Source organism: Phyllostomus hastatus, unplaced genomic scaffold (assembly GCF_019186645.2).
Source record: "Phyllostomus hastatus isolate PE091 unplaced genomic scaffold, TTU_PhHast_1.1 phas_contig_209, whole genome shotgun sequence".
Taxonomy (NCBI): domain Eukaryota; kingdom Metazoa; phylum Chordata; class Mammalia; order Chiroptera; family Phyllostomidae; genus Phyllostomus; species Phyllostomus hastatus.
The window spans coordinates 15,253,569-15,325,657 of record NW_025333735.1 but is presented as its reverse complement, the minus strand read 5'-3'; the positions used below and the strand labels follow the sequence as shown (position 1 = coordinate 15,325,657).

Genomic DNA, 72,089 nt, shown 5'->3' with positions numbered 1-72,089 from the left:
TAATTGTCCCAAAGGTTAATAAGGTCATATTCCGTTCCTCTGCACAGTACTTTGCACATAATCAGTTTACAATAAATTGGTGGTTGCAATGAAATGATCAAGCAAAATTTATATTCACAGAACATAGCTCTGAATTACACAAGACATTCCTATGGATGTTCCAACATTTTTGGCTATTTGACGTGACACAGCTTTTTTAAGAAGAGTATGTTCTCAGGCTCTTGATCCTTGGGATTTAAGAAGTTTCAAAATAACACATCTCAAAATTAGCCAAAATCATCTGTCTTGTTGCAGAAAACACCAGTAGGCTGATACCCGAATGAGAGCCAACACTTCAACAAAATCAAAATGCATTCAACCTTAAACTTCAGTAGTTTAACTGAAAAAAAAAATCACTGAAGAAAAAGTAGAAGCAAGAAAGGGGAAAATAATAATAATAACATTTTCAGAGTCCTAACAATTTGCCAGGTACTGTGTCAAGTTCTTCATGTGCATTTAATAAACAATATACGATAGATATGATTGCTTCCTCCTTTTCACAACTGCAGAAACCAAGGTTTAATGATGTGAAATGGCCAAGCCAGACTCTGACCATGGTTCACTAGCATCACACGGCACACGGTATTTCACTCTCCTTTTGTCTCTCCCTCCTTACCACCTGCTCACATAGAACGTAGGCTCCATGAGGGCAGGAGTTGGGACTATTTTTCCCCACACAAGTATATTTACATTACCTAGATCAATGTGTAGCAGATAGTGTCCAATAAATATTTGCGAATGAATATATAACACATATGTGAATATATTAATATATGATATATAGTGTGTAATATACATATTTACATTTGAGTGAATCAATATTTGTGATTTGCACAGAAGAGAAATATTGAAGGTTCATATGGATCTGAAAAAAGTGTTTGAGCTCATTAATTATTAGATAAATGCGAATTGTGACAAAAATAACAAACCATTTTATATCCAGCAATTTGGCAAAAAATGAAGAAATGTGACCTCTCCAAATGTCAGCAAGAATGAGGAACAACAAGGACTCTTACACACTGACAGCGAGAGTGTGAACTCGAGTCGCTGCCTTGGAGAACAACCGGGCACTCTTTCATCTGCTTCCCCCAGCTATCCCACCCCTGGGGATATACATCCCAAATTCTGCAGCAGGAGTTGTGCATATGACTGTTCATCATGGCATTGTTCATAATAGAAAAAGAATAAAAAGCAAGAACAACTGAATCATAGGGTCACATTCACAAGCAAAGAAAGGTGCTGACATTATAACTGGTTTCTAATTTGTCTTCCTAGGTACCCAGCTATTAAGCAATTGAAATATGACCAGAGCAAACTGAAATGCTGGAATATGTAATGATTATATAATGAAAGGATAATATTTTTTATATATTATGTTAAATAAAATACATTATTAAAATCAACACCACCAGTTTCTCTTTACTTTTTAAAAAATGTTGCTACTAGAAAATTTTAAGCTATATGTAGGGTTTTTATTTTTTGCTCACAGTACATTTCCATTGAAACCACTGTCCCTCTGGAGGCCCACACTTACTGGGGTGTTCTGTCCTCAGGCCACATATTCCAAATTGCAGTCAATAACCCTAAGCATATGATTCACGTGAGTCACAATCCCACAGTCCCAACAGTGGCACTTTCATTCTTACACAGGTACCCTGGCCCCGTGTGTCAGAGTCATCTTGGAACTCTTCTTTTGTTTCACACTCTGCACTGCCTTTTACTCTTATTCCAATCTCATCCAAGCTCCTCCTCTCCTCTGCTTTATACTAAAAACAGATGCCCAGGTGGTGCATAGAAATGCTGGCACATCACAGATGCAGCAGCCTTAACCCAGCCCTATCAAACCCTCACCAGCTATAGAAACTTCAACTTGGTCTTCTTGGACAGAGTTGAATCACAGGTAATTCTCAAATCAGTCACTGGCAAAGGAGACAGAAATTTTCAGGTTTGGCTTATAAACAACTTCACCTCCTGGGGCTTACCCCATGGTCCTTGACCAAAGTACCACCTAATGCCTGAACAAAACTATGGTTCTATAAATAAATAAGAAGAGATGAATGGGTAGGCAAGCAGTACGTAGCCATGTATTTTGAGTCCATAATTTCTTTCAAAGGATTTTTTTTCCAAGGGATTTATTCAATAAAAGCAGAAAACAGATGTACAAATAATTGAATGTTCAGTGAAGCATTATCTATACTAGCAAGAATCTGTAAACACATGAATCTCTAACAACAGGATTAAAGCTTAATAAAATACAAATACTTTATTCCACATGGGTCTCAATGCTCCCTTGCCCGGCTCATTGTGAGGCTGGTCAGGAGGCACGACAGAGCCCAGGACGGGGCACTGGCTGCAGACAGAGCCTCTGTGCTGCCCGAGCCCTGTTTTCCATTTGTCCTTCTCCCTTGTTCAAGGGGCAGAAGAGAACATTCAGTTCACATAATAGTATGCTTAAGAATTAAGTGAAGACAACAGATTATAGAACAGTATTATGTATATACAGTTATATTATTATAATTAAATTATGTAAAATACATAAACTTGTAGAAGGCAATGGAATTATTACTATTAATCATTTACTAGTAAACAATATTAAATTATTTTTTAAATTTTATGTACATAAAAACATTTCAAACATTTCAGGGAAGCCTTTTCTTTAAAGGAAGTTGATCATTGTTGCCTTCCTTAATAAATATGAATTTATTATACTTATTATACACTAAATTTACTTAGAATTATATTTCTACACTAGTATCTTCTGATGTTGGTTCAGAGCCCTGTGAACTGAACACTGCCTTATACTGTGGCACGCAGATGGCCCCCTCAAAGAGATCCAGGTCCCGGTTCCTGGAACCTGTGAATAGATTATCACACATGGCAAAAAGGATGTAGCAGATGAGATTAATGTTAAGGACCTTGAGATGGGGAGATTGTCCAGGATTATCCGGGTGGACTCAATATATCACATGGGTCCTTAATATCTGAGAATCTTTTCCAGCTGTGGTCTGAGGGAGATGTGACTACAAAAAGTGGTCAGAGAGATATAATGTTGCTGGTTTTAATGAGGGAAGGAAGCCATGAGTTAAAGGATGTAGATTATGTCCTCTAGAAATGGAAAAAGGCAAAAAAAAAAAAAAGCCAATCTCAGATACTCCTTCAGAGCTTCCAGAAAAGAAATGCAGCCCCGTGGATACTTGGTATTAGCCCAGTGCATCAGACTTCTAATCAGTACAACTTTAAGAGAACTTTGTGTTGTCTTAAGCCACCGAGTTTACAGTGATAGGTTAGAGAGCTACAGTAGAAAATGAGTACGCCCACAGAGTGAGCACTCAATAAATGTTGAGAGGGGTTGGGGTGGAATGAGCCTGAAAATGATTTATTCCCTCTTGGTAGGATGAAACATCTTAGCCCGTTTATTTTGTTCACTTTCTTAGAAAACTTTATCATAAATAAAGTAAAAGTAAACCTGTCCAAATTATCTCAATTTCTAAATTTGCAACATGTAAAATGAATTCTTGTTATGTAGTGACATCAGTTAGATTTCAGTATATTTGACTAAAAGGTATAAAACTATATTTTCAACTTAGTTGTCTTTAAAAATATGTGGCTAGTAATTCTTTTCTCTTCTTTTTATAAACAGTTGGAAAAGTTTATCTAGCTCTTTCAGCCCCTGTTTTCATCCAATAATGAAATATATTTGACCACTTAACCATCTTCCAGAAAGTGTTCTGAGCCTGGTCTAGAATGACCTAAAAACTCACTTAAATTACATTTTCATTTTCTCTTATATAATAAAGTACTAAATTTCTTCAACTTTTTATAATCAGGAAAATTTACAAAACCACTTATTAAAATGGGATTTAAGTCATTTTATACAGTTCTCTTTGATTATTTTTAAAAAAATTTATGAGGCTAATAATACTAAATTATTTTTATTAGGCTAATATAGGTTTCACATGGCTTACATGGGTAATTTGACTGTAATTTCCAGTAATTTACTATTGGCAATGCAGTGATTATGACATTATAAAGTCAAACTCTGTAAGCAATAGCTGGCACATGGGGAGGGACACTCCAGCTTTTTCCGGAAGCTCTGAGATGTGCAATAGGAAGATAATTTGAATTAGAGTTGTGAGCACGATACTGCCATTTCCAAATGGCAGAAGGAACAGAAGGAGGGTCCCAAATTCATCATCTATGTTTGAACATAAATGCAAGTTAGCATCTCTCTGTTGAGGTCCCTATATTTAAGGAGCTAAAAAGTGATTATAATTTTTGCAAATATTTTTTAGAGGGTCAGACTTTGGGAGAAAACCTTTGGGCATGAGTATGTAAATTTCTGGTACAATTAACTATTCCCGTAAGTCCAATTCTACTCCTTTTAGAGAGACAGCAAACAACCAAATAACAGGATGCTTGACAGCACAGAGGCTTTTTTTTTTTTGTTTTAAGCAAATGCATGCATACTCTGCATGATTGGTCTTTCCAATTGGCCTCACATAATAAGCTAGTTGTCAAAGGAGCTTTGAGACCAATTCTGGCTGATCAGAGCTGCTGCTCTTCTGCCAGCACCTTCCCCAGGAGCCATCTGACTCACCTAGGCCTCTTGCCTCTCCCCAGGTTATCAGCAGGAACAGAGAACTCTTTGTACCTGTGATAACCAGGAACACAACTTTATCAGTGACTTCTAAATTCTCTATTCCTGGCTAGTGTCAGAGGCAATTACCTTGCTTCATCTTAACTGGAAAAAAAAAAAAAAAAAGACTTGTCCCTTCCCTAGTGATAATGATCTTTTAAATGTGCAAAGCACAAACCAAAGGAAACTGTTTTCAGTATTCTGCATTTGGACTTTATTTTACTGCAGCAGGATTTACCATATTTTCAGAGTATAAGGTACACTTCCCCCCCCCCCAAATTTGGGAGGAATAATGGTTGTTAATGCTGCTGTTGAGTTCTCTTTACATTTACATTGGTGAAATATTATGTTATTTATGCCATTAAATATTTTACCACATTTTTTGCTTCAAATTTTTTTTCCCTATTTTCCTCCTCTAAAACCTAGGTGCATTTTATGGTCTGAAAAATAGTGTAACTATACACTCAAAAATCTTCAGTACTTCATGCCTTGGTTCAAAAGTACCTTGGATTATAGGCTATAAATATCTATTGAAGATGACAAATGAGTGAACACAGAAAAATTAATTTGTGGAGAAAGAAATAAAATTGGTTACTTGCTCTTAGGCTCCATTATGTATCATTTTTGTGTTTCCAGTTTATTTCTTTTTTAAAAAATACATTTTATTGATTATGCTATTACAGTTGTCCCACTTTTTTCTTCCCTTTATTCCCCTCTGCCCTGTACCCCACCTCCCACCAGCATTTCCCCCACCTTAGTTCACGTCCATGGGTTGTACATGTAAGTTCTTTTGTTTTAAAATATGTTGTTGTCATCCTTCTTTTGGTTGTGTGAGGAGGCAAAGTGTATCTACTTACGCCTCCATCTTGGCCAGAAGTCTCCAGTTTAATTCTAATACAAGTGTGTAAGAGAACTTTCCTACACAGCCAATTTTGATCTATGGTTTTTTGTTTTTCATAATGTTCTATTGTTAGGCCTGGTAAAATAACCTGCTTTACTGGAAATTCCCTCTATAGTTTGACAAATGTCCTATATTATAATACACTGAAATCGGTCTGGGCCCGTGAAACCACTTAACTATCAGTGGGTTGAGTGTTGCTCCACAGAGCCCAGTCAGGGCATATGCCTGGGTTGCAGGCCGGGTTGCAGGCCGGGTGTCATGGGGTGACACGTGAGAGGAGACTGATCCATGTGTCTCCCACACATCGATATTTCTCTCCCTCTCTTTCCCCCTTTTTTCCTATCTCTCTAGAAATAAATAAATGAAATCTTTAAAAAAGAAAAGAAACTGAAAGGTTAATGATGTGGAACGAAAGACAAAATTCCTCTTCAGGAAAACCTCAAGGATGTGTTTTGGTAAAGAGAGGAGAGAGGAAAATGACAAAGTTAGAAAGTGGACAGTGAGAGAGGACAAGGTACTAGATTCATAAAGCTTTAGGGGAACATGGTTTCAGAATCAACAGGCTGGCAAACATATGGAACAGGAGTCAAAGACCTGCCATAAACCTGACTGGACTCTGCTTCTATCAATAGTTTTGGGATCAGTTATCTAATTTTATATCTAAACTACTCCCTTCTTTAAAATATGATTAATAACAATTACCAAATATCTTCTCCATCTAGTAGTGCAGTTGCAAAAGTGCAAATGAGATCAGAATTACCAACACCTTCAATGTACAGAGCACATCTCTTCCCAGGCCCCAGGCTATGGCACCGTTGCAAACGATTCCAGGACGGAATGTTCTGTCATTCAGAGACACAACAGTGGGTGTGCAGGGACACAGTGCAAGGAAATGAATGTGTTGCCCATGTGTCTGATTTCCTCAGATTTCTACCTAATAGAGTTGCTTCAAGAAAAAAACCCTGCCATCACATTATGTAGTAAGCATTACTCTTTCCTTTAATTAGCATGAATTGTAAATTCTGTGTGATTTGGCTCAATATAGCTTGGTACATATACGACTAGATAAATACTCACCTTCCTATTAGAATGGCCGAAATATGTCAGTAGCTAAGTAGGTATTCAAATTCTGGCTGAAAGGGAGAAGGCAAAATCTACTCTATAAATTATTTGATACTTTTAAGTATAGATGAAGGATTAGCTTTGTGATATACATTTCAGAAGAGGTATGTTTACTATAGTCATATTTTTATATATCAGGTGTCAAGAGAAAGTCCAGAGAATGTGTCTCTGTTAAGGTTTAAAGATCAGTAATCCTTGAAAATGTTTATCATTAAAACAGCTTTTTTTCCCTGCCAAAATATAGTTTAATTTAAACCCAAAATACCCACTCAGATAACCACATTGTTAGTGACAATTAAGAACAAGTAAATGGTTAAGAAAGGAATCAGAGGTGTAAACTAATATGTTCAGGAATATTTGCCTCAATATAAAAGAAAATTAGAAAAACTTAAATGACCAAAAATAGAGCACTGTTAAATTATGGAATATCCATTGATTTGCATAACATGTGATATGCATACTATATATGTATTCCAATGGTGCTATTTAAAATCATGTTCCTGAAAAGTATTTAATAACAGGAAAAGATGTTCAGGATGTGAAAAGTGAAAACAAATGTTTATTTCATAGTATCATCCAATTAAAAACAATTTTGTGCATATATGTAGAAAAATATTAGAAGTAGTTATCTCTGGGTGGGAATTAGAATGATCTCCATTTTTTTTCTACATATTTCTTTGTTTTCCAAATTCTCCACAATAAACATGCTATTTTTACATCTAGAAAAGAAGCACTAAATTTAGAGTAGTTGGGAGCCTAGATATAAACAATAACCTATTAAATAATTTATTAGTATCACAGTCCACCCGAAAGCCATCATGTGGTCATTTTAGCTTGAATTCTTAGGTAGTTAATGAACAGCTAATGGACCAACAGTCTGACACTCTATAATGGAGTGAAACTTTTAATTTAATCAACAAATTAGCTCCGGCATATTAAAAAGGATGTGCAGCCGTAAATGACCAGCATCCATGACTCCTGGACAGCCACAGCCGTGATGTGCAGAACTCTGTTCTGCGCCACACAGCCAGACTACAAAGCAGGCTGGTGACTGGCTCTGCCTGACACGACACATTCTTCTTTAACTTCATCTCATGTCAAAATGATGCTCTCTTTTGGATCTGTGTGGCTGTGACCTTATCTGTGTCACCAGATAAGGGCATTCAAATGGATATATCTTGTACTTGGCCTGGACACTGGCTGAATGTGGACTGACTGGGATCTCTTTGAATTCAAGTCCCTAACTGGTGTCATTCCCTAGTAAGATGGCTCTCTCTCTACCACAGCGGCTATTTCGCATAGTTCTATTTTTGCCATTTTTATCATAAATATCTTTATTGCAAGCATTTTCACTGCACAACTAATTGGATATAAGACTATTTTGCTAGAAAAAAATTAAAATAATAAAAGAGGGAAGTTAAAAAGGACACAATGAAACCTGACAAATTAACAACAAAATTCAAAAGGCTAATGAGAAAAATGAAAATACATTGTCTTCAAAGTGTTTCCTTTATAGTATTTCACATTTTTTGTTTGTCAAATCCTCTCTCTCTTTGGCATCACAATTTTTTCTTTTCTGCTACACTTTCTTTCCTCTTTAAGAGAGGCATCAACTTGCACCTACAGAATTAATTAATCATTAATGCTCTCCAAAGCTGTTGTGAAGGAGTAACCACCTCTTTCATACATGTTGTAGCACGGTCAACTTGTTTTGGACGAGTGGGAGGGATGACTGTGCTCACTGAAGAATTTGCAAACTGGTATGCTGCATTTTCTAGTTTAGTGAGCAATCTGGCTTTATACATAACTTTGCAATCCGGCATTAAAACCCCCTTATCTTAAGATCACCACGTTTACTCAGCCCTGTATAAACCGTCATGAGGGCTAAGATTTATATAATATTAAAGTGGGAGTCTTGCCAGAACTTCATCCATGGAGAAGTGAAACCAAACTGACAGCTAGAATAAATGCATTAAGTCTGCCCAATGAAAACCAAACTGTCAACCAGTTATTTTATCTGTTGTGGCAAAATTACCCTACAGCCCATTAGTCATGTGGTCAAAATATTTGCAAAAATATTGAACATGATTTCACACATTCTCCACTCTCCCAATTCACCTCGCAGAGGAAGCACCTTGGTCAGATGGCCTCTCACTCACCACCACGTTCTGCTCCTGCAGAGGAATCCTTCCTTTCCTCTGGTTCGAACAGCAGGGGTGCCCTCTCTCTGTCTGAAACTAACCCTCTACCTGTGCTCTGGATCCCATCCAACATGAATTTCAGAGGCATTATTTTCTCAGTTATCTCCCTCCTCTTTTATCTCTAACTTTTGCCTTTTCCCGCTATCATTTTAGCATATCTAAATTTATCCTCCCTTGAGGAAATAAACTGTTTTGTGGATTCATACTGCCCTACATACACTGCTCCAGAAGTTACTGCTGACTTCTCATAAGATTTGCCTACCCTCCTTATCTTCAAATTTATTCCTAAACCTCCTATGGTCTTGCGTCCATGTCCACAAATCGTCAGGATGGGCTACCAACCGATTTCAAAATCCACTAGACACTTACTTAATTGGACTTTTTTGTAACATCAGAGCTGTTGACTGTAGCCCTATATGGAAACACTCTCCTCCCTAATACTCAGGTTGCTATTTGTTCTGGTTTTGTTACTAATTTCCTTGCTACCTCTTCAGATACTCCTTTGCAGTCTCTTTTAAGGTCTCCTGTTTCTCTGAAAATGTTAGTATTTTTGAGTCCTACTTTAGGTAGCCACCTCTTTTTTTTTTTAAAGAACAAATGAGCCTTTATATTTGGAATCCACACATTAACTTAAAATTCACAAACCTTATTTCATATAATACAATCAATTCCTCCCTTCAATATCAATTTATTATCAAGTCATAGTGAGAATTTTTTACTTCATTTCACAGAGTAATAGAAATGGAAGGAGGAGTCCCTGGATTTACAAAGGAGAAAATCAAGGCTCAGAGAACAACTTGCCTCAGACCACTCATCTAGTACAAGGGGAGGGAAGAGTGGGCAGAGCTGAACTCCAGCATGGTCAAAAACAAGGAAGAGGAAAGGGACCCAGACAATCCACAACCTCCTCAAACCTGGCTCTGTAGGGCAGACCTTCACCCACAGTAGCTACGAGCAGAATGAGAAGGGGTATGTCTGGGAGACCTGGAGACAAGAGTGGCAACTGGTGGCTGTCCACCAGCCACAACCACTGACAACTGAGGGCCTCATCCACCTAGGGCCAGCCCACCAAGGTGCAAGTTGTGCCTCACATCAGCTTATACACATATGGCTTTACAATCATGACAACCCCCAGGAGAGAGAGTGGTAACTTGGACAATACATTGTAATTTCTTGCATAAACTCATTGGGTGACCTCTTCTACTCCAATGACTTCAAAATCAATCTACCTGCTGTAGGCTATCCCTCTACTCCGAGCTCCAGACCAATCAGTTCAACTTCCTACGCCACAACTTCTCAGAGTCTAAGATATGAGACATCAGTAACCATTTAACTTACCTGCAAAATTCCCTGCCAGTGTCAGGTTTCTAGTCAGTATGAGCATAGGAACTTGTTAACATTAATTAAATTTCTTTTTCCCAACATACGACACACCCAAATAAAAATCATCGGCTTTATTTATGGTTAACACCTGGTAACACCTGTTCTGTTGACTGTACACAGGGGCTAAGTAGTTGTGTGCTGCCAGACTGACAACTTGAAGGGTTTAAGGTGTCACAAAATGGCATCAGTGTTTCTTTTGGCATTGAGAACGTTCTGTGATTTCCGGATGATGACAGGAAGTTCAGCCTCCAATGCCTCAGCCTTTCTAAAGAGAACTACTCGAACTGGGTTGGAAATTCCTTTTTACTTCTTGTGCGAAGGAAGGAAGCAGCAACCAAACACTTCTGGTGGCTCTCTCCTTTCGTGTACACCAGGTAGCAAGTACTATGTAAGTATTACTTGTCCTCCTCTTTCTTCTCCCTCCTTTTCTTTTTCCTCCTCTTCTCTTCCTTCTCCTTCTTCAGATTTTAAGTATAATAAAAGAAAGAAGAGTCACTTCCTACATATATGAATTCTAATTGAGAAGAATGTGGCTATGGCACCATGAAATGGTAACTCGCTATGTCCGTAGGCACACAGGTCCCTTTTGTCCCCATCACCCATTAAAGGTTTATGTAGCAGCCTTGTAATCCATCTTCACAGTCCCTCTTCCCTTTCATGCACTATAGATGACAGGTGAAAACGAAGTACCGTAGATATTTACATCACAAATGATAAACTTTGTTTTTGGAATGCTCTTCTGAAAAGACCCTGCTTTTCTTTTTCAGGGAATTAGACTTTACAAAATCACTTAAATTATGGTGAGCGCTTATAATTTGTACTAGGTTTAAGGAAAGTTTGAAGAAGATTAAATTCACATTATGCATTATGCAGGAAAATGGAAACTTATAACTTACTCATCCTCTAAGCTCTCCCAGTCCTTAGGCTTACTTTGTCTCATCTGTTGACTTATTTCGATTCTTACCATTTGGTCCAACAACACAGTATGCAACAGGAGCCAGAAGAAAGCAAACATGAAGGAGCAGCCTGAGTTTCTCCTGACTCGGGGCTTTGTTCTTATGGGGATTACAAGGCTCCGCTGAGAAGATAAACAGATCCCAACACCTGAATCCATTAGTGCCCTCCTAACGTGTGAATTCAAGGAAGACAGGATTGATTTTTCTTATTTTTATCCAAAAAGTTTCATTTTATATTTCCTAAGAGTTTTCCTTATATACTCATAATAAAATTCTTAAAATTAGGAAATTTAACATAGATACAACACTATTATTTAATTCACAGTCCATATTAAGGTTTTGCCACTTATTTCAATAATGTCTCATATGGGGTTGTTTTTCAGGTTCAGCCTTCATACCAGGATCATACATCACATTTAATTTTTATGTCTCAAGTTTCTTTTAACATGGAAGAGTTCCTTAATCTTCTTTTTAAAATTATTTTATTGTTGTTCGATTACAGTTGTCTGCATTTTCTCCCCACCACTTCCCCTACCCCAGCCAAACCCACCTCCCTCTCTTGCTTCCACCCTCCCCCTTGATTTTCTCCATGTGTCCTTTATAGTAGTTCCTGAAAACCCTTCTCCCAACTGTCCCCTTCCCCTTCCCTCTGGTTACTGTCAGATTGTTCTTAATTTCAATGTCTCTAGTTATATTTTGTTTGCTTTTTTCTTTTGTTGATTATGTTCCAGTTAAAGGTGAGATCATTTAGTATTTGTCCCTCACCACCTGTTTTATTTCCGCTACTTAGGTTCCTAGAGAAGATCTTAAAGTAATTAAAAAGGTATTCCTATTATTATCTTAGGAAAATAATTTTTGGAGATTTCATTTTTAAAATCTATATTTCATGTACATATTTTCAAGAATGATTTACAGGAATTGTTGAATAGAGACTTGGTTATTGAGACTTGGAAATATCCCATTGAATCAGACCAGATCTGCTTTTATCTGTTGCTCTAAAAATATTTATTGAAGTAGTTTCCTTGCCTAAAATAATTAGAAAGTCATTGGTCTAATGAAGCAGTATCCAAAAGAAATGTAAATCAAACCACAAATGTAAGCCGCATATATACTTTTAAGCATTACAGTAACCACATTATTTTGCAAAAGTAAATATAAGTATGTCAAATTGATTTTAATAATATATTTTAATTTACCTAATATATCTGAAATAGTTCAGCATGTAATCAATATAAAAATTATTAGTGTTTTACATTATTTGTGCACTTAATCTTCAAAATCTGGTGTGTATTTTATACTTACACTATATCTCAGTTTGAAGTAATTACATTTCAAGTATACAATAACCACATGTGACTAGTGCTACCATATTGGACAGTGGAGATCCACTGCTTTATACTTTTAGAGATCCTTGCATGTATATATTCTCTCAATCAAACTGCACAAGTATTACCAAAGTAGTGTGCACTACTGACTGCCTACCCAGCACCCATTCTCCCATCTCCCCTTCCCATCAGCACACTTATTTTCATTTGAACCTAAGTGCTTCAGGGTGGACCCCTTCCCTAGCTACCAGAACGTGCCCAGATCAGATTTGATGTTGGGAACCCATACTAGGCAATCCAAAAGGACGTTCCCCAGGGTTGTCTGGGAAAAAATTTCTTTATTTTCAGGAGACAGCCATAAAAAAACACACCTCTCTCCTGCTAGAGGTGAACTAGGAAGCTTGTATCAGCAACCATCCCACCAGCTGAAGGGAGCAAGCCATAGACAGGATGAGGCCACCACCACAAACTGCAAAAGATGGAACGAGCCATGGTCCTTGATGCCAATGCTGAGCTTCTGGATTAGCCAATGGTGAAGGCAGCTGGAACTCTGGACTTGCACTTACGTTTTTATTCCAAAACCTCTGAATTATGACATCTCTAGTAATGACTTCAGGCAACATAAACATGGTGACCTTTGAACATTTCTTGAGGCTCTGTTTTCCCCTTTGTTATCTTTACTGTTTCCTGTTGTTGCTGAAACCCCTCACTCTTTAATTGTTATCCCTAGGGCACCTTCCCAAACATCCTTTTTGTCTTTTACTTCTTTGGACACCAGGCATTAGAGAAGCTGTTTGTTGTCTAGTGGTTTCTTCCACTGTTTCTAATTAACTTCTCTCTTCATTACAAAAACAATGTTGTGTCTCTCATCCTTGTCTATCTGAAAGGTAGTTTTTAATCTTTCTAAGCATTTTTATTATTATCAACAATGTGGAAACAATAAAAATAAAAAAATACAGCTAAGAATATGTTTTTAAAAATTCTCACAACTTTTACCGTATGAATTAGTACCCATTAGTCATTAGTTAAGGGCGAATTGTGGTTTTGGAATCAAAAACACTTGGGTTCAATTTTCTCAGTACCACCAACTGTGGGCCTTAAAGCAAGTTGCTTACACAGAAAGTAAAAAACATGAAATAAAAATTTGAAAAACAGATAAATATCATCTACCTTGAAGATTTATGTAAAGACTAAAAACCATTTAATAGAAACAAAAGTCTTTTTAATTTTTTTGGTTGACACTGTTACAGATGTCCCCCGTTCCACCCCCTCCACCCAGCCGCTGCCGGCTCCCTCTGGCCTTCACCACAGGGCTGCGTGTGCCCATGGGCTGTGCACACATGCAAGATGTTCTCTGGCAAATATCTAATATATGAAAAACTCTTAGGGACAGGATTTATACTGTGATTTTCTGATTCTAAAGCAAGTGTCCTTCCCACTTTATTTATTACAACTTCCTTTCTTCACTCATTCCATGTTCATTTATTGAGTGGCTGCTACGTTCCAGGAAGATTTATTGACAAATATGGCAAAGTCTCTGCTCTTAAGCAGTTTACAGTGAATTGGACAAATAAATGGATATTAAGAGGGAAGCCATTTAGTTTAGTGGTTTATTGCATAGGCTATAAAATCAGACAAATTTGGATGTGAAAGTCAACTCTGCTTTTTGTTAACTCCGTGACCTTGGAAAAGTTACTTAACATCTCAGTTTCTTCATCTGTAAAAGGAGATAACAATATTCTCTCATAGTGGTATGGGCAGAATGAGATGTGATTATGTCTGTGAAATGGTTTACTCAGTGCCTATAGTAAAGTAAGCATTTGCCTACTGTGGACAATAATCCTCATTGCCATTATAAATATTATGACAGTTGTAAATGTAATTGTACATCATTAAGTGCAAACGGTACGCACCAGCACTATGGAATATAAAGGAAGGGCATTTCAATCCGTCTCCAGGAGCAGGCAAGCACTGCCCCCCAAAGTTACAGACACTTCTGGAGTTTTGAAAGACTAAGCATTCATACTTCTGAGAGTGAGACTGTAAATCATTCTAGGAACTGCAAATAGATATCTATGACTGAAGGTAAGGATGCTGGGGGAGAAATGGATTATGAATGATAAATGTGGACAAATTCAAGACTTTGATGATTAAATTAAGGAACCTGAAGTCTTTGAACTGGATGAGTGGGTACTAGAGAGTGACATGTCTGAATTCCATGTTAGACGGTTGCTATGGACACACTGTGATTTGCTAAGGCTTTTTCTCTTCTCTATAATTTTAAGAAAAAAAGATGAAAGCAGGTTTGCAAGAATGCACTGTATCATTCTGGAAGTTTTAAAACTGTCAAAACACATTTTCTAATTTTGACTGTAGTCAAACACTTTCTCCTTAGGCAAAGGGAACTCAATAAACAGTTTTATTTGTTTTATAAATAGTTTGGTAAAAAAGAATAATATTTGTGAATTGTACTAGCTGAAAAATATTTGCCTAGTAAAACTTTACCACTACATGTGAATGTTCTAAGCCCGAACAGACAGACAGAAGTGGATGAAACTGATGCCACAGCTTTACAGACAACGCTAAACTGTAGGTATCACGGTGAATGGAATCCATTAGCAGGTTTTTGTAAGACACGCAGAAATTCTTGTCAACCTGCACCTAGATTTTCATAATATTTTCCGCAGAAACCCAAGCGCCTAAAAGAGCCAGTCAGGCACGAATCAGCAGCGGCTTTGCAGGGAGCCTTCAGTCCCTGCGACTGTCTGGCCCAGCCAGTTCCTGTGACTATCGACCGTTCTCAACTGATCTGTTCTCTTTTGCACATTTTCAGTGACGTCATTTAAAAATGTTTTAATAAACTAATAAAAAAGAGACAACCAATATGAAACAGAACATGATAGCGTAAAAAAGCCTAGTGTTTTCCAATTTCTAGGGCTATGATTAGAGAAAGTTGTCTAATGGTTTGAATCTTAGTATTTGCAACTGAAAAGATGGAAATAAAAATTACCAAACTAATTAATAGTTGTAAAGATTTAATAAAATAATATATGGGAAGGGGTTAACATGGTAATTCCCAAGTACTTGCACAGGGTAGGCATTTAATAAATGTGTGTTGTTGTTTTGTGGGGTTTCTTCAGCTTCCTCTCCACCAGTCTCACTGACACTCTAACTCCTCCTTAAGTGACACATGCTCCGCTTGTAATAAGGTTTCTAAAAATTAATTATACGGTAACAATGGACCCCCACCTTTTATTATTAATACCCTACTCCTGAAAAACTTTTCCTACATAGAAAAGGAGAGAAATCCTTTTCTCCTTTTGGTGGGAGAGAAATCCCAGCACTTACTTTCCGCTATTACTTCTTAGTTTAAAAACAAGAAGCAGCAGGTTGCTTGATCCTTCAAGCAAGCCCTTGATATAGCCAGAGGATAAAAACAAAAACACATCAAACAAAGAAAAAAACGGGCTAAAGCAGTAAGGTTTGCACCCAGGAGTCTGAATCTTAAGGGAGCCACACAGAGGAGAGGGAACCCTTGAATGTCAGATCCAGCCAGCAGTGTGCAGCAAGCTGCAGCAGGGTTGTGGGGCCTGACGCTCAGCATCCAGAAGAGCCTGGGTCCTGCCTGTCTTCCCAACCTGGGCCCCGGTTTCCTTTTCACATATGCCCTCTGTGCTTGGAGTCAGATTCTGATGTTTGCAACTGAGAACCAAGTTTACGGAGGCGAGTAGAGCTCTGAAGTCAAAAGACATTCCCATACTTCCTAACCCTGATCTACAGCTAAATTTAATTAGTAATAGATGCTAGGGAAAAAAATTTTCAAAATATTTCCTGATGTCTTTTATAGAACAAAAGCTAACATTAAGAAATTTATTTCTAAATCCACACAAATCCTTACTTAGTCTAGTCTTGGAGAAAATTGCTACCATTAAATAAATTTAGAAGTCTGCCACCTAGCATGTTGGTAACAACCACACCTACTGTGTAAATTGCCAGATTAATATCAAACCCAGGCTATAACTCGCCTTTCATGGAAAATTCAAGAAAGGACTTCTTTTTTCTTCTCCAGTCTCCTTACTATGGTTCTAACACAGTGTGAGCTTTCAGATCCTGACACAGCCACCTCTGTTTCATTGTAACTTTAACATTATACTCTTAACTCACTTCTGACAATTCTGTGAGCCTAAATCTTTAATCGTAGCTTAAAAGAATTCACATTAGTCTTTGCAGATGAAGCAGAACCATGAGAATTTATGTCATGTCTCTTTCTTGTATTCACAAAACAAAACAAAACAATGGAGGGGGGGAGGAAGGAAGGAAGGAAGGAACTAAGGAAGGAAGGAAGGAAGGATCTATCTTGAAACTGCTTCAAGATGATGTATTCACTGAAATATTGTATTGCTATCAAAGCAAAATTAAAACCCACACGCAGACTGTAAATATTTAATACAAACCTATTAACCAAAGGCTTTGAAAAAAGAACACAGTACAACCTCCTTCCTCTTTTTTCTTTTTTCCCTTAAGCTAGCTTGCTTTAGCTTGGTCTGAATCTTCTTCTGGGGTTCATGATTCTTGTGGCATCCTATTCTTTTGCAAGCAAACTTTGCTTACTTATCTTTTTCTGTGTGACTGTTCTGATTCGTGTCTCAGAAAAAAAATATCGCACCCATTAGATAGAACTTAATCCTGACTCTACTCATTACTAGCTGTGCAAGCTTGGGGCAATAACTTCCCTTTTAAGGGGCTAAATGGAAAACCATTTATAGACAGATATCTACCTCACTACCAGACCCACAGATAAGAGATGACTCTATTTCTTCTCAAAGTCGCAGAACAGGCATTAGAGAAATTTCAGAATGTCGTATAACTATGTCTTTCAGACACTTTCACTTCTCCACCCTAATTCCAGCCATATCATCTAACCTGGACAAGTTCAATACCTGCTCTCCCTACTCCCACTTTTGCCTTTCTGCAATCTAGTCTTGATGCAGCTTCCAGAAGGATCTTTTAAACATGAAATCCACTAATGGCATTTCTCTGCTTCAAACCTTCCAGTGTTCTCTTAAAATCATGTTGAAACTCCTTAGTACAGACTTGCATGGCCCAACATGGTTTTTGACCTCAATTTACAGCACTTCATTTCCTCCTTTCATTGCACTTCGGTTACGCTGGCCTTCTCTCTATCTGCTGAATACATGAGGTGAGGACTGTTGCTATTCCCTTTGACTACGTTCTTCCTGTAGATTGTTCATTGGTTCTTTCCTTTCATTCAGGACTCAGTTTAAATGTTACCTCTCAGAGATGTTCTCTGACAAGCCAATATACAGAAGTCTCCCAGGCTCCCTCTATCCTATCATGCTATATTCTTTTCTTAAGAGTTTTTATCATAATCCAGCTTCTAGTTTATTCATTTGTTGATTGATTTTCTCCTTCCACTAGAATTCATGTTCCTTGAGAGCAGGAAACTAGTCTATTGCACTACTATATTTCTAGCACCTAGAACTGTGCCTTAAACTTAGTAGGTACTCAACAAACAATCACTGAGTGCATGAATGGATAAATGAATTATGAATGATACTTAGCTTTGTGCCTATATTAAAAATTGACAGTGAAAAATTACGTTGCTTTTTTGAGTCACAACCTTGAGTTTCTGTAGGGAATCATTCTGTAGAGAACACATTCCTTGAGGACAAGGGCCATGCCATTGTTCCGTCAGGTTGTAGCACAGTGATATGCACACGAGTGATATGCAATAGTGTTGGTTAAATGATTTACTAGATCACAGCTCTTGTCCTTGACATTGTCAAGATTATTTCATGTTATTCTGTTGTTTGTAAAGTTAGTGTAACTCTTTGATAACTGATATAGAATTATAGTATCATATAATTTAAAAAATAAAACACGTCTCTAATTAAATTTAATATTGTTCCATATAAACCAAGGACTAGAATTAGTATCACTTTTTTTAAATTTTATTTTAATCATTGTTCAAATACATTTTTTTTGTCCTTTACTCCCATTCTAGCCCACCCACCCATGAATTAGTATCATTCTAATTCAATCAATGTAAGGGAAATAATTTTTTCTTTTTTAAAAAAAAAGATTTTATTTATTTATTTATTTTTAGACAGAGGGGATAGAGAAAGAGAGGGAGAGAAATATCAATGTGTAGTTGCCTCTTGCACATCCCCTACAGGAGACCTGGCCTGCAATCCAGACATGTGCCCTGATTGGGAATTGAACCGGTGACCTTTTGGTTCACAAGCCAGTGCTTAATCCACTGAGCCACAGCAGCCAGGGTTGTTTTTCTAATAGAAAGAACAACTTAAGATGAATTTGGGCTACTCTGATGCTTAGAGAAAAGAGCTTGGCCTTGGAATCTCATCTTGACAACTTATTAGGTCTGTTACTTTGAACAAGCCATTCAACCTCTTTCAGCTTTGGTTTTTTCATTATCTATATATTGGAGCTTGTTGGGAACTGCCCTGCCTGGTTTCAGAAGCTGTAACCACCCCCTCCCACCCTGGCCCCCGTGGCTAAGGCTGAGTGACTGACCTTCGGATTATAAATCACTAAGGAGACAAAGCTTATCTTCCTGGCAGGGGCTCCACTTCTGCTCCTTTTTCTTCACCCTGCCTGGCCCCTAATGCTTGATCAGTTAGTCAATGACGGGTAAGATTCCTCAAGGGAGGGACGACCCAAGACAGGCATGATCTCGGGGAGTCCCTAGGGAAGGACTTGGGAAGCTATAGCAAAAGGGGGTGATGGACCCTCACTCCTCAGCTTTGACATAGCCTGAGTCCTCATTCTGTCTGCGAGAAGCCTCCTAATCCCTTGGCTGCCTCACTTGCCCTGCCTGATTTAAGCCTGAAACAATGACAGAGGGCGGTGTATCCCTGTGCTGGAAATGGCAGGTTCCCCAGGTGATAAGGCCTAAGAAAGAATATATAAAATCCTGTGAAACCTGCTATGCTAAGAATGCTCTCAATTAAATAATAAGAGTCCAAGCAGGAAATGAGTTTGTTTCCCAAAGTTTTAGAGCCCTTTAGCTAACAGACCCTGACTCAGAATAAGCCCTCATAGTTCTTTGTATGCTATCTATTTGTTTGATCCTTACTGCCTGACAATGATTAATGAACTTTACCTATATTCCTGTGCAAATTGAAAGCCAATAAAAGCTTGTCAAGGTGAGGGTAGGTTCGCTCTCCCCTTGAGAGATTGGCTGTGCCATCCCTTTTCCTCCACAGGACTAGACAGTACGTGTGAATTTACCTCGTATCTTATCCATAACGCCACAGACACTGCAGGCTGGTGTCTGCATCAGGAGCTAATAATGCCTACCTCAAAAGGTTGTAGGAAATAAAGAAAATTATCTGTGAGAAAAAGCCTGGTACAATATTTAGCCTTTAGAAAGTTATCTGTGCCACCTAAAAAGCAACAAATTTCCTATAAGTAAAGGTGTTCAAAGCTTAGACAATTTCACCAAGAATATCCTAGAAAGAGGTTAAAACATTAGATGGGTTGTTTCACTAAGTGATTTTATGAACCAAAAGATTTTATAATGTGAACCCTCTTATCATACAAATATGAACATAAGTATAGAAATACAACTCATACAAAATCTTATTCCCAGTCTTCAAGGCAATTTACCAATGCACTCCTCCCTCCTTTCCCCTTCCCCATTAGACTCATAATATTTCTTGACTTCAACAAACAGATTTGCTTACCATTCCCAGCACACAGGGCTCAATTTTTAATTCAGTGCTTCTGCATAGACGGCCTCCTCCCATCAATTCTATGCTGTTATGTCCTTTCCTTGTTTTAAAGCAACACTTAAGGAAAAATGTTTTTCCTTATTAAAGTCTCCATACCTCTATCTGACCTCAGTCCAAAGGGCTCTAATGCCTACTCCTCTAGTTCATAATGTAACCCGAGTGATCCTTTAATACATAAAGCAGATCAAATCATTCTGTCACTAAAAGCTTTTAGTTGCTTTCCATCATATTTAGGATAAAAATCTAAACTTCCAAACAAAAATGACAGGGTTCTGCAGTTTGGCCCTGCCTACCTCCCTAGCCTTACCTGGAAGTCATTCTCTTTTACTTGCGCTAATCCATCCATCTTGCCTCCCTTCAGTTCCTCCAATGATTCCACCTCTTTTATATATATTGATGCCTTCACACGCCACTTTCTCCCTCAGAGTGTCCTCTTTCAAGGTTCATCATAAATGACATGTTCTCAGTGAGGCACTCTGTAACCACCTCACTCCTTACCAACACATCAAGAGGAGTCCTTTTTGACCCTCTCGTTCTTGCCTTCCTAGCACACGACTGCTGTGGTGATGTGTGTAAGGGAATGCCAGTAGCTGCCCCCACCTTTCTGTTCTGGTGGGCAGAGCATGTCCCATTGGAGCAGGTGTTACAGAAGCAAGAATCGTTTACTTTGGTAAATGTAGAATACGTCGATTTACATAGTAGAAGTCTATGTGGTACAACAAAGGAAAATCCTCATAATGCTCCTGGTACATACTGCTGGTCACTTGGAAAGAAGCAGATCATTATGCTTAGGGATCCCAGGGCCTTGTGGGGGAAAAAAAAAAAAAAGAAGCCAAGAGCTAACCTCTTTTTGCAAGAAACTTAAAGCAGGGTGGCTTTGGCAATATTTATTAGAGGGAAAGATATGAAAAGTCCTAAAAGACAATTTATTGGAAAGGGAAGGGAAACTTGTCAAGAGGTAATCTGAGTACAACCCAGAGCCTAAGGACCTGAAAGGGAGGGCTGATTCTGGATAGAATGTGGCCTGAGGCCAGCCACCCTCTGGGTCCATACTTTCTAGCACATTGGTTGCTCTCTAGGGAATTACTGCTCAGCTTTGTGGCTGGAGTGCACTTGGGTTCTCTCTAATGATGGCATCTGAGCATAAACACTCCGCACTACAGCCTGGGCAGAGGCGTGCTCCAGCAGCAGTGAGCCAGCAGCTGCCCAGACAAGGCCAATTTGAAGTAGAGGAACCATGTGGCAGCGAGAAACCACAGTAATGACCCATCCATCTGGTTATATTTGTTTATTGGCATGACTATTTATTTATTGTCTGTCTACCTTAGTATATTGAAAGCTTCACAAAAGAAGACAGCAGGTCGGCTTGGCTTAACATCGGGGCTACCAAGGATAGCACAGGTTGCACACTGTTAAAAGAAGTGGTATTTGTGTAGAATACAGTGTGAATAGGGCCTCCTAGTGCTATATAATTGCTCAACTCATATAACCACATGATTCAGCCCTGGTCACCACAGTATCACTACAGTGAGCAGTGTTGCAGGCATACAGCAACACTCAAGCAATACTTACTGAATGATTGTATAAAAAAATGCAAGGTCTACTTTGTCTGTTTGCTCACACTTCTGTGCTTCTTCCTAAGAAGTCTTTGGGTGTTTTCCTCCATGCATCTAATACAGTACATCTGACAGGGATGATTTTATCTACTTAGAGCCACAGGAAGTCAGAACTGAAGAGAAGGTTAGGGTTTATCATTGTTTTATCCTACAGACAAGGAAAGGGAAAACCAAAAAGATAAAGTGACTTATCATGTAGTGGAAAAGTCATGACCAGAACCCAGGTCTCTTGCCTTCTGGTGCTATAATCTTTCTGTGGTCCTCACCTGCTTCTTCAGTTATTTTATTTTGTTCCTCTCATGAAACAGGAGTGCTCAGAAGTCAGTGGTCACTTAATCACTAACCTCTACTGGCTGGCGCCTTAGGACTTGTTGATATACTCATCAATTTGGGGAAGTCTACCTGATTCAAACAAGATGGTGTCAGCAACACATTACCAGGAAAATTTCATACCTCAAGACTGCCAGCAAGGCTCCACTTTACCATCTGGTGAAGTACCCAGAATGTATCTGATTTTTCACAATCTCTCTTTCATTATTTTCAACATTAACAATATATTGTACTTCTTTTTCCAAATTTTTATGAATCACACCAATAGCAGCATATTCTCAACCACAGAAAATGATACTTACTAGGTATTCAGAAAGAGGAACAAAAAGATCAAATCTACAGGAAGTATCCAAGGATTAGTGAAAAGTATGTTTTTAAAATCATACTTGATTTTTTTGATCAATAACTGCTTGATTGACCTTTTGTTTTTATATTAACAAGATTTTTAAAAATAGTAATGGTATTTGTTATAGAATTTATCCTGTACTTATATTATTACATGACTCCTTCCTAAATTAATAACTGATGTTTTTTTCTTTTTTTAACAGAAATTAAGGTGTGGAAAAAAAAATCAAGCCTCTTCCTTCTTCCATCTCTATCACTAACTTTAATGTTTAGATTTATGATCCTTAAACACTTACCATAAAAATCAGTGCTGTTGTCCTGGCTGGTATAGCTCAGAGGATTGAGCTTCAGCCCACGAACTGAGAAGTTAGTAGTTTGATTCCCAGTCAGGGCTCATGCCTGGGTTGCAAGTCAGGTCCCCAGTTGGGGGTGTGCAAGTGGCAACTGATCATGTGTCTCTTGCACAATGATGTTTCTATCCCCACTCCCTCCTTTCTCTTCAATCTAATGTAAATAAATAAAATCTTTTTAAAAAATCAGTGCTGATAAAATAATATGTAGATTTTGAATAAACACTGAGATCAGCCATTGAAAGGTCCTCCTTATGAATGTTGCCCAAGAGAAACACTGGGTGGGCAAACTGATGGTAAGTTTGTAGGTTGTGTTATTTGCAAACAATGTTAATGCCTAGTCAGGACCTGGCCAAACTGTGAGGCAGTTTACAATTGTATGATTCTCATGTTTTGGTTTGATTTAAGACTTGTGTAAACTCTCAGTTCTGAGCTGTGAGTGATTCTGGTTCAGCCTCAACATTTCAGATCACCTGTGAAAATGAGGAAAATGGAGGCACAGGTTCTACCCTTAAAAAGTGTGCAGAACGAGCTAACCTAGGACAATAACTAGACGTACGATTAATTTGACTGAAACCTTTGCATGAGGACATGTCTCAGCACACCAGGAAATACAGGAAGAAGTGCCTCCCTGGAAAGACAGGAGACTTGTTTCAGACCTGTGGCAGTGGTCTTCAGAGCACAAGGTGGTGGTTACGCCTCAGGTTTATGAACAAGGGGAGATGGAATCCAGCACTTGTTAGACTTAAGAGAGTTAACTGGCAGCTGTGAGGGGGAAAGTATTCCAGAGCTGAGAGAACACAGAAGAGTACAGAGATGGTGGCAGGGCAGAGGAGGAGGGATGAATTACAATTCCTTGTAAAGCTTCATGCACCTATGATTTACCATTTTTCTTATCTTATTATTTTTTTTGGAAAAGTTATATTCTCCACCACGTTTTCCCCTTGGTGAAGTATAACTAATCAAACTGTAAAACATCACTTGTCTCTTTTCTCCAGGTTCCTGGGGGAAAGGTCTGTCTGAACACGAGTCAACATTATCATCCAGTAAAACATCATAGTAGTATTCCTAATACAGAAGGAATATTCCAATTATGCTTATATTATACATGTATCTTGGTTTTCATTACAATACTGTGAAATGGACTAGGTAGGTGTTTTAATTACTATTTTACAGAAGAGATGAAAATAGTTCACAAAAATATCAAGTGAGTTATCTAAAGGAAGGGAAACTTGTCAGGAGGTGATCTGAGTACAACCCAGAGCCTAAGGACCCAAAAGGGAAGGCTGATTCTGGACAGTCAGTATGTGGCCTGAGGCCAGCCGCCCTCTGGGTCCGCAACTAATAGCTCATGTAACTGGGACAGAAGCAGACCCTGTCTTCTGATCTGGGTGCTGAAATGGTGCATTAACAAGCATGCATGGGGTGCACCTGTATGGCAGGCAATTACAGTTCCTACGGAAAACAAAATCAGCACACAAGACCTCAGGAGGTCAATTAACCAATATGTCCAATGAAGTATTATTGCTCACACCATGTCAGGGAAATACAAGGTAGGTCCTTTGAGGTCAAAGGGCCAGAGTACCCAATCAAGGCTAGAGAGGATCAGGAAAGGCTTCTCTACCAAAGCAACTTCCAACTTGAGACCTTAGCCACGCCAAGAGGGATGGCTGCTTGGCAGCTATTATTGAATGACAGAGGGGTAAAGCGGCAAGTGGGAAAAATGGAGAGAGAGGTGTTCTGAGTAAAGAGAGCAGAGTCACAGAGAATTTTCACTCCATAGTGCTACTTCCTCAGGTGTGTGCATCTCTCTCCTTAAAAAGTCACATGCTTTTTAATTTGATGTAGTCCCATTCATTTTCTTTCTTTTATTTCCCTTGCCCTAGAAGATATATTGGCAAAAATATTGCTACAATGATATCTGAAATTTTATTGCCTATGTTTTCTGCTAGGATTTTTATGGTATCACAACTTAGATTTAAGTCTTTTATCCATTTTGAGTTTATTTTAGTGTATGGTGTAAGGCAGTGATCTAGCTTTCATGTACCAGTCCAGTTCTCCTAACACCATTTATTGAAGAGGCTATCTTTACTCCATTGTGTGCTTGTGCCCCTTTTGGCAAATATTAGTTGACCATAGAGACATGGGTTTATTTCTGGGCTCTCTATTCTGTTCCATTGATCTATGTTCTAATCCCAGACTGTTTTGATTATAGTGGCCTTGTAGTATAGTTTAATATCAGGTATTGTGTATCCCATCTACTTTGTTCTTCTTTCTCAAGATTGCTGAGGCTATTTGGGATCTTCTTTGGTTCCATATAAATTTTTGGAGTATTCATTCTAAATCTGTGAATGAATACTAGATCTAGAAATACGCCATTGGTATTTTAATACAAATTGCATTAAATCTATAGATTGCTTTGGTAGGATGGACATTTTAATGATGTTAATTCTTCCAATCCATGAACAAAGTACATGCTTCCATTTATTTGTATCTTCCTTTTTTTTGTTTAGAGTTCTATAGTTTCTCAAGTACAGGTCTTTTTTACCTCCTTAGTTAAATTTATTCTTAGGTACTTTATTTTTTTGTTGCTGCTGTTGTTGTTTTTGTAGTAAATAAAAGCTTCTGCATAGCTAAAAGAACCATCATCAAAGTGAAAAGGGAACTGACTGTATGGGAGAACAGATTTGCCAGTGATACATTGGACAAAGATTTAATCTCCAAAATATATAAAGAACTCACACAACTCAACACCAGGAACACAAACAACCCAATTAAAAAATGGGTGAAGTACCTGAATAGACACTTCTCCAAGAAAGACATGCAGATGGTCCATAGGCATATAAAAAATGCTCAACATCACTAGCCATCAGAGAGGTACAAATTCAAACCACAATGAGATATCACCTCACACCTGTCAGAATGGCCATCATTAATAAATCAACAAACAGCAAGTACTGGTGAGGATGTGGAGAAAATGGAACCCTAGTAGCCTGTTGTGGGAATGTAGACTGTGCAGCCACTGTAGAAAGAGTATGGAATTTCCTAAAAAAATTAAAAATGGAACTACCTTTTGACCTAGTGATTCCACTGGTAGCAGTATACTCTAAGAATCCCGAAACACCAATTCCAAAGAACTTATGCACCTGTATGTTCATATCAGTACCACCTACAATAGGCAAGATTTGGAAACAGTCTAAGTGCCCATCAGTAGATGAGTGGATTAAAAAACTATGGTACATTTACACAATGGAATTCTACACAGCAGAAAGAAAGAAGGAGCTCCTACCCTTTGCGACAGCATGGATGGCTCTGGAAAGCATTATGTTAAGTGAAGTGAGCCAGGCAGTGAAAGACAGATACCTATTGATCTTACTTATGAAGAAAATCTAATGAACAAATCAAACAAATGAGGAAAATAGAACCAGAGGCATAGAATCATGGAATAGACTGACAGCAGTAAGAGGGGAAGAGGGAAATAGGGTATCTTTGAAAGAAGGTGAAGGTATTAGTCAAAGAACATATATAAAGGACCCATGGACCTGGACGATGGTGTGGAGATGGGCTATGGAAGGGGGTGCTCGGCAGAGGGGAGCAAAGGGGGAAAAATTGGGACAGATGTAATAGCATAAATGATAAAACAAAAAAGTTACATGCTGTTCAATGATCATTTCCATGTAAGAATGAATTACAATGTTTACTATAAGATGTCACATACACTTATGAGACAAGATATAAGAGGAATGACAAGAAAAATTAGGCTTCTTTGATTTCCTTCTTTACTCTATGAAAGTTGGAATTTTCTAGGGAAAAGAGGATCTGAGAGGCCATCTAATAATCCTCAAGAAGCACGAGGCATGAATGAGATAAACATGGAACACTGGTGGATTTTAAAAATATGACAGAAATGTAAGAAGTTTTGGGGGGCACTTCCCTCCTACTGCTTCCCTGTAATGCAAGACCTATCTGAAAACTGAGACAGGACACCCAGTACCCCTCACTACCATGCCTCAACACCCCCAGAAGAATCATTGTCTGTTACAAATGTTTGTAGTGCATATTCCTGAGTGTTATTCCCAGAAAACTGAACCTGTGGAAACTTTCACAATTCGGTCGTTGACCTTCATAGCTTTTTCAAAAGAGAAAGGCCAATGACTCACAATTATGCTACAACTCTAGATCATCTGAATTTCTTCAAATCTGATGGCTTAAGAACTGTTTAATTCTTGGCTCTCTCTGATAAACTCCAAAAAAAATCTGTGTTTTTTTAGCTTTGATTTATCTCAATCTTAAAATTACTTGGGCTTTCTGGATATATCATTTAGATAATCCACCATCTTACATACTGTGTCCAAAAGCCCTAGTCACTCAGGATTCCTATCCTTACAAAATACAATCTACCAATCCTTTTCCAAAGTTTCTCAATCTGGTTCATTGAACCATGATTCTCCCAAATAAGAACACCTGAGAATAATGTAAATAGAGAACAACCTTAAATATCTGTTAGTCCTACCTCTGTACTTTATAGACACAAAGATATATAACTTGCATATATGACAGAAAGATATATAAGACTAGAATTCATCACCTCTATGTAAGCTAAGCAAGAAAATAGACAACAAAATTGAAAACAAACTCAGAGTCAGATATCCTTAATTATTCTAATTCTAATATTCTTTATATCAGTTCTTCATCTGAATGATACAGAAAATAGTGGCATTCCTACAGGATGCAGTCAAATGAGGTAATTTTTCACAGTGAATAGGACATAGTAGATGCGTAAGAAATGTTTGTCGAATCAATCACCCCTAAAAGTGACCATTTCTAATAGCATTAGTTCTCTCTTACCTTTCCTCCTCTGACTCATCTCTTCCTACTGTCTCTAACCTAAAGCCCTAATCCACCTGAAAAAGCAAGCCATAACTAAGCTCACTTTCACTTTTCCTGCCCACACCTATCCACACTCTTCTGCACTGCCAATCTTTTAAAAATTATCTCCCCTATTTAAAAAAATTTAAAAATAGAGGCTGTATGGCCTACTGGCAAAACAAAAAACAAACACCCTACAATCCTCATCCTCTGTTCCCCTTAATCACCTCACACAGGCCCCCTGAGCCTTCCCATACCATGGTTCCCATAGATCCAGTGTGCACGCTTTGCTCTCTCCCACTAGGCTCCCGGGCCCACTTGCTCTCAGCTCCAGGTTCAAGCTGTGTCCCCCCACCTCTTCCAGGAAGCCTGCTCTGGCAAATTCAGGTAGACTTTCTTCCCAGACTCAAAGGCATTCATTACATCTTAACTTGCATTGTTCTCTAATTGTTTCACTTGTAAATGTGGGAATTCTGCTTTCCTGAACAGATTTCAACTTTGACCATTTTTCATAAGTCTACTTAATACCCCTTGCATGGTACCTAAAATGTATGGTAGTGAACTAAAAAGTGTAAAGAACTGAAAATAATCTCAATGCTTACAAAAGCAAATTATAGACGTTTCCTATAATGCCAGTTCATATGTTTAATCATTTTCCCTGAAACTATATGCTTAATATGGCAGAAATTTATCGGTAGAGAAAATTTGCAATTGAACAAAACTATTTTATAGTATAAAACAGCATTATTTCTGTAAAGCAAATCTATCACATGTAGTATATTTCAGGCAAATTTTATTTGTCAAACTATATCAGTGATTCCTTACATTAAAAAAAAAAGTTACATCTACATTGTATAATATGTTCTTGAATCAAAGCATCCTTGTCTACAACTGCAGACACTGAGCAGGGAATGTGCTGGTTCAAGATCAAAGGCAAACATTTCTAAGACTGCTTTTATCCAGTTCCTGTTATAAATGAGTTGCTCTGTTCCTCATACCTCACTTTTCACATTGTTGATAGTTACTTTATATTTACTATTTTTAAGATAACTACAGTATTAGCTACGTTCTACCTGTATGGGGAATGTCTGGTTTATAAAAGCGCAAAATGTACTCATAGCTTCTCTCAACACTCACCCAAGGTTATTGCTGCTTTTGGAATCTTGGCTATTATGTCAAACAACAGAACTATTTGGTGACTGTGGTTCATAAAATAATTATAATAATAACAATAATAAAAAGTCAAACAGATTGCATTGCTAAGTCAACTGACTAATTCCAAAGAATGACAAATGAACAGAAATAGGACTAAGAATCATAGACATGGTGACACTATTTTCCACTGTATTCTCACTCAGTTTCACATCTTGTAGTTTGTAAGGTGTCTGGAAAAAATAAGTAAAAAAACCTTTCATTGGCAGCATAGAAAACCTATATTTAAATATGTATGTGGTGGGAACTTGTAGCAGTTGCAACATTTTCTTATTCTCTTCTCTATTAGGTCTTGTGGCAGTAACAATTGCATATTGTTATAATCATGACAGACTTCCAAGATAAAATATACTCAGGATTCTTTTAAGTAGGGAGTTTGGATGATTCCCAACTCAACAAAAGCTGGTAGGGAATCTGTATTTTACCCATAGTTAAGAAAAAGATGTAGAAAACGATCTCTTACTTTAACATTAATGCACTAAAAATTCAATTCACTAAGTTCTAGTGTTTTCATTCTTATAATTCCGTCACCTATTAAGAAAGTGGTTTTGCCAGTTTCTTTCTTTCTTTTGAAATAATTCCAACATTTTAGTGGAGAGCTTTCTGAAGATATTTAGAGATTTAATTTCAACGGTGCAGAAAACAGAAGATAGAACTATTTGCTTCAGCTTAAAAAGTACCCATTTTGCAAATCTTTAATTTCTCCTCTTTGATATAATCAAGCATGTTAAAATTTTTTTAAGTTTAATGTTTTTATGATAACTGAATTAATAAAATCTCTAAAAACAGGCTGCAAACCAATGGATTTGTTTGAATGTAGGTATTAATTGAAATTAAATAAGGCTATTTCCAAATAGTATTTCTTAAGAGAGTAAGTTTGGCCATCCTAGGTTACGATTCTCAGAACTGGTCTAAATTCTCCCAAGGCCACTGAGCTCATGGTATTAAAGTTTTAAAGTAAAAGACACACTACTGTACATAGTATCTCTTCTAGTTAAAAAAAAATCTATACATTCATTTAACTGTATGGGTAACCATTTTATTCATATGACTTAATTGCATTTTTTCCAGGATATAAACAATATGATAGAGCAAACTCTAAGACATGGGACTCAAATGACAGTCCTGAAAATTTCAGATTTTTCTTTGTTGCCTTTAAAGTTATATTAATTTTCATAGTTTAGTAAAGTGTTCATTACTTAGGAACTCCTTTTCCCCTCTGTTTGGCCACCTACACACTCCATTTTTCAACCATAGAAGTAAATATATCTAAAATTGGTGCTGGTTTTGATAAGCCATGGTGATGACATCAGCCTGAGTTCTAGCTCCTGGAATGCAGAACTGTGACCATACAGCAGCTTGTGGTTGGAGCCAGCCTCAGGCAGTTAGAATGACGCTGGACCCCCTAGGAAGTGCTTGCACCGAGAGTCAGTCAGCGGGCCCTCGAGGTCTTGAACTCTCCTTGTCACCACATGTTGTCAATGATTTGGAGCCAAGACTTGTGCTCTAAATATACTGCACCAGTGAAACACAGGTCTTCTGGAATATCTGCTTTGTCCAGTGAATGGGGAGGGTGGGAGGGGGAAAGAGACTATGGTTCTATTTTCAAATACGAGAGATTTAAAACTGTAAGTGGTGCACAACAATGTCAGTGTATTTAATATCACTGTACACTTAAAATAGTTAAAATGGTAAATTTTATGCTATGTGTATTTTAGCACAATTTAAAAGGAAAAACAATGTGTGTGGGTTCTGAAAACTTGTGTCAATGAGTTTCAGAAGTTTTTCACAACTGTCTAATTTCCAGGTCCAATATATAAACTGTTATAATTGTCAAGTCACTATTTCTAAAACATAACTCCTATCAAGCCAGTCTGCCTATATAAACCTCCATCCATCAGGAACTAGTAAACAGCACTTACCCACAGAAATCTCCAGCTGAAAGTAACAGGAAAGTAAGATGTAAGAGTGGCTGTTTTATAAGGAGTTTGTGGAAACACCACTTGCTCCTAGACTGTGCACCCCTTTGAAGAGCTGGGAAGTGAAGAAACCCCTATATCCTATCCTAGGTTTGGCCTTGCCTCCAGTCCTGAATAGTTGCCACAAGGGTAAACAAAGGCTGGCCATCCGGAGTTACAAAACTTCGAGGGCTCACTGACTCACTGACTGTCAGTTCAAGCACTTCCCAGGGGGTCCTGCATGATTCCAAATGGCTAAGGTTGTCTCCAACCACAAATGCACTTTTACTCTCCTGCCTCTAGTCTAAAGTGAGCCTTCAAGGAAGGTTATTGCAGGCCGCGCTGAAAAGGGCACAGAGGCTCAGAAGCTGCAAGAGGGTTGTGACTGCCTGTGGTCACAGGTAGGGGATTTTTGCTGACTGAAAGTGGGAGGGGTATTTGAAATATGGGGGAAAACCCACAACCACAGGCTACAGTTGTCATTGCCAATATGACCAGGAGAAACCTCCATCTCTGCACAGGCATTGAAATCATACCTGGGTATTCTCTTTACTCCCTCCAATTACAATGTGAGCGCCCCTGTGGTCTCCATGTGTATGTAACCAGAACCTAAGACAATGGCTGGAATTTGAAGGTGATCAGCAAGTTAAGTGAGGAACTCAACTCAGAAGCTTCAACCAAGATTGCTCTGACAGAAAGGCTTCCCCAAAGCCCTGTGACTGCAAACACACCTCAGCAGGAGCTGTCATTTTGAGAAGTCTCTATTGCCCTCAGGCGCCCCACCCTGACCTCTGCACACCCAGGAACTACCTACCAGCAATGGCGACCAGCAGACCGACAGCACGCACATGATCCCCATAAGCTGGATGGCGGTCTCAGTCGTGATCCGGCCCCACTGGGCGCTCGACTGAGACGCCGTGGTCTTGGCCCGACAGCGGGACACCAGGGCCTTAATGGTGGCCAGGTTGCAGGCAAAGGTGATGGTCAGCGCCGAGAGCCCTAGGAAGGCAAAGGTAGAGGCAAAGAAAAGGTTGCCCCACTTGGGCGGGGAGCTAGTCCCGTTGCCACCTCCTCCGGTGCTAATGAAGCACCACGTCCCGGGCCACTGGATGGTGTACTGGCCCACGCCCAGCACCGGCAACAGGGCGAAGGCGAGCACCGCCAGCCACACGCCGAGCAGCACGCAGCGGGTGACGCGCGTCTTCATGTGGCTCGCGTACCAGTGCGGGGCCCGGATGGCCAGCGCCCGCTCGACGGCCATAGCGCTGGCGACGAAGAGCGAGGAGAGCCCAAAGACAGTCATGGTCAGGCCAAAGAAAGTGCACAGCCTCCCCGACGGGTCAAGGTGCTCCCAGCGCTGCTTGGACAGGTACACGACGATGACCACGGGGCTGGTGAGCAGCTGCCCAACCATGTCGGTGAGCGCTAGCCAGCCGATGCACAGCAGGAAAGACTTCTTGCGCTTGCTCTCCCGGCGCCGGTAGCTCCGCGACACCAGCAGCATGGCCAGCGCATTGCCCACGAAGCCGGTGATCAGCATGGTGATCGGAAAGACTACGGACACCGAGCGGCAATCCTCTCCGGTGTCCCGGGCACGCGTGAGGTTGCCCCGCGACTCCGCGGAGCGCTCGGGCTCCCACATGCCCGGGTAGGAGTAGTTGAGACGGGCGCAGAAAGGGGCGCTCCCGTCGCCCCGGGCTTCCTTCATGTTGGCTTCGAGGTGAGGACAGGACGGCGCCCGGGGAGCGGCAGCGGGAGCAGGTGGACTGGGTGCAGGAGCCGGCGAAGGTCGGTAGCGACCCGGGCTAGAGCTGGGGCGGGGCTGCCTTCCATGATGCGGGCGCAGCCGCCGCGGGACTTGTCTACGTCGGCGCTGTGCCCAGGCTTTCGCGCCACGCAGGCAGTCCCGCCGTCGGCCGGGGAAGCCTCTAGCTCCCGGGCTCGCCGAGGCCGCTCGCCCCTTCTATAAGGCCGAGGGGGCGGGGCGCCCGTGGGTGTGAGCCTCGGTGCGGTGGGAGGAGCAGGGAGTAGCCACGGAGCGCATCTCGGCTGCTGCGGCGTGACCGCGGTCCTGGACGCGAGCGCTTGGGAAAACCTCTGGCAGGGATCCTCTCGAAATGCCCAGTTTCGGGCGGACAGGACGCCCTTCCCTGCGCCGCGTCTCCTCCTGTCTCTGCCAGAGCAGTGTCCTTGGGCGGCGGGGACTAAAATGTCCGCTGGGCTTCTCAGTCCCAGGCAAGTTGCCGAGATGGACCGAGAATGCCCGCTCCGCTCCTTCTCCATCCACAGGGACTGGATCCTCTCCCTGAAGATCTTTTGTAACCCTGGCAAGCCTAACTCACCTGTCCCTAAGTAACCAAGGCAAACTACACTCCTTTGCTGGCTGATCGTGAACTTTTTTCCCCTTCTACTTCGGGATTCTGTAGTGATGATGAGCAGGCCAGGCTGCCCTGTTCCCTGGAGCGCACTGAAACTTAGAAAACTAATAGTAACTCTGGATTCGAGCAAATAGGTACAGGGAAACAAACTCTGCTAGTCGAATTAAAAAATGAAGATATCCCAAGTACCACCTCCCACCGAAAGTCCCCCTTCACTCCCCCTTAAAAACAAGTCAGCTAAATAAAAGTGAGCAAAAGTGGCTAGAGGCAGGTGGCAGTCACTTGCATATGTGAGATGGCAAAGTAAACTGCTGCCAGATGTGGGAAATGGGAGGGCACGGGGCGGGGGGAGCAGCAGGGAAGCATGCTCTTGCAAATCCTCCAGCCATTCTCCACCCCTTGCCCACTCTCATACAATTAGGACTAGAAACGGTAACCTTTAGTGAAATGGGCACAGTTGCCTAGTGACCTCTTTTATTAAGACAATTTTTTATGTGTTTTCACAAGTGTTTTCCCATTTAATCAGGGATTCTCCAAGATCCTGTTGCTATTATCACTCCCCTTTTATGGTGAGGTAACTGAGGCTCCGTGAAGTTAAAAGATATGCCCAGGGTCTTAAATCAATTCCTGGTCTCTGTCTTCTTACACATATAGACCATCATCTGGTGAAAATCAATAGTAAGACCAGTTGTTGACAAATCTAGAAAGGTGGTTTTTTGTTTGTTTGTTTTTGTCTCTTCACGTTGTCCAGGAAATGAAAAGATTTTTAAAAATTATTCATAAACTTCATTTTTCCTCATGGTTGAGAAATTAGACCTAATCATACAGTACTATGAAGACCATTACCCAGACTTCAGATGGACTTTTGGTGCTGGTCATGTCAGTTTTTTTTTTTTCCAGCTTAGTTGGTATCTTTTGGGGATGTAAATGAATGGTAGGTGATGTGATGGAATATGTTCTCTTGCATTCTTTCTTTTTTTTTTAAAGATTTTTATTTATTTATTTTTAGGGAGGAAAGGGATGGGGAGAGGGAGAGAGAGAGAGGGAGAGGGAGGGAGAGAGAGAGAGAGAGAGAGAGAGAGAGAGAGAGAGAGAGAGAGAGAGAGAGAGAGAGAGAGAGAGAGAAACATCAATGTGCGGTTGCTGGGGGTTATGGCCTGCAACCCAAGAATGTACCCTGGCTGGGAATCGAACCTGGGACACTTTGGTTCCCAGCCCGTGCTCAATCCACTGAGCTATGCCAGCCAGGGCGCATTCTTTCTTTTTGTGCTATTTTATTCTGCATGAGAACTTGAAAAAACATCTTTATAAAATGTTATGGTTTTTAAAGGAGAAAAGCAAAAATGTAATTTAAACTCCGTTTTAACGGTATGCATTATCACATTACTAATTTCATTTTGTGTTTTACTGTTATTTAAATTTTTTTCACTTTTCAATTTTCTTTCTAAATGCCATGTTTCTATGAGAATAGCAGCTACAAAGAAATAGTGAAGAGGTTTGCTTTTTAAATGTTCCCTAAACTTTTGTCTTATTAGCTTCAATTAATCTCACCCCCCCAAATTGGGGAAGTATTGTTTTTAGAATGTCATTTGAAAAGTATAATACTTTACAGTAATCTTATACACGTTATCCAAAGAAAAAACATTAAATTTAATTTTTCACTAATAAGTTTCTAGCACAATTGTTTTATTAAAAAATCTGACCGTTTAATGGTTCATATCATATAGCTAAAAGAGCAAAGCTGCATTATTCTCATTTTATTTATAAATATCTGACTTCTTTAAACTTCTACTTTCTCAATGAACAAACAAAACTGAAACAGACAGTAGAGAGCGGACTGGTGGCTGCTCCCTCAGAAGGGAGGGAAGTTGTTGGGGCTGGGGTGAAAGAGACCAAGAGATTAACAAGTACAATTTGATAATTACAGAATAGTCATGGGAATGTAAAGAATAGCATAGGAAATATAGTCAATAATATTGTGATGACTATGTATGGTGCCAGGTGGGTACTAGAACTATTGGGGGAAACACTTTGTGCAGTATATGATTGTCTAACCACTATGATATACACCTGAAATTAATAGAAAATAATATTAAAAGTAAACTGCAATTGAAAAATAAAATGTAAATTCTTAAAAAATAAAAATGTGAAATCATAACAATTTTTCTTTACTTTCTTCATTGAAGTGCATGCTGTAGTCAACTGGACTTCATATAATAGGAACAAACTATCAGGCCAGGTAGTATCCAAGAATTAATGTTAGCCTCTTTTACTCACCTCTACACTGATGCACCAAATGTGTTGCATTTCAGATCTTTTATGTAACACTTTTCTTCTTTCAGTGTTTTAATACATTCTAAGTGATCTGTTTTGTAGCTGTTAGCATTGCAAACCAGTAATTTTGGGGATCTGAGGATTCACACAAGTAGGGCGCTCACACTTGGATTCTGTTTGACACTTCTTGGTGTTAGAAAAATAGTGTGACTTTCTGAATTTTGGTCACCAGCACCCTCTCGTGTCCAAAAGTCTAATAGCATGCTGTATACTAAATTTCTCAAAGACAAATATATTCTTTACTTAAGGAAACTCTGATATCTTTCCTAAGCGTTTACTTATTTTTTAAAGATTTTTATTTATTTATTTTTATTTTATTTTATTTTATTTAAAGATTATTTCTTTTTAGAGAGGGGGAAAGGAAGGAGAAACATCAATGTGTGGTTGCCTCTCACGCGCCCCCTACTGGGGACCTGGCCAGCAACCCAGGCATGTGCCCTGACTGGGAATCCAGCCCACCACCCTTTGGTTGGAAGGCCGGCACTCAATCCACTGAGCCGCACCAGCCAGGGTGAGGTTTACTTACTAATACATAACTCTGGTCATTTTGTTTTCCTTTGAGTGTACAAACTGGCATGCCTGCTTAATCAATAAACCACTGGAGGATTAAAGTCAGATAACTGAAAAACCACATATTCAAATACTTTTTAAAAAATTAATGTATATATGAACCCATTATATATTTTAATTAAATTTTTGCCCTAGAAATGATTTTAATCCACAAATTGTATGCCTCCTATAGCTTACATTTTAAAATTCATGACAATTAATAGTAAATTTACTCTGCTATTTACCTTCTGTTGAACTTCTAAGAAATCTTTTTTTAAAGATTTTACTTATTTTTAGAGAGAGGAGAAGGGAGGGAGAAAGAGAGGAAAACATCAATGTGCAAGAGATACATCAAATCAGTTGCTTCTCACATACCCTCATATAGGGAACTACCCCGCAACCCAGGCATGTGCTCTGACAGGTAATTGAACTGGTGACCTTTCAGTTCACAAGCAGGCATTCAATCCACTGAACTACACCAGCCAGGGCCTATTAAGAAATCTTAACATAGACATGGGTTTAAAAAAAGTAATTAATAACTAGGTTAACATAATCAGGCCTACCTCGTTATGGATGGAAAATCTCTGCCATTCTTACTCCATGGCGTCAACTGGTAATTTCAGCATATTTTTTCGTCATTCACTCATTCAATAAATACTTATTTAGTATACCATGTCAGACGCTGTATAAATTTTTAGAGATACAGAAAAACACACAAAAGCCTATACATTTGTGGAGTTTATATTTCAGTGCAAAACTCTTCATATTTTAATCCAAAAATAACTGCAGCAAGAATGTTAACCTCAGTGGCTTTTGTGATTTGCCATGGTGGTAGGATCTCAAATGAAACCCAATTTTAAAAACTATGTACAGTTATGAAAATTTGGAAAAATATGTCATTTTCATTATCAAATGGGACTTATCTCAGGAACCCAAGGTAAGTTTAACACACAAATATCAATCGATATAATTATAATTTTAACAAAACATATGAGATGCTTTAAAGTCATTGCTAAACCAAACATCTGGGTACACTGAGTTCCTTTGAATTGACTGCCTTTTCTTCAAAGTTTTCTTCCAATTTCATTACATGCCTACTTTTTTAATTGAAACTAGTCATTATAGTTAATATACTGTAATGGCTGCGGATTCCATTGTTTTCTTCTGAAAGGTTATTGATTTGGGGGTTCTGTTAGGCAGTTAACTTGCCTAGATTCAAGCTGCCAACATTTCCTTTCCTGTGGTATGCAGCTGCTGCTACCTCTGCTCTATTTTCATGGTTTCTAATGGCTGCTCTACAAACAGGTTCCCTGTGGTCTAATTTACCCTATCACTCCGTAATTTGCTGATGATGGAGTGATGGGGATCACCCTCTTTGGGGTTTCATTGATTAAGGGGAATTCTTGGAACAGGAACATTCATTCCATTTCGAACTCTGGCTTCTGCACCTTTTTGCTTCAAATCAGTCTTCCCCTCCACTGGGGTAATAGAGGTTCATATGGGAACTGGGGCTTGGCACACCTTGGGCTCTGGGAGATCAGGGACAGGCTGCAGTACAGGGGCGATGGGAGCCACACTCATCAGACATGGTATCTGGCACGTCATGACTGTCAGAGCTCTCCAGGTCACTGCAGATGCTCTTCAGCTGGACCAGGCTGTTTTTTCATTTGTTTCAGATGAAAGCGTAAATCTTGTCCTGAAGCAAAAGTTCTCTGCTTATTTCTCCACTTTCATGTTTCCCATTCTTGAAATGGGAACTTAGATAAGGTTTAACTTTTTTCCCTAATATATTTCAAAGTTGCACATTCCCCTCTAAGTACTGCTTTAGCTGAACCCCACAAATACTAATTTATCATTCATTCAGAATATTTTATATTCCCATTGTCATTTCTTCTTCCGTCGTGGAGATGTTTAATTCCAAACTTTTACTTTCTAGTTTTGTCATTGATTTCTAGTTTAATTCCATGGTGGTCAGAAAATCTCTTTTGTGATAAATCCTTTGAGAATTGTTGTATGAATCAAGTAGCGTTACCTCAGTAGTCACTAATTCGTTCCAGAACAACTGAGTGCCAAGTACTGAAGAATAGAGCATTTTCTCTTACAGGGTGACATTGTGACTCATACAAGTTCTAGCAATTGCCCTGAGTCCTAAGCAAGTGCCGAGTGCTGAAACATTTTTTTCTTGTCAAAATGCGATGAGTACAGGTTTTGATGAGTTCTGAAGCCAAGTACCGAGGTATAACTGTGTGTGTAAATGTTCCATGTGCAGCTGTTGCGTGCAGTGTTTTATAATTAGGTGAAATTGGTTGTTCAGATACTTTACATGCTTAACACTTTTTTTTCTATTAGTTACTGAGTAGTATTGATTTCTGAACTATGGGGATCTATTTGTCCTTTCAGTTCTGTTTTACAGTTACATAATTAGGTACTGCAAGTTTGATTACCTTGATGTTAAATTTGTCCTTTTATCATTTTGAAGTGTTCCTATGCATCTCTTTACTGCTTAACTGGAATAGTTTATCACTTTGCCACATTACATATTGGTTAACATTGTCATGGTACCTTTTCCATCTTATCTTCAACCTCTGGTCTTACTCTGAATGTCTTATAAAAGATATAATGGAGTTTAGGAATTTTATTTTAATCCTGCCTGATAATCCATAATTTAAGTGGGCTGTGCAATTCACTTTTATTTACTTACTGATGTAGTTTAACTGGCCTGGTATATTTCATCTATTTTTAAAATTTATCTTTAAGAAAAACTCATCATAATCAAATCTTATTTTTCTCATATTAACTATTGTATCTTCTTTTAGTAACCACTATTGAATTGTATTGTATAAATTGTGCTCCCTTAAGTGCTATCTTGTTTTGAATATAAAAGTGTAACTTTCACCTGCTTAAGCGAGCCTTCTCTGACCACTCTTGTCCTATCAAGTATGCCTTTCTGTTCTCCAAACAGCAGCCAAATATGTTTATATTAAAACTACACCATTTCAAACCTTTCAATATTTTCCATCTATTCTTCAAATACAATTCAAATTTCCTTTTCTGGCATGTAAGCCTGACATGACAGGGCCTCTCTACCACCTTATGCCATTTTTTTATCTAGCCATACAGCAGTTTTGCTGGCTGTATCATCTGAATACTTTGCAACTCTAGCACAGATATTTTAATTAGGCTCCCAAGGATAATTTGCCTGACCTTTAGGTCTTCTACTCATCACGATAAATAAACCACTCCTACTTTGTACTTCCTTCACAGTACTAACCAAAATTTGTAATTGTTTCCCCTGCTTTAATGTATAGTTCACAACAATATATTTCACCATCGAATCAGTCAGTTCACTGCCTAGCATTCGGTAGAAACACTATCAACATACAATCAAAGAAACATAATTCTTTCCTATGATCTAAATATTGATGCAAAATTACCCTTAAAGGCCTGTACTAACTCAATGAAAAAAAATTAAGGATTTTACAGTAATGAAAAGACCATAGTGATTCAAAAAGCCCAGGAAATACAGGGTGAGGCAAAAGTAGGTCCCCATCCTGTACTATCAAAATATTATTAACTAATGACACAGAATGCAATGGTGTGCATGATACATTCAATGTGTTAAATGTCTTTGTAATTCTTGAAAGTTTTCTTTTACATCCAAATTAACTTAAAATTGGTGTTTTTCTCCTCTACTTTTCTGACACATGAAGGAAAGGTCTTCCAAGCATACAGAAAACATGGGTTTGCTACTTTCCAGTAAGTTTACCAAACTCACAGGTCAAGTTACATTTCTCACATCAGGTACTTGCCTTATACCTTGATATAGAATGCTTTATGAGAAACCTGAATTTAAACCCATTTCCATAATCACTAATTTGAAAGAACTATGAAAATAACTGTTACAAGTGCAATGTCCCAACATCCAGTAGGGCAGGTTCAGCAGCACAGGGTATATAAGCCTGAGTAATATGCTCTTTAATTTGTGGTAGAGAATGAGCAACACCCTTTGACCTTCCCTTTTTTATTTTACTGCATTAACGAGTTTTAAGTGTGACATAGGGCAATAAAATCCTGTAATTCAAATCAAACCATTTACAAAGGTACAAATATGTCCTATGTTCTGATTATGGTAACTAGTACCAAATTAAAATTCTTAAGTTCTCATAGCCCCATGTTTTCAAATTACAAAAATGCAGATGATTTATTTTTCCTGGTCAGAATTCTGATGCAGAGAAGTATTTAATGACTGACAAGCAACATTTTCAGGTTTGATGTCAACAGGTGGATTACAGAGATGACATTATAATTAATGTAACGAAAGACTATTAATTCATCAAACTTCTTTTATTCAAAACAGTTCCACTTTGTATTTTTGATTTCCAGGTTTTTTCACTACTGAGCAAAGAAGTCAGTCAAATCATGCACTTCCTTCCTAACAGGTAGTGTTTTAAGTCCATGTATGTCCAAATCTTTTTGCCAACAAAATGTATTTCACTGGTGCAATTATCAAGCTATGTTCTTCTAAGAACTTTTCGAACTTTCAAACTACACTTCATTATAGACAGCACTTTAATATACACTGAACCATTTTCAACTTTATTACCTGTTTGCCATCACAATAGTGAGGTGATTTTTTCTCAATTCGTTGATTATTTTTCAAATAAGGCACCACACTGCATTTAGATCAAAGGTCTACACTCTAAAGGAACTCAATTTACCAATGGTGAACCTGCTTAGTTTACTATCTTCACAGAAGCATGTTATAAATAAACCAGTATTTGACGTAAAATATTACTTTCAGCATAATTTTTAGTGCTTCTGTCCTTCATGGTATGGAATCTAGTTTTCAAAATGTATGCCTGTAAGGCTGACTGTTACTCCTACTGCCATCTTAATTGTTTGCAACAGACTACATACTCTAAATACTGATTACAATGAACAATTTATTTACATGTAATTTCTAGAGCTCTGTAATACACTGAAGCCATGACTGGACTGCTAACTTGAAATCTTTTTTAGCTTGTAAAGAAGTGGCCTTACTAAACTTTAAGAGGGAAAAAAAAGTTCCTGCTGGCGACCTATGTTTGATAACTGGTTTTAATGTTGGTCTATCTTGCAAAGGTATGTATCAAAATAAGAAATCCAGCAATCATGTTTTCCAGTAAAAACAAGCCTTTAATTCTTTATTAGTAAATACTGGGAAAAATACAACTGATCAAAACCTCAATATAGAAGATATTAACTAACTTCCTTGTCAAACATTAATTGCTTGCTATGACATTGTTCTAGGGGCTGGCAACAGTGGGTAAAGACAAGGCCCATCAAGAAATTCACCTAATTCCTATGGCAACTCAGGTACCATGATGGTATCCTAATATTCTGAACTGCATTATGAAGTCCAAGGGTGAAAGGGATGATAGGAAATCCTGTGTGGGGCATTCAAGTCATGGGAAACTTATAGGAGTCTTATCAAAAGTAGTTCAGCATGGTTCATGTGGAGTGTGTACAAGCTGTGTGTCCACAGCATAGGAGATTTGCAGTGAGAAGGGATGAGGTGGTGAGGTGTCAGTACTTAAAAAGTGAGAGGCAACCACACACTGATGCTTCTCTCCCCTTCTTCCTCTTCCCCTCTAAAAACAATAAAGAAAACAAAACACCACCATATCTTTTTCATTACAGGTAAAAGGATTTTAGTTTAAACCAGAATGCTCTGAAGACACTGAAAGAACATAAATGATTGTTAACACTATTCTGGTATCAGAGATTAAAGGGTCATTACTTGGTAAACAAATTAATTTGGCAAATCCTATGGAAAACCTATTTACCAAATGAAACTAGAAACATGATGACCACTTAGGAGTCAACTGTAGTATCTTAGCCTACAAACCATAACAGTGGCAGTAGTAAAAAACAGAGTGGCTATGAGACTTGAGGTAGAACTACCAAGTCAAGGAAATCAGGTTTGGTTTGTAGTGAGGAAACAAGATAGAAGTCTAAAGATTTTCAAGTTTCTGATAATGCTATGTAATACGAACTTTAACACTGGTTGTGGTGGACTGATAGTTTAGGGGAACTTACATACGGTGAAACAGATTTTAGAGATAGATACACTGTAGGCAGAGGTATGGATCTGGTGTTGTGGAAGGAATTTGAGTATTAGTATATGTGAAATACCTTAAGCCCTGGCCAGTGTGGCTCACTGGGTTGGGTATCATCCCATAGACCAAAGGTTACCAGTTTGATTCCCAGTCAGGGCACATGCCTGGGTTGTGGGCTAGGTCCCCAGTTGGGAGTATAAGAGACAACCAATTAATGTTTCTCTCCCTCTCTTCCTCCCCTCCCCTCTCTAAAAATAAATAAAATATTTTTTAAAAAAGTATCCTAAGACATAAGTAGGGGGTAGTAACAATAGCCAGTATCTGCTATATACTTATGTGCCAGATATAAAAAACATGCCCAGGGTCATACAGCTACTATGAAAAATTCAAATTAGGTACTTTGAGTCTAAGAGGGAAAAAACAGAAATCAATTATCTCTAATTGTACAACTGGATCACACCCACACAGTGGTATCCAATCTGTGGCCACATGCTGCTCAGGATGGCTACAAATGTGGCCCAACACAAAACGGTAAATTTACTTAACACACTGAGACATTTTTTTGTGACTACATGTTGCAGTGTATTTAATGTGTGGCCCAAGATACCAAAAAGTTGGACACCCCTGCAAAAGCAAACTACTTCATGTTACATTCAGGTTGGAGATACTAAGCTTTGTGATGACCCCACTGATAGGCTACAGCTGGGGTAAGTAGACAAGATCTTCCACTCATCACTGTTTTCAATCAAGTGTTCAATGTGGTGTACTTTAATTCAGATAGTATTATTTTGAAGTCTGTTTTCCAAGGTTTCACATGGCCAGTTATTTTTGGTCCCCTAAAGATATGACCAAACCTTCACAAATTAGCTCACCTTGCTCATCAATAAACTTGTTCTTCAAGACTACTGAAGTCAATTCTTTAAGGTTTGACTTTTCATTCAGGCAAAACCAATTCTTCCCATTTTATCAGAGACCTTTGTTTTCTAAAATGCAAATTTTTATGAAGTGTTCCCCCACTAGATTGAGGTAACTGGAAAGAAGTTATCTTTATACATTTTCAGCTTTAAATCCAGGTCTTCTTATTTCTTTGAGTAATGCTACAGCTTTCCTAATAATCTTCCTAGATCTATTTTAATCAGTCATTAAAATACTTAGGAATATTTACCTAGTTATTACACACGTTTTTCTCATGCTGGTACCTTTTATTTTGATAAATACAGACACTCAGGTACTATTACTCATTACACGTCTTATGTTTTGTTTCCGTGGATAGAACTACAACACCTTGTACCTTGTTTTAGCACCCAAGTGCTTCAATGTGGCTGGAAAAAATCCTCATATTTATTGGTCCCTTTCAGGGACTACAAACTTGCTTGTGATCCTACATGGACCCATTCCTGATACTAAATTGTCAAGGACCTTGTTTAAGGTTGAAGCCACCACCACCCTCATCACAGTGCTAGATCCCATTCCTTTAACTACCTGATGAAGCTCTCTAACAATTCTTCCCTCCTCTGCATTATTTACTTTCTGTTCTATTGGAGAATGGAAGCATGTCAAAGATACAGGAGCCAAACTGAAAGAACTCCCAATGGCCAAAGCTGAACAATTTGGGCAATAAAATAACATTGCACTGAACTATGAAGTATAAAATATGCATGAGCTCACACAAATATAAGAAAGTAGACACAGCCTTCTTACAGAAGAATCCAAATATGAATAGAGAACCCTCCCAAAAGGAGATGGCATTTAATCCTGCCTCACCCCTGCTCTGGAAATGGGCTATACTTTGTAACTTGCTACCAGAGAATGGAGCAGGTTAAAAAAACTAACTACAATGGTGTATTAGGGTAATTCCTACCTTAACCAAGTGATGAAGGTTAACATCTCCAGTGGTATCATGTATCCTTGGTATGTGTTAAGAAGGACACTTTTCCTCTATGGTATTCTTTCAAAAAACACATAACCCCAGTCTAATCATAAGAAAGAGTATAAACAAACTTAGAATGGGAGGACGTTCTACAGGATACATTGCCATTATTCCTCAAGACTGTTGGTCATCAAATGTTAAGAAAAAATGGCAGACCAAAAAGGACTAAAGAAATATGACAACTACAACTAAGTACAATGTGGTATATGGACTGGATCCAGGAACAAAGTAATGAAAAAATGGTGAAATTTGAATAAAATCTGAACCATGTTTCTTGAGTTTTGACAAAAATTCCCAGTTATATACTGGGTGGACAGTATATACTTGTATAATCTCCACAACTTTTCTGTAAATTTAAAGTTATTCCACCAAGATAGTACGTTTACTGGTCTAACTTCCCATACATGCCTGAAATTATCACTTTCTTACCAAATTACTACATTAAAAAGAGCCATACTGGTAAAGGCTTAAACTATCTTTTAAATAACAGTCCATTCTAATTTTGCAGAAATAAAACAATTTCAATTTCAGGAAAGCTACAAGGTTATTTCTATTTTTTAAAAAATCTATGTCAAAAATGAGACAGAATGGAGAAATCCCCTACCTTCCTATCAATACCTACAAGGCAGACTGTGGATGCCAGATAGGAGACATGACACACAAAATTTGTTTTACCTTCATAAATGTACCTAGAGATTGTCTTGCATTTGGGGCTTACTCTGAACTTGGACATTAATTATCAGATACCATTCTATATTGTTTAGATGAAAGGACTGCAAATAGAAAATTTAGCAGTTAAAAGCACAGTTGTTGAGTGCTATGAAGTGACAGTTTTAAGAGTAATTCAGGAAGCACACTATGGTGTGCTATGAAATAGGTACCTAACATTCTGATAGAACGTATTAAAACTCTTTTGGGTCATCTACATTTTTTAAAAAGTCACACAAATTTTGAGTACCCAAGGTTACAGTGATCATGCTTTGTAATGTTTTAAACCAAGTACTCACATACAAAAATGACATTATATAAAGGATAAGTGAATGTGAAGAATTTAAAATGCACATTAAAAGTAGCAAACAAGACTGCAAATAACTTTAAAAATAAACATTAAATCAGAGCTTAAAAATTCTAATTTATTTCTAACAAACACCACTTGATGCTTGACCCACAAGCTTTATTTACATTTGTCTACAGCATCATTTCCTTATGAAATGGACTAGTACAGCTTAGTTAAACCAAATGAAATCATAATCATCTGAATTGTCTGCAAACTACTATTTGCTAAATTTATAACCTTGCATTTGCTCAGTACAGCCAAAATTTTAATACAGAAAGCACAAGAATAAACCAACAGTAACATGTAGAATCTAGATGATCATCTGGGCAATTTAGAAGGTGGACTTTCAAGAAGTCTGAGGCACAATTACAAGAGAGAAAAGTTCTTGTGCAAACTACAGTAAACGTAGCAAAGGAAAGATGTAAAAAAACAAGGGGAAAGTTCATTGTAAAAATATTATCAAAATATTTCTACATAAGATATTTTGTTTCCATCTTTAAATCAGGTGAGAGAAAAATCACTCGTTTTAAAATAAAAAAACAAATACAATTATGGTCTGTCTACAAAATACCTTATAATGTTTTAATTTTTAATTGCAGAAGACATGTTTAAAAAAAAAAAAAGAACAATAATAATGGGTATTAATTCCCATGACAAAAAGTCCCCAAGCACAACTGTTGGTTTTCCTTAATATACTTACCTTGCATTGTCACTGAAGATACTGGTAAGAGAAACCCTTTCGTTTTTAAACCAGAAGACACATAAAGCTCAAGTGACCAGATTTTAATTTTGAGAAATAAAGCAAACTCTAACAGTATTTTAAGCCATAAGTAATTTCAAGTGAACAATTATTTCTGTTATGCAGAAATAATCATTACTCAGAAAAGAATTTTATGCAGTATGTTTAAACATCTCATAACTTGTTTACTTAAATTAACAATGTCTCTGTTGGTCTTTCACTCAAAGAAAAATATACCTCAAAAGTTTTCTTCAATTTGTTCTTCATTAACTATAATTTAGCTCTGTCTACCTTATATGTGAAAATTGGATTTTTAAAGGGTGTAACTAACACACAGCTTCTTAAAAATATTAAGATAGACACTTTGAAATGTTTTTCTCATCAGACAACCATATCAGAAAAAAAATGAACTGTTAAATATTCTTGCTCAAATTTATGTCAGAAAACATTAAATGAATAATATCTTTCTCCTGTAAGTTCACAAGATTTTTCTGCATTAAATGTGTTGCAAAAAGTAAAACTGAATAAAAAAAGGCAATGATTCTAAGGCATCCTTACCATAGAGAATTTCAAAATGAAGTTTCTAGTTGACTGTTTTACAATTAGTTTAACTTTAACATGAACAGGGTGACACCTCTTCTCAGATTAAGATAATGAGGTTGTTTCCAACTACTTCACCAATTTTGCCTCCATGCTCAGGCAAGCCTCAGGTAATCTTAAGTCAATAAACAGTTCATATTTGGAAATGAGAAAAACAATAGTTCAAATTAGAAAACAAAGTAAAAAAAAAAAGGACTTTGTTATAGCCGAGGTGGTTTTAAATAAATGGTTGTAAATAAAGAATGACAAATAAAGCATCTACTTGGGGACATTATGGCTTAAAATACTATTTACTTTTAATTTCACAAATAAACACAGCTGTATTGTTCTGAAAAGCAATGAAAGGCATGCACCTCTACTAGCACTTCTGAACAAGTAAGACACCAACTTCTTAAAAATTATGCTTCATGCACTGTACTGAATTTTTTTTAAGATGTAAATTTTAATACATTATTTCTTTTTTGAACTTGAACGGGAACCAGAATGGGATGATCCAGAAGATGACCTGTGGTGCCTGTAAGACAGAATGGAGAAAGCAGGTAGTCTAGTAAGCTGGAGCTGGATATCATCATTCATTCATAAGACTTTAAGAATATAAAAAATTAAATCAAATTATATATTCTGACAATAGAAATAATTAAAATCTAAGAAACAAACCTATGCATGTAAAATAAACTAGTGTTTAGACCTCAGATGTGAGCCCAGTAACAGTATCATTTAAAATTCTCTATAATTAAAAAAATCTCTCATTTCAAGATATAGCCACCTCTCAATTATTTAAGGTTAATAAAGAAAAGCCTTGCAAACATGTGGAAGATTACAGGTAATATATAACACAGGCACATAAACTTGGTAATGGAAGAGTAACTAAAACAATCTGTGATAATATTATAGATAACGTGGTTAAGTCTTTATGTAAAACAGATACAGCAAGGCTTCTGAATGTGTATAAGTATATTCATAAATACATTTGGAAATCTAGGTCTCACAAGATGATCGTACAATTAGTTAAAGGGTTATATTCATGCAGCTCATATGAATAAGTCAATATATCAACCTGGGTAAAGTAGTGGTGTTCCGAGGGGTTGGCCCTGGGCTCAGGGTTGTTTAGTGTTTTCACCAATCACCTGGCTTATGGAATAGAGAACATGTTCATTAAGTTTAGATGACAACAAACTAGGGGGATTATATGTGGCTAAGATAAAAATTTGCAGAAGTGGTAAGAAAGCAACAGAATTAACTTCACTCAAGTATGCAGTTATTTTCATCCAAAAAAACCAAATGCAGAGAAACAAAGACTAGTTGTGTGTAACCCTAAAATCTAAACTTCAAAATGTGAAGCAAAACTTTTCATCCTGTACAAGTAGGAATCATAAGGTAACCCTATCACTGGACCCAGCAATAATCACTTTACCTAATTCTTATTTTCACAAGCTAAAACAGTAAGAAAAATTTTGCCAAGAATACAAAAGAAGCCATTAAACTGACTATATAATTAGTCACTGAGAATCCAGAGAAAGTTAATGAAGATAATTAATTAGCCTGCTGTTAAAAAGGCTAACAGATAACATTCTCTCAAAATTTAAAAATGTCAATATAGATAACATAATCCAGAATGAAGGTCTTCCTCAAAAATAAAAAAAATGGGGATTTGTACTGCAAGATGAAAAATGTATTAGCTATGAGAACAATTTCCTGATAAGGAAGACGAAAAAAGTTACTGTGAAAATGCATTTACACATATTTAAAAGAGGACAGATTTCCAATGATCTAGAATAATTTTTATTTAATGTCCTAGAATCCTGATTTCTAATATTTAATGTAAAAATATATAGCATAATATATACGAAAATCAAATTCTAAACTACTTCAACATATAGCTTCTGAATTAAAATCTTAAAGGACAGAAATAACCGAGAGTTGGCTATAATTATATATGAAAATAAATATTTAAACAATAAAATGAACAGATAGTGGAAAAGAGTGGTTTGATCTACAGCTTTTTTAAACAACCTGATCAAAGTACATAGGATAAACAAAGTAATTAGTGTTTTTTGAAGTTTAAAGTTAAAAAATATAAAGTTAGACTAAAGGAGATTACAAAAATCTAATCCTCGACAAGGAAGTTTAATCTATTAAACACACTTAAGAACACCCATTCTTATTTCTACAGAAACCCAAACCTTTCGGGTGACCGTGATCTTGTTCGTCTTTTTTTGCGATCACCAGATGAAGATCTAGAACGACTTCTCTTTCTGTTCCTCTCAGGAGAAGATGATGAACTTGAGTAAGATCTTTTTCGTGGGGAAGAAGAGCCCCTGTGGGATCTGGAGCTGGATCTTCATTGATTGAGAAACAAATCAAACATTCCATTAAAAGACGAACTGAGGGAGCTAATTTAGTTAACAGATCCAAAAATAAACAGGATTGATAACTGAAAATTTTATAAGAAGAAATACTTACTGCTTACTCAACAGAAGACCTCTGGTTCAACCATGAAAACAATTCTATTTAAAAACATTTACTTTAATTTCATCTCTTTAAAAAATTCTAAGATAAGTGTTTATCACTTATAGTAAGTAGAATTTTAAAATATTTTTTTAAAAACTTATGGCTTTAGCCCTGGCTGGGTAGCTCAGTTAGTTAAAGAGCCACAGGTCCAATCCTGGGTCAGGGCACATACAAGAAACAACTAATAGAGGCATAAATAAGTGGAACAACAAACTGATGTTTCTCTCCCTCTAAAATCAATTAAAAAAAAAAAACTTAATTTAAGTATTTCATTTTAAAGTATACATAAACAGCAAAACCAACAGGTAAAACTGTACATTTATTGATACATGAGTTTGTCTAGAAAAACATCTTTCCATTTGGAGAAAAAATGCTTATCATATATACAACCTCCTAAGAAAATAAGCATAAAAATTCCTTGTATAATTGTAAAACTTATTAGTTAAGGTGCTAGAGAAAAAGCAGAAATAAGGGACATGAAAAAGAACAATAACTATTAAGTTGCTAAATAGTCAAAGAAAAATGAATAACTTTAAAACTTGATTTATATCAGCAATATTTATTTTTACAAAGGGCCACTATTCATGAAGTATGAAGTGTTGACATTCACATGTTTTAGGTAGAGGTAAACGTGCAAATGTTTAAATGCAAATTATTTTCTTCATTTACATATTTTGGTTGAAGTAATTTAGCTCAAACTTCCCAAAAAATTCACCTTTGGGCTTAAAATAAACTTAGAAAGCCCAAAAGGAGAATTCTTTGGAAAGTTACAAGCAATGAAAAATGTTTGGAAGGAATATGAAGGCTGTTCTGTAAACCTTATTATAGTGCTTCCCAAAGGGAACTAGGATTTAATCTTCACCTAAGAAGCACTTGAAGGACTAAAACATTGATAATACACATAATCACAAGAACAACAACAAAAACAACAAACTCATTTGCTATTTTGTATTGGGTTAATACAAGAGTGCATTTCATTCTTTTCTTTTTAATGCTGTTAAATTGCAGTTACCCTCTAATGCTACAGGCTTGATTCTAATAAGCTATTAAGCAATTATTTTTACCAAAGAAGCTACCACTTACTTAACTTCAATGTGAAGTTCTACACACACAGAATTTTAGTGGTTTTTCTTATTCATGCCATTACTAGATCGATAAATTAACTTAAAAAGAAAGGCAGTGTATTTGGATGATTTTAGTGTCTCAAATGCTTATTTACAAATTGCTTTTCCCTCTGTATGACTAAATGCAACCTAATGTTAACAATAATGTTACTTAAGACCAAACTACACCTAGACTAACCAACCATACTTCTTGATTTAGTTTGTGGAATTTAAGGAGTGGTGTTCTACATATACTGTTTATAATATTCTTTGTATTACAGAAAAAAGAAATACAAATAAAACCCTCCAGAAACTTAACCTGATATAAACAAAGATTTTTGTGTGAATACTGAAACAACTGCCTTACGAAACAAAATCTGTTTAGAAGTGAAATTGTTTTTCTTCCTTTAAAAAAGGGAATTAAATGTTTCCTATTTAATGTGCATATTTCTGATTTTATTTGAACTACCACTGCAAACATAACTAATGTATGAGAAATTTTGGTAATAAGACTTGGCTCCATTTTCCTACTTTATCACCTTGAGCACAAAAATAAACTGTGCATGATGCAAAATAACCACCTTAATTCAATCATGGGAATGTCTTGGCACACTGCAGGCAATGGAAACATCTCATGGTGAGAAAATTAAGCCCAGGCAAGTGCATTAGTTTTCTAATGCTAAAATAAAATAAAAGTAGAAGCAAAATAAGAGGGGAGAAAAAGCAGCAACACCTTCTGCAGCCTTTATGTATTATTTTCTCTCTGCTTTACAGAGAGATGCTACCTCATTCACCTTGATTTCGACCCACGAGATCTCGAATGTTCTCTGGAACTGGAACGAGACCTTGACTGGGAACTGGAAGAACTTCTTGAACGGGACCTGGAACAACATGGAAGGATTTTTTTCCAAGACCACATAATTGAACTTTGTGATATAAACACTGAAAGAAAGATAGGCATTATAATTAATTTTCATATAAAAAGATAGCTATTTTAGATAGACGCTTTTTCAAAACAGTATTTTAAAGTAATTAAACCTTTTGGTATTTATGGAAAAACTTAAGGTAACAGGAAATTTTTAAAAATAATACACCATTACTTTCCAAGTTTGACAAAATTACTCTAAATATCACCACTCAAGATTGTGCAAACAAAAACACTCAGTATTATCACTTTATCACTGAGGAATACACTACGCGTACAAATATTTAAAAGTAACCCAGAATTTAACATATCCAGGAATTCTGAACTTTGTATTTTATATTCAACTTCTCTGAAGTATCAGTTTCAATATCAATTATCAATATCAATGGATTTATAAAATCCATTACATTTTCTCAGTCACTATCTAGGTCTGAAGTAATGGGTATGCTTGTTTAATCTTGTTTTTCTATCTATTCAAATGTTAAAAAAATTAAAGGGAAAATACTTGAACAACCCTGTAATTGTAAAAAAAGAAAAAAATAACACAATAGAAGACATGGCCCATTTAAATAAACCACAAAAGAAATAATTCAGTATTAATCTAACTTATAACTTCAACTTGCCCCTTAAAATAACCTGCAGCTAAAGATTATTACATTTTCATTTTAAAATTACTAGCTTCAAAATCAATAAGTTTTAACTTTAATTATTAAGTTCTCAGTTGGCTATTTTTTTTTCTTAAATATCATTAAAATTCATTGCCTGTTGTTTAACTTAATATGAATAATTCTTCAAGGAAACACTGTTTATGTAATGTACTTCTTTTTCTCACCTAAAATTTTATTTTTATTGTTGACTACACAATCAGGAATTATTTACTAAAATTTTACATCATTAACAAAATAATAAAATAATATTCAAGTACACCGGCAACTGAATCCTAATTTATTCCTGATCATCTTAAAATTAGCATTAGGCCAACAGAACTTACATGACTAAATTTCCTCCTTTATTCAGAATACCTGTATCAAAGTAAATTATCAAAGCATTGTGCTATAACCAATAATTTAATAAAGGCCTAGAAAACTTCTACACTAGCTTTACCAGTGAACACATAAATCTTCCCTTTACTTAAATATTTCTAAATGTAAACTATTTAGATAGTATACTATATGTAATGACTTAATTAAATTCCAAAGTTAAAGTCTGGTGATAAATGGACTGAGGAAGTTTCAAATTAAAATGTGCATTTCTGAAAATATTGGACAATTGCTTAAAGGCAGTAAAAAAATTATCTTTTAAAAGGTGATTTGAATGAAATCTCTAAAATAAAAGCTTATTCAGTCAAGAAAAACAAAACTTAGAAATAAAGAAGTTAGATACTGACATTTTGACTGGTGTTACCCTTGACCTGTACCCGTTTACCTGGACCTAGACCTTGAACTTGAGGGGGAGGATGAGCGTGAAGATCGTGAATGTGAAGATCGAGACTTTGAGCGACTTCGTCTATTTGGTTTCTTTTTATTACTATCTTCTTCTTCACTGGCATCAAGATTATATTTTGAGAGATCAGCATCATCTTCATCCTCATCCTATCAAAAAGTCAATTATTTACTTGACATTTAGATATTAATGCTATCTACTAGGAATGATGGACAGTTCTATGTACTAAACATCTCCATATAGATATAAATCACATCACTAATATCTCAGCAAATTCATTCTTAATCCTGAAACCTGCCTATTACATTCCTTAGCTCAGCTAAGCAGGCTTGACAACTACCTCAAATATTTCGAAGTAAACCTAGAAGCCTTACTTTTTTCTGTTACCATGTATTACCAAATAAGCTCTCTAGAATTTTCAATTTTACTCCCGTAAAAGTCTTTAAATTCATCTCTGTTAATACTTCATTCTTTTCTCTACTGATATTACAGTAACCTTTTAGGTGGTCTCTCTGACTCAGAAAATTCATTCTGCTTCCCCAATATCTCAGTGTTCAAGATGACCTTTGAACAATGTAGGGTTTGGGGCACTGACTTCCTGTGTTATTTTTAACTCCCCCAAAACTTAGGCAGTAACAGCCTGCTGATGAAAAGCCTTACAGAAAACATAAACAGTTGATTAACACAGTTTGAGTTGGCCAAAAAGTCTGTTATGTTTTTTTCCATACAAGGCACATTTTTCATTTTTACCAACAACTTTACTAATTTGGATATTTTGAATATGGGGGCTACCTCCTGCTATTAGCTTGTAGTGGGTAGAAATCATGGGTGCTGCTAAACATCTTGCAATGCATAAGACAGCCACACAACAAACAATTATTTGGCCAAAATAACAATAGTAAAGAAATTTCACAAACCACTTTTGACACCTTCAATGAATCACAGCACCTTCTCTGTACACTGCACAAATCTTTTTCTGCATCTCTACCTTTCTAAGTATAATACACTGAAAACCTGGCATATTTCCATCTTCAATATTAAAATGGCTGCACAAAATTAACTAATTTTAGTTATTATTTTTAATGCACGTCGATGTGACACCTGTCACAATACGATCTAACAAAATTGTTTCAAATCGAGTTAAAGACAACTAAGCACTACTAGAACCATTGTATGAAAAAAACGTAACAGCTTTTTTGGCCAACCCAAAATGTGTTATATGTATTCTATATATTCCAGTTTTAGAATAAAGTAAGCTAGAGAAAAAAATGTTATTAAGAATATCACAAGAGCCCTGGCTGAGCAGCTCAGCTGGTTAGAGAGTCATCCTGATATGGCAAGGCTGCAGGTTTGATCTCTGGTCATGGCACATACAAGAAGCAACCAATGAATGTATAAATAAGTGGAGTAACAAATTGATGTTTCTCCCTCTCTCAACATCCTGTCTCTAGAATAATAAATAAAAGAATATCACAAGAAAAATATATTTACAGTATTATATATTGAAAAACAAACCCTTGTATAAGCAGGCCTGCACTATTCAAACCTGTGCTGTTTGAGTCACCCGTATATTAACCATCAGAACTCTGAATTACAGGTCAGATATCTTAATTATTAAAAACTTTAAAAATTGTTCCATATTGATTTTAATTGCACACAGGACCTCTTATAGTTATACCCCAAAGCTACCTTAATCTAGATCTATACATCTAACCATAAAACTTTGCACTCAGGCCCACAGAACAAACATTACCAGACTTGATGTGGTCGCAGCTCCACATCCTTCCCTCTGCTCTAACCAAACTAGCCTATATAGTTTTGAATGTTGCAGGTTTGTTTCCTACTCAGAGAACCTTTATTTGCTGTTTTATTTACTTTCCACTAAAAGGCTATTTCTATCTCAATCATTGTTTTTCTAGTCCCAGCACAGAACTCGGTAGAGTGAAGCTCAAAGCCTTTGTAAGAACAAATGAGTGTACAGCAGAATGTATATATCTTCACCATGGACCAAAGGACATCAAAAACATTCATGTTTTATGTCATAGTTGAAATAAGACAAACGGGAAATAAAGAAGTAAATTACCTCATCTAATTTATATTTAGAAAGATCTTCATCCTCATCCTCTTCTTCTCCCTCAGATTCTTTATCTTCGACTTCCTTTAAAATAGATGCTGGGCCAACTGCCTTCCCTCTGTATTTTTTCTTTTTGCGTCCAAACTAGAGAAAAAGTTTCATAAATTTTTATAATACATTTTATAAGTATTCATAAGACACATTTATATTTTGTTTCGCACTGAAGATATTTTTAATTTTTTTCTAATTTGTATTCAACCTGCACTTTTAATGTATAGCTTACCTCATCATATTCACCATCAGATTCTTCTCTTTCTATATATTCAACATTTTCTCTTTCATTAAAACCACCACCATATCCTAAAAAAAAAAAAAAAAGACAAATTGTTGTCCTCTAACAATTTATTTAAATAACAAAAAAATCTCAAAATCACCTACAAGCAACAGGAAAAATAAAATCTTATCAACGAGACTGGCCTGTGCATTAACAATTACTAGTCTTTAAAGATTATATTAAGAAAAATCTCAATGAAGAAAAGTCTTAATGTGAGATGCTTAGCTGGAAAGTCCTGTAGCTGTAGTTCTAGCTCTTCTCAGTTTCAAAGTGTCCTTAAGCAAAGAGGTAGACAATGCATGGGAATATATGGGTGAGAAACATCTCCTTAAACCTCTACTTTAACCAATTTTAAAAAGTAAAAATTATTTTCCTCTGTAGTTTCTCATAATTCTTCTGGGAGAACTGGACTCAGAAAGAAGAATCAAATTTCAGTTTACCAATTGCAGATGGTCTGGAATCTTCTAATACATTGAAATCTTGATGAGCTAAAATGTAGCTAGAGTTTGGAAAATTCCAAATTATACAAGCAAATTCAATAACATGATAATGGGAATCCAAACTGACTTTAATGCAATTATTTTTAGTACAGAGGTAAAAGTCAAAAAAGATTCAAGGAGCCAGCTAACTTTTAAACTGAAATTATTCTATTAAAAAGTAATCAAGATCAGCAAACCATTATTTTTTGATGTCACAATTAGCATCTACAATGAGACTGGTAAGTCTTTCATAGAAGGTCAACAGAGACTGGAATAAGAAAGTGAGTGAGTTTTGAGAAAGTGAGATGAGATTTTGAATAAATCCCACATTCAAAAAATAATTGAGAACTATGTGGTCAAGAGTAACACAATCTACAACAGGGGTGTCAAACTCATTTTCACTAGGGGCCACATTAGCCTTGTGCTTGCCCTCAAAGGGGTGAACATAATTTTAGGACTGTATAAATGTAACTACTCCTTAACAGTTAAGGGATAGCCTGGCACTGCCACCAGGTAGAAACAAGGTGCTAGGTCAGATAAAACAAGGTAGAGGGCCAGATTCGGACTGCAGGCCTTGTGTTTGCCACCTGTGATCTACAGGGTCCGAAAGAAGTAACACCTGCTTGAGTGTGGTTGGTAGGGTAATAATATGGGTGTGATAATTTATAGTTTTAACTTGAACATTTCACCTAAAATGTCATGGTATGCTTGAGTGTGTGATAGTTATGTTACAGAATTACATGCTTACAATTTTGTAATAAAAAAGGGGCATTATTGTGCTGGATCCTGTATACACCATATTACAGAGCAGTACCAGCACATAAGGCCAGTGATTCCCAGATTTAAGGATTTCATGAACCAGCACAATGTTAAATAAATGTATAAGCAAATTATTTTAAATTTAGGATTTGTGACTTTAAATTTATTAAACATGGACATTAAAAAAAAAGATCTTTACCCCATTATCATTTCATAACACAGCCACGAATAGTAGAAAGGCCCTAAGCCCCAAACAAAATAATACATCTAATTTTTTTTAAAAAATCACATTACTATAACATCCTTTCTCTTATTATACTTTGTACCAGTGAAAACTGCAAAGTATCAGGGTTTATCTTTGAAATACTTGCATAGCAACCCTTTCTTCCTCTTCCTACCTTGTTTCAGAGACAACATGCACTCTAACTGAAAAGAGTTTCCTTTTGTTTCTGTCCATCTGATATGAGTAAAAAGTGTATGAAATACCAATAACAACCTTTCCTTAGTAAAATCTTGGCTGTAGTTTTTCAGAATATCATACATGGAAAGACAAGTAAGCACAACTGGGTTATGCTCACCTTAAGAAAACAGCTTGGATTCAATGTTAATTATGGATTATAAACACAACAGAAAGTTATAATTCTATAATATAGCTTATTTCTAAATATATTTAACATTGTATCAGTACATCCTAATATTAAGGTGTGAGTAGTTTTATATACAACAAATTCTAAGACATGACTAACAGTAAAAATCTAAATTTCAAAATACTTACAAATAGCTAAAAAAAGTCCACAGGATCTATATATCATTTAGTTATCTACAGCTGAAAATTGATATGGCAAAAGTGGAGAGCTAAAGAATACATTATAGCCAAGATTTAGAAAGTGAACTATAACTCATATAGGTTAATTTTGCATAGGTATCGAAGTAGAAATTTTAAGATGAGTATCATAGGAAATACAAAGCTATTTTCACGTTCTCCCATACCGGCCCCACAAAAACAACCTAAATAATTTGTTGACAGCAAAGATTATTTAGGTATGTTGTGTGAACCAATACAATAAATCCACCTCACGAAGAGAACTCATGAAGACGACCTGGAAAATACAGCAATCACAAAAAAACGAGCACATCATTTCCACTGAAACTTCGGTAACTTATCTTTCTCTTCTTAGCTTAAGCAATGCTTTATCAAACACACTGCTTTCTTACACAGACTTCATTAATATTAGGCTCTATGTATTTGTTTTGCTCACCCAATTATCTCCAACATCTTGCAAAATGGCCAATAAATTATATCTTCAATGAATGAATATAGAAAACAGTAATTCTAGTACCACTTACAATTTATGAGTTTTGTAAAGAAGGCTTTAAAATACAGTTTAGATGAAATAAGAAATCAAGAACCTCTGTAGGCGGTACAATAAAAATATTTTCAAATCTGTCTCACAGTACAATGTAAAAAAGTGGGCAGTGGACAGTAAAGCATTGAGCACAGATTTACATCAGGCCTCAGGTAGGGCTATGACAATAAAAATGAACAGAGAAAAGGGGATGAATGTAACATATAACTCAAAGGAAGAACTAAAATACTAACTTGAAAATTCTGTGATTCTATATTTTGAATAATTTAATCCAACTTCTGAGAATTTATTCTAAAGAAATAATTTAAAAGAATAAAAATCACAATGAATTAAAATTGTTTCTCCTGAAGTTATCCTTAATGAATTAAAAACCAACAAAAAAAACCCCACAATAACAAAACCAAAAATTACCCCCAAATCTAAAAATAAGAGAATGACTAAGCAAATTATCTCTGTATTTTACTGAGTATAATGTGCTCCTGTGTATAATGCACATCCACGATTTTTGGCCAAAAATTTCAGGAAAAAAAAAAAACCTTTCATTTTAATTCGATCATTTATTTATACTTATTTTTGTATTATAAGGGATTTTAGCATTTATTTTTGAATATACAGATATCATTACTGCTTTCTCAAGTTACACTTTTTAACACATAAGTATAAATAAAAGAAATAAAAACACACATAGATATGGAATTAGTATTACCCATGTATAATGTGCACCCTTAATTTTCACTAAAAAAATGGGTAAAAAAGTGTGCATTACACAAGGCAAAATACATATATAGCCAATCTGATGGGATTATGCAAGTGAAGTGAGCAATATTTTAGAAGCAGTGCATCAAGTTTTCTTTCATGCACAACCTATCCCTTAGTTTGGAAAGAGGAAATGCTCCTAAACTTTGGCCTTCCTTATTATCAACAGTAGAGAGAAAGTGGAGAACAACAGTGTTAGTTCATACCTTAAACTGACCAGCAAATACAACTACTTACAGCCAATGAAGTTAAAAAAAAAAAAAAAAGTCAAGACAACAAATGATTAAGAGGGAGAGAGACTGAGTAAAGTGAGAAGCTAACAAAGTTTGAGAGCCCCAGTTTATAGCTCTGTGAGTTAAAAGAGGAGTCACAAAATAGAGCAAAGAGAATGTGAACAACTTAAAAAAAAGCTTTTTGAGATTATAATTTTTAAAGTGGTTATTAAAGATTTTGGACCTTATCCTAACAGTAGTCAACACTAGTTTTAAATGGAAGTTTTAGTTTGGGATAAAGCAAAAAACAAAGATCTCTGGCTGTAACTGGGTAGGAGTGGTACAGATACCAACTAGATGGCTATTTTTTCAAGACAAAATATAATGGTATATTTGCCCAGAGCAGTGATAGATAAGACTTTCTAGGGTAGAGGACAAGTGGAGTCACTATGAAGGACATCTAGGTTTCTAGTTATGTAACGAGCACGTGGTAGGGTGGTACTAATCATGAGGAGTATCACTAGAAGAGGGCCAGGTCCTGTGGCGGGGGATCATGAATTCAGTTTGGATATAATGAGTTTGACATTTACATGGTGATGATAAATAGGCAGGTGGATATACTGGTCAAGTCAGTCTGAGCTGAAGACATAAATTCAGGCATCACAGTATGCCAATGGTCACTTAAACTTAGGTTAAGAGGATGTCTAGAAAAAAAGAGAGCAAAGAGAGCTTAGGGAGTGAATCTCTAAGAAACCCAACATTCTGTGGTGAGGTAGAGGGCAGAAGAGGATGAAACTACAAAGGAGATAAAGAACAACCCAAGCGTGGGGTAAAAAAGATTAAAAAAAAAGGAAAAAAATGTATGTCTTAATAAAGTGAGGGAAAATGAGAAGGGCGAGGACGGATCTGAGGATTGAAAAATAAAAAGTATCTAGGACATCAGACTACAGTGAGAATACAAATTTAAAAAAGGGTGGCAGGTAGGGATTAAACTAGAACTTCTGTTGCACTTCTGGAAGGGCCAGGTCCAAAAGATTCTTTACTGGGTCTCTCATCCCCAGAGACCAGACAGTGAAAGTAGTCTAAAGTCAAGGAGGAACAGAACAAGGAATTTGTTTCCTCAGTCTTCGTCTGACAAGGTGGCTATATATAGAAGAAGCCTTTGCATGATATATGATGCTGAATGGTAAAATCATATTTCAAGTATATTGATAACATGGTTGGGCTAATTGCTGATAATGGGGAACCATATCCTGGTAGATAAATATTTTCATCTCACCACTGACAACACAAACCCAATGGTAAGCTATTATTTAGCTCAAATTCTATCCGAACCACCTGCAGATGTTTGGGACCCACCCTCAAAGAGATTTACTTTAAAGGTGCCTCTCTGCCTCTTTTTTTCCTGTCACACTAGAATGTGGAATAAATGGGAAAGTGGTATTACTCTTTTTTTTTTTTAAAGATTTTATTCATTTATTTTCAGAGAGGGAAGGGAGGGAGACAGAGAGAGAGAGAAACATCAATGCGCGGTTGCCGGGGGCTATAACCTGCAACCCAGGCATGTACCCTGGCTGAGAATCGAACCCGCGACACTTTGGTTAGCAGCCAGCGCTCAATCCACTGAGCTACGCCAGCCAGGGTGGTATTACTCTTTTATTACTAATAACAAACACCAAGATAAGTGGGGTGGGAAGTAAGTAAAGCATTTCTGAAAGTAGTTTAGTATCACTATTCATTAGGTTACAGCTTCCTAGTGCTGTACTTTGTAAACTGCAAAATTCTGAAACAAGATGATATTTTTTTTAGTGTGTAGGGAAAAAAAATCAAGGTCAAATCATGAAGGCTGAATAGACAGAATCCTCAAATCACTCTGCTCTTAAGATGATATGACTGTCAGTCCAATTTTTAGCTCTTTTAAAAATTTGTACAAAAAAGCAAACAAAATATAACCAGAAACTTTGAAATTAAGAACAATCGGACAGTAATCAGAGGGGAGGAGGGAGGGTATAATGGGGCGAAGGGTTTTCAGGAACAACTATAATGGACACATGAACAAAACCAAGGGCTCCCCCTTGGTTTGAGGTGGAAGCAAGGGACAGAGGTGGGTTTGGCTGGGGGGGGGGAATGGAGACAACTGTAATTGAACAATAAAAAAATAAAAATCTATTTGTTAGAATGAGTTTTTATCTTACCTGTTCTTTCTTCCAACTTGGCATACTTTGGAGTATTACACATGTTACACTCTGATCTTCTGGCCCAATTCACATTACTGCAACTTTAGAAGTTTACCAAGTTAGTAGATAATTACAGGAAAAATAGTAAATTTTTAGACATTCTAAGATTTTAAAATAAAAGCTAGGATGAACCCACTACCATAAAAAATGTTTACTAAGAATACTGCAAAGAAAGAAAATGTACTATTGTACATTTTTCTGAAGACAGAACTTGAGTTCTAACTATTTAAACAGAGAAGCAAAAGCAATACAGTATGAAGAGTGCCTTTGTCATTTTACGAGAAATAAAACAACAAATTGCATATATAGATTCTCATGCCTTAGCAGAAAAATAACATTTTAAATCAAAGGTTCTAATTTCTCATTCTCCCAATTTACCTCAGAGAAGGGTAAGGTTACACCCTCCAAATAATGTTACTTTTTTTTAAGGAAACAATTCAAGCACTGAATTCCATGGCATACCAAATCCAATGTTAATGGAAAATTCCTCAGTATAAATTATATTATCTATAGTATCAGAAATTTACAAAGACCCCCTCTGATTAAATCCTCTTTCATATAGAGTTGGTTCATCAGCATCATAACAGAAAAAAATGGAAGCTGGAAAATCAATAGAGCTTAAAAATAAAAGATATTAAGAAACCTATTTAATTAAGAACAATTATTATGGCATGTATGATTCTAAAATCACTTTGTAAATGGGCAAAATAAATTTTGTGGTGTACTTCACATTAATAATAGAGGCTGAAAGTTTTTGAGATTTTTCACTATAGAAAAAAAGTAGGCTTTTGTGCTTTTAAATACCTTCCCCTCCTTTTTGGGGAAGTTAGCTCACCTTAAGCATTTGTTTATACTGGTATACATACCCCATCATAATAATAACTAGTATTACAACTGAAAAATGGAACTTAACAGTTCTTTACACTTATATAACAGATACAGACTGAACAATAATCAACACACCTTTGATTTAAAGGTTACCTTGGTTTGTTAATGTACCTAATAAGTCGGTAAGATTAATCAGTAGTGGCTAAATACATTATTATGGAAGAGAGGATGATAATTTGAAATACATACGTTTTACACTGCCAGTCATTAGCACTAAATAGGCCTCGGCTCTTCTCTGCAAGTGTTTTCCCTATTTCAGTTCCCCCTGCTTTCATCATCTTAGCCTCAGTTGTCTTCTCTGAAAATAGAAAAATTATGCAGTATGAATCTGGGGAAATAATAAAATGATATGTATAAACAGCCATAATAGAAACTTCCTTAAATGCTTACCCCGCCCACATCTATTACAGCTGGTTCTTCTGGCAAAGTTCACATTTCCACACCTGAAAATAAAGCAAAAAATAATTATAAAGACATTTTTTAAATCAATATACTTTTTAAAATCCCATATATACAATTTTTAATGTGTCCTCTCTTATTATATACCAGATCCAGAAATTCTAAAGCCGTTTCACTCATGTTAATGACAATATTAACTAAAAAAAAAAAACCAAAAACAAACAAACAAACACAAAAACCCCAAAACAAGCCCTCCCAATTTAGGTGGTAAATGTAAGGTTTGAAGCCACAAGTTCAAGATAAGAAATTCAATCTCACTTTCTAGTTAGGTGATCCTGGTAAATCGCTTAGGGACTTTGTGATTCAGCATCCTATCAGCACATACCATCACCAACATGTGCCAAATAACGATGTTTTGATCAGAGACAGACAGTGTATATGACAGTGGTTCACTAAGATTGTAATGGAGCTGAAAAATTCCTATGGTCTAGTGACTTCCGAGTGTAATACATTACTTGTGTTCTGATGCTGGTGTAAATAAACCTACTGCACTGTGTTGCATATACAGTTATATATACTATGTAATACATGACAATGATAATAAGTAACTAGGTTACTGGTTGATTTAATCTTGTGTTGTTTTGTGCAGTAGTAACATGTTATGCAGGCTTATAGCCTAGGCATGTGTAAGGCAACATCACCTAGGTTTGTGTAAGTGAACTCAGATATTTGCACAGTTACAAAAATCACCTGACATGTTTCTCAGAAAGTATCCCTGTTGTTAAGAGGCACATAACTTAATTATAATGAAATCCCCTTGCAAAGCTGAAGCCAAGATCTGACTCTACTTCAACAATTACTTGATGAAACACCAGGGACTTCCAAAAAACTTCAAAGTAGCTCCCAGTATAGAAAATAAGGTGATATACACAAAAATGTGTTAAGTATTACAAGAAATACAAAATCTGAAGGGTGGATCAATGGGGAGAAAATAAGTAGATCATAAAGGCTATGCTTCATGGATCTTGATAAAATACTCTTTTTCAAGTAGATGGTGGGATCTCAAGGAAAAAAGACTGTACTGACTAAAAATTATAAATAGGTTCGGTAATTATGAGGAATGTTTTTTGGGTTGTCAAACCTCTGAAAACCATAGGTAAAAAAAATTATAACCATAACCAAAAACCTCAACACATGGAGTAACAATATCACTTTATGCTTATATTCAGCAAACTTAACAAAAAACACAAAAATTATTGGATTCACTAACGTGGCCTGAATAACACATGTGCGTATCAGTAACAATGTTAAATGCTGACATGTAAAGCTTAAATTCTAAAAAACTGTTTACATTTTTTTAGTTATTATACTAGAATGCAATACAGATGTGAAGTATGGAATTACCAATAAAGCACTCCAAATAATTTTTAGGTTGCTCCTCCACACCCAAATAACTGTTCTTACCCAAACATATTCTGAAAAGTGTTTCTGGACTTACATAGGTATAGGAATAATACTCTATTAACATATTTGTAACTGAGTTGAAATGCAATCTTAGAGAGACCTCCTTCAAACTTTTGGGTAGGTTGTCATTAATGAAGCTGTTAAAAGCACGTTATTCTACAAGTGACCAACACCACAAGTAAAAAGTTGGTGAACACCTTTTGAATGTGAAAACAAATAGTCTTACCACTCACAGCAATGCTATTGATAACATATCACTCTTGTTCTTGTTTAATGTTATCAGAAAGACTTGAAATCCTTGAGATCATCTATCTCAATCTTTATGCAACCAAGAACCATAAATTTATTATGTAAAAGAAAATGTTCCATATAAACTGCTTAATATGTACACAGAAGACAAATGCTGGAAAAATAAGGACTTAATCTCCTTTAATGAAATTAGATGTTTTAATTTTCTAAAACTATCAACAGCTGTCAATGAATATTTGCTTCATATCACTTGCTCTCCAAACACTATCTATGCTATTTCATGTATTTATAGTACGGAAGCCATTCTATTCCAGTCTTTTTTTTTTAAAGCAAAGTTAAATAACCTCTGTAAGGTTAATAAGCAATAGGGCTGGAATTACCTTGGTCTGTTCACTTCAAAATTTTTCCTCTTTCCCAGTATAAACTCTGTGGTATCTGTGGCTAAGTTAGGCACAAGAAATCAAAGGTTTTATTTGACTGTGAATACTTGTGCATTCAGTATTTCTGACAATTGCTTTCCTTAGTTATTTCCATATATTTCCAAGTAGATACACCTATTTGAGGGCCTTTCAATAAAACTAACGGTTTGATCGAGCCCACTGACTTCAGCAGCACTGTCAAAAGCAGAGCCATCACAGCACGTGCTTCTCTGCTGCAAGCCTTCACAAGGCTGAGCTGGCAAAGGCACAGGCCTCAAGCCTGTCGGCTCTCACTAGGAGCAAGGTTCAATTCTTGAGAGAAAACTAAAGGAAAATAAGTCAGAATTTCCCAAACCAAAAGAGGAAGATAGTGTTTGGGGGAAAATATATACAGTACAAACGAAAATTTTAAATTAAAAACAAACAAATCAATCCAACAAGATGAACTATGAGAAGCAAAAGAGCAAGCTGAAGAGAGAGATGCCTTCTCAGAACAAGATAAAGTTCTGCAGGGGAAAGTCACGTGAGGGGGATCAGATACCGAGCGAGCCTCTACGGGGAAGATTTTCTTATCGCTGAAACCTGGCCGCGGCGCGAGTGGGGGTGGGGGTGAAGGGAGGCCATCTCGCTTTCCAAAGAACGACTCTTTAGGAGACAAACCCTCGAGAAAACAAACGCTGCACACATACTCAAAATAAAGGCTCCTGAAAGCAGTCATCGTAAAGAGACCTGGGAGCCTCCTTCCCGCCCGGGAGCCCGCGATTCGCCGCCTCAACCCGGCTTATGGCACGCAGGATCATAAAAAGGGAAAATACCAAACCGAGCTAAAAAAGACTCCACGGATAAACCCCTCTCCAATTCGGGCCCCTTCCTGAACTCACTTTTTGTCAGGGCAAATCCAGTCACCGTCACTGACTCGGAAATTCTTGGTCGACATCTTAAACACCGCCACCACAGCCACCCACCGCTACGTCTTCGGAGGAGGAAAGCGGCCGCGGACTTTCAGCACTCTGGGTCTGTCCTTACGCCGCCTGACCCCCACCCACCACTGCGTCAGGGTTTGATAATAAAGGCGCTCCGCCGGGATTGAGTTTGAACATTATTATCCAGAGTGAGATGCCTTTGCGACTTTTTCCTTGCCGAAAGAATTATAATGCAGGAATATTCTCTAGAGCTAAACTAACAGGCGCAGCAGGGACACCCCAGGCGGGAGGCCTTCTTGGCTCTAGAAGCCTTGGAGAGCCCCCTACCGGCAGGAGGACCCAAAAAGAAAGTATCGTACTTCCGTAACTCAGATGGGCGGAGCTACGTAGCGGGAGGCGGAAGTAATTGTGTTCAGCTTGGGGCTTGGAACCTCAAGTTGCTGGGTCCACCAACACCCACCCCTTCTTTCTATCACCACACTGTTGTGTATGTATAAGTATATGTGTATATATACATATATATGTCTTTTTTGCTTAATCCTTTCACCTTCTTTCGTCCAACCCCTCATGACCCTGAAATTCCACTTCTAGATAGACTCCCAACAGAAATGCACTTAAGTTCACCGAAGACGTGTATAATAATGTTAATTGCTACACTATTCATTAGCCCCAACTGGAAGTTTCCAATTGCTTATGAATAAATAAGCTTGTTAAATAAATCGTCATATTCACACAGTGGAATACTATATACAGCAATAAGAACAAATTGCAACCACATGGAATAGTTTGGCTGTGACTCAGAAATACAATATTCAATCGAAAAGCCAGTCACAAACCAGTACATGTTTTATGATTCCATTCACATGAAGTTCAAAAGCAGCTAAAACTAATCTATGATAACAGTTAATCTAGGGAGTAGGGAGGAAATTGTAGCTAAAAGGGGACATGAGGGGGCTTTGGGTGTCCTGTTAATATTCTTTGTCATAATGTGGGTTCTGGTTAAATAGTTATCTTCACCTTATAAAAATTCATTGAGCTGCATGCTGTTAACCTGAAAATAAAAGGCCAAAGTAAGAGGCAATAAGAGTTTATTTAAGATCAAAGAATATCTTTTTGGGAAGCACTGATTCAAGCAGAAACCCAGATAGAGTTCCGATTATGGGGTGAAGGCAAGGAGGTTTTATGAGAAAAGGAAGGGAAATAACTAGATTAATAAAAGGAAGAAATTTCTATATGCTAATAAGCTAAATTACTCCTTAGTTGTACGTGGCTATTTTCTGATTCTAAAGAATTTCTTTAATTATCAGGTTTTGTAATCGAGTTCTGATTTCCTGTTAGCTTGAAAAACAGTCATTGGGAAGATAATGCTGCTTTGGCCTAGCCCAAAGGTTATTTTGCCCAGTTTAAACATTCCAAAGATTCAAGGAGTAAGATGTGCAATGCTGTTCCTCTGGAATGGATGCTCTGACTCCACTTTAAAATAGCTCCACTTATGGTAGCTTTTCACAACACTTACAACTTGGGTGCTATTTTTAACCTCAGTAAGAAGTTTAAAACCTGGCCAGGTAGCTAAATTGGTTAGAATGTCATCCACAACTCCAAGGTTGAGGGTTTGACCTCAGGTCATGGCACATACTAGTCAACTAGTGAATACTAATGAATGCATCAGTAAGTGGAACACCAAATCTCTCTCTCTCTCTCTCTCTCTCTCTCTCTCTCTGCGTCTGTCTATGTTTCTTTCTTGGTTCTCTTCTTTCTAAAATAAGTAAATAAGTAAGTAAATAAATAAATGTTTAAATCTTTCAAAAAAGATTTAAAAATACTTAAATTTACCCATCTTATATGCCACCTATCTCCTCAGTCAGTAAATACTTGCTAAATATTATCAGCTATTCAGCTAAATATTTTCTAAATAACTGTACTCAGAAGAGATTTTCTCTTCTGAGTGCAGTTAACCTACTGTGATAAAAGACCCAGAGTGAATTCCCCATACAAGTTTTTCTTCCTAGAACAATAAAATTTTAAAAAGTTATTATTTCTAGATTTAACTTTCTTTATATATTGAGAAATTGGCATTCTGAGATACACATCAGTTTCTTATGAGTCCTTTTAACATACTTATCCCTGAGAGTTTAGTTGGTTCTGGTGAAAATGATAAAATTGAGTTTCTGAACCTGCAAAGCTAAGAATCTGGCTTTGCATACTGTATTAGAGCTCTGTTTGCTTGTAAGTAACATAAAAATAAAATGGTTTAAACAACAAAAAGGGGAGGGAGTTAACATTATAAAGAGAATGTATGTGATGGAATAGGAGGGCAAGGGTGCTGATTCAGGAGACTTATAGAAGCCATCCTGCATTCAAGCAGCACACTTTCTCGGTCTGTTGCTAAACTCTAATTATACATCATTATCTTTCTGCAAACCAGTTTTCCCTATTGCTTAGTTCATAGAACAGGAAGAAACAGTACTGCCCTTAGACCTGAGCAAGAGGGCCTCTTAACCCAACCACGTACCTGGGGGGGAGGGGGCAGTCCACACTTTGGAAAACCTTTCTGGAAATGTTCTAAGTCCCGTTCAGTGCTGGGAGCTGGGACCTAGTCCTGTGTGAGTCCTGAAGCGTCTCTTAGTGGGGTCTGGCCAGGGCAGCAGGACCTTCTGGGCAGGGCACTCTAAACCTGGACAGGGACTTGAGTGGCTTTGGTCCCTGCTTCTCCCTTTCAGGGCCCTATCAACAATACCCCCCAACTGTGCGTGGGGTCCACCAGGTGCCTGAGGAGCTCTGGGACTTACACCTGTGGGTGGCCTTGGGCTGCATGGCCATGCCTATTCCTGGAGAGCAGAAGCTCCTTTTGGCCAGGGTAGTATTTCTTTCATGGGATTACACCAGATTTAAACAACAAAATGGCTTTCTGAATGGTGCTGATTCACTGATTTTGGGGTGGTTTTCGCTAACATTAGACACAGGAAGAGTTCAGGGCTTTGGCTACCCAGTGTCCTCCTTGGGCCGGAGCCACCTATGTGTGTTGGTATGTGGGCTCATCCCTGTCTGTGCTCAGACCCAGGAGCTGCCTGGTAGACAGCAATGGTGGAAAGCACAGGTAGCAGCAGGTGACCTTGATCCTGAAGTCCCCTGCCCCACCCTGCTGCTGACAGTCAGGGCAGTCACAGCACCATTAGTCCTGGTCAGGGCCTTGCTTGTCCCCTCCTAGGGTTTTCTAGACTGTAGCACTGCAAATCCAGTGAGTCCTTCTAGCAAAGTCTTTTTCTCAATGTGGTGACAGCCTGCTTTCCAAGATTGGTCTTAAGCCCTGGAGGACAAGGAATGGATATGGCTTGTTCTTCTTGCTCTGTTCAAGGCTCCTTGCCTACCTTGACCACGGGTAACATGTGTTTGGAAGGCAGGGATGTAGCCGACATTAAAAGAGTCATGTTGCAGCAATGCAGTAAGGGAAGAGAAGAGTAAGTTCAAGAGAAGAGATGGTTAGAAAATGTGTTGTCCTATGTTAATGCTTTAAATTCTATAAATAATGCTATAAAATTCTAAATGGTAAACTTAACATGATCATAAAATGAAATAACTTTCCATTTTCCTGAATTCTCTGGGTAAGACTTGCGTTTGTAGTAATCATCAACAAAGCCCATTAACATTAGAGAGTCATGGGAAACCAGTAGTCACAGGCAGCACAGTGGATATTGTCATGAGTAATGATGCAATCAGCATTGAATTACTGGCATTAGAGAACTGCAGAAGCAAGATCTATACTGTTTCAATTTAAAAAATTTTAAAAAAAGGTAAAAAAATGTTTCAAAGAGTCATAGCAGTGTGAATAACAATAGTGTTGCTACCTTTTCCTTTCAGTGAAATATATGAAATTAGCCAGAAATGGTATTTTTGACAATAAATAACACAAAGTAATGGGTCCTGGAAACCAGGAAAATTTTTCATGTTCACTGCTTTAGACAATAAACATCTATGTTAGTACCTTTTTCTTGCCCCAAAACTTTATCAGTAAATCATTATACTTTATGTAGGCCCATGATTTTTATAATTACTTTAACAATCAAACTGTTGCTATAGAGAGCATCTGCCCTGCCCACCCCCAAATATTTCCTCCAGGGCCTTGTATACCCTAGAGGCAGCCCTGGTCAGAAGATAGTGTTACTAAAGCATCGACAGTTATATATCTTCCATTCAAGAGACTCCTAACTGGAATCTTTAAGCTCCAACTTCACATTTCCAGACAAAGGCTATAGCAGTGCTAGGTTGGGTCAGATGCAATCAGCCACGTCAGGTGGTCTGGGGCCTGGTGTAATATGCAACCCTGACTGCTGGGAGGCACTGCTGTGGGAAAAGGGTAGCATCAACAGAAAAGAAAAAGCAGTTGGTTATTGAATTAGTTTTCTAGTGCCATATAACAAATTACCACAAGCTTAGCAGCTGAATGCAACTCTTTTTATTATCTCTCAGCTGCTCTGGGTCAGAAGTCTGGCCATGGCTTATTTTCTGCTTTGGGTTTCACAGATAGCAGTCAAGGTATTGACTGGGGTTGCAATTTCATCTGAGGCTCAGGGTCATCTCCCAAGCTCATTCAGATTTTTGATAGACTTCAGTTTCTTGCAGCTAGAGAACTGAGGTCCCCACTTTCTTGCCAGATGTTAGCCAGGGCTTTCTCTCATTTCTTAGAGATGGCCCTTAGGTTCTAATCGCATGACTCTCTCACAACATGTAGTTTACTTCTCCAAAGTCTGTAGAAGAATGTCTTTATAATCTGTTTCTGCTGCTGCTGCTGCTACCATTCTATTACCACCAGCACCACCACTGTGAGAGCAGTCTTTGTAGTCATGGAAAAATGATTATTTCACATTTGCTGTGTAACATAACCTAGTCAAAGGATGACATCCCATCACATTCACAGGTCCTGCCCACACTGAAAGGTGGTGGGGTGGGGAGGGGGAGGTACAATACATGGGACAGAAATCTTGGAAGCCTTCTTAAAATTCTGCCTATCATGGCTATTAAATAGGCAAATGCTCCAAGAAATGGCCATTATAGTTGTCACTCTCTCAAAGCATTGGAAACCCTTAAACTGACTGTTCATCTTTTTCTCTTTGACATTGTTTAAAGAACAAAATAGTTTATTATAGTGCTAGGGATATGTGTGTGGATATTCATGACATTCAAGCCTTGTGTACCCCAAATATATGAGGGGAGACCCCCCAAAACCAGAATTATCTTCTGGAGGGTGAGACCCTTTGTAATATGGGCTTCCTGTGCTAGGTGAGTGTTCTAGGAACCCCTCTGTATCAGTGTACTAGCTGGCATTGTTGTGAGATGCTGTGTTCAGTTCCAGTGAAATTATTTTGCACACTCTTTCAATGTGTTTGCCCATTTTACTGTGGGTGATTTACTAGCATACCTGCCCACACAGTGCAGAGTATACAGCAGTTTTTGACTTAAAACAGCCAAGACCCTTGTGCCCCTCCTTCCCTATTCATTTGATCTCACCCTGAGTGACTCTTTTTTTTTGTTTCCTCAAATAAAAAAAGGCCTCAAAGAGAAACATTTTGCCCATGTGGAGGAGGTGAAACAAAAAAAAACGGCAGAAGCACTAAAAGGCATCAAAATTGACAAGTTCAAAAACTGTTTTAAGCAGTGGAAAAAATGTCTTGGTAGGTGTATTGCATCAGATGGAAAGTACTTTGAAGGTGACTAAAGTTTAAACTTATAAGAATAAACAGTTTTTTTATAAATAAATTCCATTTTTGGGTGCTCCCTTGTACATATCTGAGAATATTTTGTCACATGGGTTTCCTTTTACAATTCAAACTAAACGTGCCGAAAAAAGTGACAAATTTTAAACATTGTTTCCTTGCTATACTTCATGATTTGCCATTCTTGGAAACTCAGTGGATTAAAAGATGTGAGTATACATACGTACATATGTACATTCTGTACAAATCTTCTACAACTTAAATAGTCTTTTTTGTTCTGTACAAACCATTAATAGGAGATTTTGCCAGCTGGTATTTCAGAGTCCTTTATAAATTAATTATTGTATTTACTAGTCTATTTAGGTCAAGAAGGCTGACCCTGCTGGAGACAGAAAGACAAAGCATGCATAAGGTGTGAGTTACAAATCTAATGCAGTGCTTTCTTAAGCACATATATTAACAAAAAAGAACAATACTGGGATTGCATGCAAGTTTGTAGGAAAATCATTATTATAATTAGGATAATAAAAATGATTGAAATTTGCCATCAATGTGTGGTACAGATAAACAATTTTGCTGACACTCGAACTCGCAGATGTCCCACGACACAGGAAGGAACAGCATGCTCGATGTTAACGGAACGTTCGTTTGTTCACTGTCCAACAAGGCAGGGCTAGGTATTGGGGCTACAAAGAGGACAATATTAAAACCTCCTTTGTTAAGGAATTCACAGAGTGCTGGTGAATAAAGACGTGTAATGAGATAAGAAGCACTGTCAGAAGGGTAGTATAGGCATGATTAGAAGGTATGATGGGTGTTTCCAGGAGGAACAACTCTCCCAGTTCCTGGTGAAGGGAAATGCATCAGGGTTATTTCATTACCAGTAACAGAAACCAAGTCTGGTTAAATTTTGTCCTTTAGGATTAGGTCAGGAATGACGCAAGCAAGCCGTGAGGAGTGTGGAATTTAAGGAGGTACTGCCTTCCCGTGCTGAGCCTGAAGGTGTCACCTAAGAGTGAGTTACTCCTTACATTTTGTTCACTAGATGTCTGGTTCACTCTAGTCCTGGTCCCCCTTATTCCTTCAAACTCAAAAAAAGGGCATGACCTCACAGAGTGATTTGATAAATTCCT

General features: G+C 37.3%; 2 protein-coding genes across 4 annotated transcripts in view; both read right to left on the bottom strand.

The window, feature by feature from the left end:
• Nucleotides 1–33,646, bottom strand: part of PTGER3 (prostaglandin E receptor 3) — a 77,917-nt gene extending 44,271 nt beyond the window's left edge. Inside the window, exon 1 of the mRNA XM_045835308.1 lies at nucleotides 31,833–33,646. Coding sequence (XP_045691264.1) covers nucleotides 31,833–32,726 — 894 coding nt within the window. The 5' untranslated portion in view covers nucleotides 32,727–33,646. The remainder of the gene's footprint in view (nucleotides 1–31,832) is intronic.
• An 11,773-nt stretch (nucleotides 33,647–45,419) lies between these two features.
• ZRANB2 (zinc finger RANBP2-type containing 2) lies at nucleotides 45,420–65,500 on the bottom strand. 3 transcript variants are annotated; one of them, XM_045835461.1, is made up of 11 exons: nucleotides 65,204–65,498; nucleotides 62,182–62,234; nucleotides 61,981–62,089; nucleotides 60,862–60,944; nucleotides 55,043–55,119; nucleotides 54,769–54,903; nucleotides 52,668–52,834; nucleotides 51,112–51,198; nucleotides 48,887–49,042; nucleotides 47,761–47,834; nucleotides 45,420–47,217 (listed from the first exon to the last, which is right to left on the bottom strand). In XM_045835461.1, the coding sequence occupies exons 1-10, from the start codon at nucleotides 65,257–65,259 to the stop codon at nucleotides 47,801–47,803; spliced, it is 957 nt and encodes a 318-aa protein (XP_045691417.1). In that variant the 5' UTR covers nucleotides 65,260–65,498; the 3' UTR covers nucleotides 45,420–47,217; nucleotides 47,761–47,800. The 3 variants fall into 3 exon arrangements, 2 of the variants coding, with proteins under 2 accessions (XP_045691417.1, XP_045691416.1); XR_006785285.1 differs by having other exon boundaries at nucleotides 47,126–47,217; nucleotides 47,761–47,830; nucleotides 65,204–65,499; XM_045835460.1 differs by lacking the exon at nucleotides 47,761–47,834 and having other exon boundaries at nucleotides 65,204–65,500.
• Nucleotides 65,501–72,089: the final 6,589 nt, after the last annotated feature.

What these genes read in the sequence shown, in the direction of transcription:
- ZRANB2 (XM_045835460.1), bottom strand. Translation starts at nt 65,259, where the DNA reads ATGTCGACCAAGAATTTCCGAGTCAGTGACGGTGACTGGATTTGCCCT. An exon ending in TGGATTTGCCCTGACAAAAA is followed by an intron (nt 62,235 to 65,203) that starts GTGAGTTCAGGA and finishes CTTTATTTTCAG; the next exon opens with GTGTGGAAATGTGAACTTTG. An exon ending in CTAAATATAAATTAGATGAG is followed by an intron (nt 52,835 to 54,768) that starts GTAATTTACTTC and finishes ACTTTTTGATAG; the next exon opens with GATGAGGATGAAGATGATGC.